The 72089-nt window shown below is 35.8% G+C and overlaps 5 protein-coding genes and 1 pseudogene across 5 annotated transcripts in view; all 6 read right to left on the bottom strand.

Moving 5' to 3' along the window:
* LOC101823878 (prolactin-like) overlaps positions 1–762 on the bottom strand; it is an 11870-nt gene extending 11108 nt beyond the window's left edge. The window contains exon 1 of the mRNA XM_005066278.2: positions 589–762. Coding sequence (XP_005066335.1) covers positions 589–762 — 174 coding nt within the window. The remainder of the gene's footprint in view (positions 1–588) is intronic.
* Positions 763–15654: 14892 nt separating this feature from the next.
* On the bottom strand, positions 15655–20964 carry LOC101824135 (prolactin-3B1-like). Its single transcript, XM_040756202.1, has 5 exons — positions 20864–20964; positions 19679–19835; positions 19178–19276; positions 17195–17374; positions 15655–15843 (listed from the first exon to the last, which is right to left on the bottom strand). The coding sequence occupies exons 1-5, from the start codon at positions 20962–20964 to the stop codon at positions 15655–15657; spliced, it is 726 nt and encodes a 241-aa protein (XP_040612136.1).
* A 7820-nt stretch (positions 20965–28784) lies between these two features.
* Positions 28785–34115, bottom strand: LOC101842847 (prolactin-3B1-like). The gene is made up of 5 exons (XM_005066436.1): positions 34037–34115; positions 32333–32490; positions 31664–31771; positions 30319–30498; positions 28785–29116 (listed from the first exon to the last, which is right to left on the bottom strand). Exons 1-5 carry the CDS (start codon positions 34065–34067, stop codon positions 28928–28930), a joined length of 666 nt encoding a protein of 221 aa, XP_005066493.1. The 5' UTR covers positions 34068–34115; the 3' UTR covers positions 28785–28927.
* On the bottom strand, positions 32093–32223 carry LOC121143816 (annotated as a pseudogene).
* A 10463-nt stretch (positions 34116–44578) lies between the features above and the next one.
* On the bottom strand, positions 44579–49099 carry LOC101824398 (prolactin-3C1-like). Its single transcript, XM_013110564.1, has 4 exons — positions 48947–49099; positions 47459–47542; positions 45900–46079; positions 44579–44779 (listed from the first exon to the last, which is right to left on the bottom strand). The coding sequence occupies exons 1-4, from the start codon at positions 49097–49099 to the stop codon at positions 44579–44581; spliced, it is 618 nt and encodes a 205-aa protein (XP_012966018.1).
* A 19616-nt stretch (positions 49100–68715) lies between these two features.
* LOC121143735 (prolactin-3D4-like) overlaps positions 68716–72089 on the bottom strand; it is a 5815-nt gene continuing 2441 nt past the window's right edge. Inside the window, exons 3-5 of the mRNA XM_040756201.1 lie at positions 71932–72039; positions 69956–70135; positions 68716–68916 (exon numbers count right to left, since the gene is read on the bottom strand). Of these exons, the coding sequence (XP_040612135.1) occupies positions 68716–68916; positions 69956–70135; positions 71932–72039 (489 nt within the window). The remainder of the gene's footprint in view (positions 68917–69955; positions 70136–71931; positions 72040–72089) is intronic.

The raw sequence follows: 72089 nt of genomic DNA, 5'->3' as shown, positions 1-72089 counted from the left end.
ATTAATTAATAATAGAAAAATATTTCTTTACACAATTATTTAAAGTTATTTTAATATTTAAAAGTCTTAGCTGGGAAACCAGCATAGGACTGACTGGGTGTCAGTTAGGAGGCCTCGGCAATCTATGGGACCTCTGGTAGTAGATCAGTATTTATCCCTAGCAAAAGAATGGACTTTGGGAGCACATTCCACATAGAGGGATACTCTCAGCCTAGACACACGGGAGAGGGCCTAGGCCCTGACCCAAAAGATATGACAGTCTTAGAAGATCCCTAATGGAAAACCTCACCATCCCTGGGGAGCAGACAGGGGACGAAAAAGGGAGTTAGTGGGGGGCAGGAGAGGAGAGGAGGAAGAGGGAACTGGGATTGACATATAAAACAAGTGTTTCTATTTTAAATAAAAAATTCTTTGAGATCTCATCAAATTTCTCATTCTTCCTGTACCATTTCTCAATATCTGATACTTCATTTTCAGTCCCATGAAGGCATATTATCTGAAATTTTGTTCATGATGTTTTCTGGTTTAATCTATAGAATGTTTGAAGAGCCCTTTAGAGAAGAAATCTGAAAGAAATTAAGTACTCACAAACTCCTCAGACATTTGTCTAGTGAGGTTAGAGGTGTATTGAGCCTTGATAATTGCACGATCAAAGAGTTCTTCAATTGTCAATTTGTTGTATTCTTCTATGTCAAGGCATACGGGTACAGAGACCACATACTCCCATAGGAGAAGGTTTGACACTAACAGAAGCTGAAGCATCCCTGCCATAAAGAAAAAATCACATCCAGATGATTCTTTCAAATCAGTTACATGAATTAAACTCTCTAGTGAACTCTATCTGTTCTGGGAATCCTGGCCTTCATGATTTCCTTCTGTATAACTACAGTGGGACAAAAGATTTGTTCACTGTGAAAATGTAATTAATATTTCCCAAATACATAGTTGGAGAGTTGGGTGACTTCTCACATCGTTGACTTGCTCTTGAAGTACTTTGCAAACATTTGGCGCATATATTGATACTGATCCACAATATTTAGTCCTCTTCACATTTTTATAACTTGTGATTTTATGCTTCTCTTAATTTATAACATCATCCAGTTTGTAATTTTACAAACTCAATGTCTAATGTCAGCATTTTGGACACTTATGTCACAAGGAGCACAGTTCTGTTTGCTTTATCTTCATGTCTGATGAGAACAGACGCATGCCTGTAGGATTACTAACAATAAGAATGAAGAGTGTTCTGTCATAAAGATTATGTCATAGTCTGGAATTGCAAGGTCACAATGATTATCTTTCTTATTTGCTATTTTAACAAGCCATTTGCTGTTTTTTTCTTTGAAACTGATCTGTGCATAATCACTGTTTGTAATTTTCATCAAACTGTATTAACTGTATAAGGCTGGCATGCACAAGAGATTTCCCCACAGTTCTATCACAGATGCTGAGAGAGTCAGTCAGTACACCAATACCACAGACTTACCAATTCACCTTTTCACATGGTGGACACCTGTGGTTTTTCACCACGTATGTGTGTGGCAGAGACTTTTGTGAACCCATCTCCATGTCACCCAAGATCACTCTCATTATTTAGAAGGATCAACATTTTGCACTTGTATTTGATTACAGACAAACTAGACAACATTACATCCTAGACATCACTACAACAGACAGCCTAGAAGAATTAACTTTATCTATTTTCCTGTTCTACAAAACACTTACTTTAAAATATTTGAAAATGATCAGTGATTCTTTCACTAATTCATTGATTCATTTGTGATCAGAGAGAGAACTCTAACATATCAATAGTTACAGTCTCAAGAGGATTGAAACATGTAAGTGCCATGTTAAAATCTCCCCTCTTTTTAACTATATACAATGTTATAATTAGAATATAGTCATTCAAATATTTACTAAACTGAAAAAGTTATAATCGCTGTAATGCAGCCCATATTAAAATAACATTTCTCTAACACATCAAGTGATGTTTAGACAGTTATACCATAATACTTGTAAAATTTCAGCCACATTCCTCTACATCTGAGGCCTAATACAGGAGAAAAAAATCAGAAGCACAAACTTCCAAACTTGGAATTTATTTAAGTATGGCTACAAAAGTTAATGGTCCTAATAAGCAAAATACAGATCATATATAGCTCCTTCATCAAGGCTGAATTAAAAATAGTTTTAAAATTTTGAAATGATAATATAATTATATTTTACATTTTCTGTTACTTGCTGACACCCTCTCATATTCCCCTCATTGGTCTCTCAAGTTCATGGCATCATTTCTCATTAATTGTAATCATATGCATTTGTGTATATATGTACATATATTCCTAAATATATCCTGTTCAGTCTGTATAATATTACTTGTGTATGTGTTTTCAGGGTATACCATTTGGTATTGGATAACCAATTGGTATGATATTCCTTGTCGAATACTACTTCTCGTACTCCTTTGAACATTTGTGACCCTTATAAACAATTTATAAAATACAAAGTATATTTTTTAGGAACTTACATTTCATTTAACCTTTCACAAAAGTAGCAAAAATATATCTAGCATATAACTAGGTCAATGCTAATGATTTGTGATTGGAAAAGTAGCTGAACACCAATAGTATACATCCTGAAATGTTCAAAAATTTGTATAATATATAATATAAGTAAACAATATTTTAGAAGCAGAATGAAAAAATGGTTAGTTTCTTTACATAAATTAATTTTCCTAAAGCATGATACAAATAATAATTTATATACACACAAAGAGTTATAACCAACTAAGAATCTGAGAGTATGAGTAATAGACTTCCCAGGTGAGAGCACATCAGTTGTTTATGTAATACCAAATGGTCAACTTTAAAAACTTACATTCAATTAACAATATACAGACTGAATAGGTTATATTTAGGAATATGTATGTATGTACATACACACATTACACATAATAACAAATAATGAAAAAAAGAGACCATAAATTTCAAAGAGAGCAAGAGGAATACAGTGGAGGGGTTGGAAGGACGAATAGGAACGGAGGAATGATTTAAATATAATCTCAAAGTTAAAAAAGAGTTTACTTCATGTAACATGCTTGTTATAGGTGTTTACAGTATAAGATAATATAAAATGTCAAATAATTCTGTTGTGTATTTCATAAAATAAATTTTGGCTGTCATCAATTCATTTTGCATGAAAATGCAATCTATAAGAAATGGAAATTTGTTAACAAAAGCTTGATTCTCTTGTTACTATAAGACTTAGCTTGTACTTAATGGGTTGAAGACACAAATCTTCTGTCATTACCTGCATTAGGCTTTATAGCTGAAAATTTATTCAGGCTCATTCAAGTGACCAAACAGATGTATGTGACCCAGAAAACAAAAGATCATAGGTTCTACCTTCTGCAGTTGAGACAGTTGCATCATTGAATCTTGTGTTCTCAGTAAAGTCTGATTTCTCAATTAAGCAATCTAGTCATTTCTAGTTGAGTAATATCTTGTTTGGGAAGGTGTTCAACAGTATTTCTCATTAGATATTTGTAAAAATCCCCCCTTTTAGCCTCATGTTAATTAAGACCTTATAAAATGTCTTGGGACATTGTTATGTTTCTTGATCACAGGGAGAGTTCTTAAAAGACCACTGTCCTCAAAGATTATTGTGAAATTACATGCGAGAAAGTTACTTCTCCATTCTCTTGTGTTTTTGTTCTACATGTGAGACATGAATAAATTTCAAATTATAACAGATATGGCACCAAGGATACCAAAGATTGTGAGTTCTGTTCAAAACCATCTTGATGAAATAAAGCATCTATAAAGTTTACTAAGAAAAACATGATTAAAGGGCTACTTACAGGGGTGTGGTTGACTCAAATATGACTGCATCTCTAAGAAGTTTCTCCTCAGTGTTCTCAGCAACTCCCAAAAGCTACTTCACCAGAGTTCTGCCTTGACTGAACTCCTACTTCCTATATATATATATATACACACACACACACACAAACAGCAGCCCCATGGACAAACAGAATTGAGAGGCAAAGGGAATCAATGTTTACATGAGGGTGTCATTTTCTACTCTTCAAGGAACATCTGCATCTGCTTTAAAATTACCACAACCCATCTCTCCAAACATTGTTTTGTTTTTGCCCATACTATGTCTATCTTTCAAATAATCTTACAAGCCATCAAAGTTATCTGTGTCCTGAAATGACTCATATTCATGTCTGGCAGAAAAAGCATATTTGTTCCTTGATACATTTCCCTTAGTTCTTATGTTCTTTCTGTCACGTCTTCTACAACATTCCCTATGTTTTCAGAAGGTCGTAAGTGTATGTGATTGTTTTCCAGTATTGAGCTACCATGTAACAGTCATAGTCAATCAATTGTTTTTGGTATTTTAACCATGAACTGTGTCCAGAAATCAGTAGACATTATAATGTATTTCTAATTCAATGGCAGTTTTAGTAATCTACAGGATGAAAACTAAAGTTTGGAAGGCACATTGACATACATGTCATGACCATTGTTTATTATTCCACTGTTTACCAACTTGACACAGTTTCCAGGCTTGATGACAACATTAACATTTGCATCACTAGTAACTATACTGACAGTCCTACTGAAACAAATTTAATGGTGCATTTTGAAAATATGGAAGTAAATCAGTATCACTAGATCACTCTAAGACTACTTATTTTTACGTTATGAAATCAGATTGAGATTTGTATCTACAATATGATTGTTTTTAATTTAAATAAAAATGAAAAAAAAGAAATCAGACCATGTATTTCTTAAGCAGTGTGGTCTAAGCATTTAGTTATGGTGTACAGTCAGCAAAAGTGCCAACAGAATGAGTGGATTATGGTCTTCATGTGCCTTTCCTTCCAGTTAATCTTAGGGGAGAAACTGACCCCAGATACTGAAGTTTTACACCATAAACTTATGACTTCAAGCATAGCTTTTCCCATGCACTCTGGGTATCTAACAAATTCTTTAACTCCCAATTTCATAGTTCTTCACATGCATTTCCAAAACAGGAAGCAATACAGAACTTTGAACTGCATAGTAAGGATTTACAAATGGTGGCTAGATGCTAGATACAAGAAAGTGCAAATTGTTATGGGTATTCAGCATCTGAGGGGATAATAAAAATTCACAAGTTCTAATACAGTACAAAATACGACTCAAACATGAATCAACTGTTTCCTCCAGAGAGCAAGTTGAAGAGTTTAGCTTGGATAGGAGACATTGATTGATTTAGTTGTCTAATCTCTATCATCATTTTGCCTGAGCCTCTGTTTCCTTATCCTTGTATGTCGTATCTGACTATGTGGAAACAGTGGAGTTGGAACTGTTTCCAGAAAGGACACAAGAAGGATCAGATTCCACTAAAAGCAGTGTTCCTCCAGCTTCCTTTTGACTTATAACATGCTCTGTCTGTGGACTATTTACCAAGGCTGTGTGTGGGAAGGACTCAAAGAAAGAACAAGAAATTTTAACCTCATCAAATTCCCATTTCTCACATTATGTGAATTGTCTTAGACTATACCCACTTTACAAATGTTGTACAAAGCTTGTATTCAATGGTTCATTCATTTTTCAGTTTAATTATTTAAAGGAAGAAAATTTCTCAGAACAGTATGATGCAGAGATAAGTGTCCACCCTAGGACTAGCTAGACTGCAAAGGAACTCCTGCACCATTTATCTACTATGGATCCCCATTTGGCAGTCTTTTTCTTTTCTCAACTCATCTTTACCATTTTAGTTCTCAGATATGCCAGTGCCTTCCCTATTGTAGCATCCTTCCCTTTGTTGACTTTTTATTTTCAACTTACACAAGGTATATAGCAGTTAAATCTGAGTTCCGGAAAGATAAGAAGCTCCCATTATCTACCTCTAAGTGGAAGAACTCTGGCACATTAAAGATGTAGGAGGATTCAACATCCAATGCAAAGTATGTCTGCTGTAGACAAGGACAATCAGAGCACATGTCCCCTAACACTCAGGAAGAGACCAATTAGTCTGACTCACAGTCACATGTGAGCACTTAGTGTTATGAAATTTCCTCTTAGTACTGCTTTCAAAGTTTCCTGTAATTTGGGGTATGTTGTGTTTTCATTTTCATTGAATTATAGGAAGTCTTTAATTTAATTTTTCCTTTACCCAGGAATGATGTAATTGAGCATTGTTCGATTTCCATATGTTTGTAGAGTTTCTGCAATTTGTGTTCTTGTTGAATTGTAACTTTAAAGCATGGTGGTCTGATAAGATACAGGGGGTTATTCCAATTTTCTTTGTATCTGTTGAGGTTTGCTATGTTGCCAAGTATGTGGTCAGTTTTAGAGAAGGTTTCATGTGGTGCTAAGAAGAAGGTATATTCTTTTGTGTTTGGATGGAATGTTCGATAGATGTCTGTTAAAACCAATTGGTCATAACTTCTGTTAATTCTTTTGTTTCTTTATTAAGTTTCTGTATGATAGTTCTATGTAGTGGTAAGAGAGGGGTGTTAAAGTCTCCCATTATTACTGTGGAAGGTTTTGTGTGTGATTTGAGTTTAGTAATGTTTCTTTTTTATGAATGTGGGTGCCTTTGTATTTGGGACATAGAATTAATATTTCATCATGATGGATTTTTCCTGTGATGAATATAAAATAACCTTCTTCATAACTTTTGATTGATTTTACTTTTAAAGTCTAATTTGTTAGCTACTAGGATAACTAACCTATGTCATATAATAGGCAAGTTTAGACCATTGATATTAAGGGAAATTCAGAACCATTGAGTGTTAATTCTTGTTTGTTTTGAATTGGTTGTTGTTGGTGGTATGTGTGGATTTACCCTTCTTTTTCTTTTGGCTTTTGATAAAGCAGTATTTTCTATTGCCTGTTTTTGTAGTTAACATCCTTAGGTTGGAGTTTTCCTTCCAATACTCTCTGTAGAGCTGGATTAGTATATATATATAGTTTAAATCTGTTTTTGTCATGGAATATCTTGTTTACTCCATCTAGTGATTGAAAGCTTTGCTGGATATCATAGTCTGGGCTGGCATCCATGTTCTCTTAGTGTTGATAGAATATCCATCCAGGACCTTCTGGCTTTCAGAGTTTCCATGGAGAAGTCAGGTGTAATTCTGATAGGTTTGCCCTTATATATTACTTGACCTTTTTTTCTTTTTTTCCATAGTCAAAATATTAGTTTTTATTTTCTTGGCAATATCACATAGCTGCTTCTTAACTATACTTACTATACATTCTCATAAAACATAGAAACATGCAGCTTAAAATTCAGTTCAGAATTCTAAGTTTTGTGTCTATGAATTGCTCTATATTGATTAAAAAGCTGTGTGCCACTGTAAAAATGTCCTCAATATAAATCTTCATGAAATATAAGTAAACATCACATCATGAGCACCAGTTTACTTTATTTATTCCTCACCCATGTGTTGCAAGTAGTATAAGGAAGATGTAGTGGGAAAAGACAAGGGAGAGATGAACTCGATATGGTCATTGTGACATCTATAAATTTGGAGAAATTTCTTAACTGCTACAAACTTCCATTTGAGTGATAACTAAACAGTATTCACATTAACTGTCAGTAAGATACAAATCTGTCTAAATTCTTGGCTACTCAGGAGGCTGAGGCACAAAGTCACAATTTCATGACCACCCTAGGTATTTAGTGAAACCTTTTCTCACAATTAGGAATAAAAGACTTTGGGTTCAGTCCTCTTTTTCTTTTTTGCTCTTAATATTGTTTCTTTATTCTGTGTGTTTGGTATTTTGATTATTATGTGGTAAGGGAACTTTTTTGTGGTCCACTCTATTTGGCATTCTGTATGTTTTCTGATTTCATTGATATGTCTTTCTTTAGGTTGGGAAATTTTTCTTCTATGATTTTGTTGAGCAGGTTTTCTGCACCTTTGAATAAGGTTCTTAACCTTCTTCTATCCCTATTATTCTTAGGATTGGCCTTTTCATGGTGTCCCCTATTTCATGGATATTTTGTATTAGGGATTTGTTGAACTTAAGATGTTCTTTGGTCGATGAATCTATTTCTCCTAGTGTATCTTCAAAACTTGAGATTCTCTCTTCCATCTCTTGTATTTTGTGGTTAAGCTTTCATCTGTAGTTAGTGATCATTTACTCAGCTTTTCTAATTCCAGCATATCCTCAGACTTTTTTTTAATGTCTCTATTTCAATGTTAATGGATGGATGCTCTCACAGCCTGGACACATGGGGAAGGGGCTAGGTCCTTCCCTGGATGAAATGACAGACTCTGGAGTTCCCCCCAAAGAGGGCCTCGCCCTTCCTGGGGAATGATGTGGGCATTGGTTGGGGGGGCTGGGGTGGCTGGTGGAGGGACAAGGGAGGAGGGGTGGGAGAGGGAGCTGGGATTGACATATGAAGCATGCACGTTTCTAATTAACATAAAAACATATATTGAGGGAAAAAACCTTTCACCATTTGTTTGTTGCAACTTTTTGTTTGTTTTTCCTCTATTTCTTCTAGTTTTTGTTTGTTTTCCTTAAAGAATTTTCCCATTTCCTCTTTAGGGTCTCTATCATCTTCATGAAGTTATTTTTAAAGTCATTCTGTTCTGCTTTATTTGTGTTTGGATGTTTAGATCTTGCTAGTGTAGAGTCCCTAGACTCTGGTGGCATCATCTTGGGTTTTCTGCTATTGAACGTGTTCTTATATTGTTGTCTTCCCATTCCTTCTTCCAGTAAGTGCAGGTGGGGTCTCTTCCTCTCCTGGTGGGTAAGGGTTCAAGGTTCTCTTACAGTGGGTACAAGTAGTTCCAATATTCTAATGGGTCTCATGGTGGGTGCCTATGGGTCTGAAATACTCCCTCTACTGGTGGGTGGGGGTAGGACCAGCACAGTGATGTCAGCAGACTCTTGGTGACTTGGTCAGCCTGGGCCAGTTGACCTGCCTGCTGTCCCCAGACCAGGAGACACTCAAGTGGGCAAGCAGAAGTCCAGGGCAGGGATTATTTACATTATCAGTATTATTTGGTCCTCATTCCCTTCTTGGGTATATGTATGTATAAGCACAATTTTCTCATGAATAGAAAGGCATGTTCTTTCATTCAAAATCAGAGTTCTATATTGTTTAATGCTCAACAGGTTATTTCTAATTTTATCTATTTTATTCTGGGACATCTTATCTTATTTTACTCAAGATTCACTGGAGATCTTCATGTTCCTATTGTCTTATTTTTTTCATACTCAGGTCAGTCATCACATTTTTGTTTTTATGTGGGTTCTGGCATCAAATTGAGATCCTCCTGTTGGCAAATAAGGCGTTTTTGTATTGAGCTGTTTCATTAGGCCTATTCTGTAAAATTTATAATTGTTAGAAAGAAAATTTATGAGTGTATAATTTGACTGAATATTGTAGGTTTATCATGCATGTGGTCCAAGGTATCATGAAGACATTAGTACTCTAAAGCAAAACATGAAAAGGATAATATATACTTTTTATTATCCCTTGAGCCCAGGAAGTTATATTCATAAGGATATGACTGAATAATCAAGAATGTGGAAGACATACTGAACTGTAATCTTGGGTTTGACTAAAGGATTACAAAGGGACTAGAATGAGTATTTCCTAAATTGTGTTAAAGTTTAGGGGTTTGGGGCAAGGTTGAGTTAGGTATGAATATACATTCTATCTGAAAAAGTCTACCCTCTGAGTTACTATGAGGAACAGCTACCTTCTATTACTGGTATGAGGCATTCTCTTCATCCTTGAAGAAGGCAGGATTTACAAGCAGCAGTCCTTAATATCAAGTCTGTGAATAAATTGGCTATTTAAACAGCACTCTTGAAAACGTCTAAGAAAATTTGTTTTATGTAATAGAAATTATCTTTAGGAAAGAGATAAGCAAAGGAATGTGAAGAATGAATGAGCTTATCCTGCTGACCATGGTCTTCAGTCCCTCCAAAATTCCTAGAATTTTTTCCTCCAACTCCTCTGATCGTGACAGTATAGTATCTGATGCTTCTGAAGAGCAGACAACATGGGCATCATCTACTTCAGAGGCTCTTTCCAGGTTTGTAAAACACTGATTGTCACCTTTAGGTATTCTGACTAGACAATCATTAATGAAAATCTTATTATATTGTGTAAAACACAGGAGGATAGATACATGTGGTAGGTGCATGAAGGTGGTAAGCTCCAGTATTAATAAGCATATAGAAAATCTGTTTGATACATGGTGTGTAGAAATGTCAATTTTCTCTTAAAGAATTTCAATTTTCTCTAAGAAAACTAAATAGATCTTAACAACTATTTTCTGAAGAATGTCAAACTGATCTTATTTTGCTTTCAATGTATCTGCCAAATCAACTCTAGGTGAGATTGTTCTATCTGATTGCTTCTATTTTTTGTAAGGAACTAATATTGCTTAGAAACAGTAAGTTTCTACAGGACTCTATTTAGATAAAATAGATGCCACAAATTCAGTGGCCAGTGGCCCAAATCATTTTTACACTAATGACACAACTGCTCACTAATATGCACTTGTATTTTATATACAACAATTGAATATTTAAAGAGGTACAATGAAGAAAATGATACATTCTTAATCATAGTGTTCTTTGTATAGATAACTTCTTCTTACCCTAAGCAACCAACTTTTGATAGGCACTGGAGAAGGACAATGACTCAGTGTTGTGTTTAATGCCAGTATTAGTGGTACAAAAATGGAATTTTGATGTTATTAGTCCGTGACCAGTGTCAGAAAAATAATTGAATATCATCTCTGATTTATGTTGCTTACTACCATGTACCTTAGCTACCATCTTTGTAATGAAATGGAATTACTGAGGGAACTTCATGGACACTTTATAGGAAACTTGTAAAGCCTGTGGGGGAAAAATGCAGGCCAGGTGATGATAGCAAAATTTATTACCTGAATCTATTCTGCTAAGAGACTAAATTTCAGATTCATATTCCACTTAAAATTCATGTGATACAATCTCTATATGACCTCTCTAAAGAACAAGAGCCTCACTTCTTTATGGTCTTATTAATGCCATTTATTAGGGAACTCTTAGGAAGATTAGATGAATTGCTGCCAATGGACTGCTTTTGAGGATTCTAGATACGTATATATGAGCAAATGCTGGTCTCTTCCTCTACCTCTTCTTCCTCCTTTGGACGTTTTATATACACACACTTTAATCATGAGCATAGCTTGTGTGTATGTTTCTAGTTCTAGTAATAAACTTGAGGAGGAAAAATCAATTATATGTGTAAGGTGTACACATAAGAAGTACGGAGTAAATCATATTTAGTTTACAATAGAGACAGGGAGATCATGAGAATTTTGCATTATAGATGCTTAGGTATGCAATCCTCATCATAGCATAAGGTATCAGGAACAAGACAGATTGAGAGAGGAGTCCTTCTTTTACCTATTTTTGCACTTGAGACATAAGACAAAGGCAGAGCAGCCAAGGAGGGCTGCACAAATAATGACAGAAAAACAAATTAGAGAATGAATACTACAGTCAGATGAGTAACATTTAGTATTATTACATAAACACTATTGTAGCTTCAATTCTCCACATATGTATTAACATGTATTCAATCAGGAATGTTTACTTCAGATTAAACCATTCCAGGCAATATTAACAATGATGCCCAGGAAAGCATCCTGATAAACATGGTACTCTGTAGCTCTGCATTGACAATTTATGAACCCGGTATCATGTGATCAAGCATTTGTCTATTTTTAATTTGCTTTGCTTTTCTTTGATATTAATTTTTAATTTATTTCACAAAACAACCACAGTTTTACATCCCCCCTCTCTTCCCATTGCAACCTCCCATCTATCCCCCTCCCCCACCATCAGCTCCTCCTTCATGAACCGGCAGGCCTCCCATGGGAGTCAACAAAGCACTTGTCTTAGAGTGTATATTATCATCTGTACGAAGTAATTATCTCTCTTGCTTCTTCACTTATCTTGTACCTGAGATTACTATGTGTGCTATGGTCCCAGAACAAACAGCTTATTTATTACTTCAGTTGCTTTTGTGAGAATGAGGAAGAAAATCGACTTTTGTCTGATGGACTTGTCTCTTGTTGTCTGGAGTAGTGATGGAGTCAGGTTTTGTATCAAAGTTCTTCTACCATACTTTGAGACATAGAAGGATTGGAAAGATTTAATTTCTTAGAGTGAAATATTGAATAGATAGATATGTTAGCAGTATATTTAGTAGATGTAATTTTTAAGCAAAGGGTAACTATACAGAAATTTTAAAAAAAGAGAAATGAAGCAAACACTGCCTTCCTAATTTTCTTCCCATTGGAGAAGCAATCTAAGTTTCTGTCCTCCAATATACCTCCCTTCTTTTCTATTCTCTTGGTTTTTTTCCTTCATTAATAGTATTGTTTTGGAATAAAGCACTAAAAAAATCATGTTCTAAAAATAGTGAGAGTACTTTTTTAAAAAATCATCACTTTTATTCTATATTTAAGGTTACCGCTATACAACAATTCATGCATTTTCATAGTTATAAATTTCTGGTCTCACTGACACACAATATTTTCATTGATTAAACTATCTACTCTTTAGTACAGTGTTTCTCAACCATCTTCATTCTATGACCCTTCAATACAGTTCCCCATATCATAAAATTATTTTGTTGCTACTTCATATAAGTAAATTTAGTACTGTTATGAATTATAGTGTAAATATCTGATATGAAACCCCTGGGAAAAAGTCTTTCAACCCACATTAGGGTCATGACCCTTGGATTGAGAATCACTGCCCTAGAAGCTTCTAAAATGATAAAGACTATTATTACTATTGCTACTGGTTGTCTCCCAGAGAAAGATGGTAAGACTCTATTGCTTAAGATGTTCCATATATTGGTTGCAGTATTTGGAGAAACAAGTCTAAGACTCAGATGGAAGTGTTCGGTCTCTTGTGTCTAGCTCTTGTGTCACTAGAAGGTGCTTCTAAGATTGCTAGAAAGAGCTATCACTGAGCATACTGCTTGATTGTGCTTGAAGGTGCTTCTAAGATTGCTGGAAAGAGCTGTCACTGAGTATACTGCTTGATTGTGCATTGTGCATGCTTCATGATGGAAATGGTAAACAACAATGTGGTACAAGCTTTGAAGAAAAAAATCAGATTAAAAATAATTATACTTCTATTGACAATAGATTATTCATATTAGGAATTCTGATTATTGTTTCTGCTCCTCCAACTCTTGCAGTTCCTCCTCATCTCCCGCTCACACAAATCCACAGCACCTCTTTCTTTCTAACATTAGAAAATAAACAAGAAATTAAAAATAAAGACTCAAACAAAGACAAAGAGTTATGAGATTAAAACCCCTCAAAAATATCATTGAGTTCAATTTGTGTTGTCTTTTTATGACTTGGGTATGAGATCCACCTTAAATGAGGTTTGTAAACCCAATGAAACTTCATAGGCAAAAACTAATTTTCCTTTGCAAACAGTTATTAATTGAAAATAGTTTTTGGTAGGAATGGGGGCCTTGTGTCCATTTCCCCTTTTAATCCTGAGAGGCCATATGGTTTAGAAAAGTGCCCTCTGCTACACTGTCTGTCAGTTACTATGTGCATCTGCCCTGTTGGTTCTTGAAGGCCTTTTCTTAGCGTTTTAATGTCACTGGCTCTTTATAGGCTTTCTACTTCATCTTTTTCAAATTATCCAAAGCCCAGCAATGAGGGCTTAGATGAGAAATGTCTCAGTAGGAAGGTGTACTTGTTCTTGAAGAGGGTCCAGCTTCTTTTCCCAGGAACCAAATGGACCACTCATAATTTAGAGCCACTCATAACTACAGTTCCAGAGCATCCAATACCATCTTCTGACCTCCTCGTGTATTATCCACACATATGTCTCACAGATGTACCTGTGATGCATGCAAGCAAAATCTCATACCTTAAAATAAAATAAATATAACTTAAAAATTAAATCTCTTAATAGACTTAATTCCAGCTCTACAAGTAGAAATTACTGCTGTTATTGGGAGCTTGGACAAAACCTGTGTACAGGACATACACAGCCCTCAGCAAAAAACCAGTTTCTATTGCCTTAGTAAACGAGTATGATGTGGAAGCTAAGGTGCTTATCAAAAATCTGTATTTATGAAAATAGATTATTACTGCGGTCAAGCAAATAACTCAAAGTTGTAGCCACTATGTATTTGAATGATTTATGCTAGTATTATTCGTGGTGCTTTAGATTTCGATTAGTGTGGTGGGCAGTGATCCAATACTTCTGACACTCCACTGCTGTAGAGCTATTGTTCACGAAATTCCTCCATCTTTTAGAGGAAAGCATGCTGTGAAGTAATGTTTTCTGCAGTAGTGGGATTTCAGGGTTATGGGACCAGAGCAGAGGCTGAGACATCATCAGTTGGGGAAATGGGAAGAATAGCCAGGGCATATCTCAGGATAAAGAATTGCTTCTTTATGTATGAATACTGGGTATGTTGGAACAACATTAGTGTGCCCACAACAGAACCCCTTGATTCTCAGAGGAATTTAAATTGAGCTTTAGTCACTTTATTTATAACTCATATAGTAACACCATTAGTCATTTATCCTTAATTGCTGAGTCCTGAGAAGGCTACAAGCATTGACATGTAGAAGAGATAAAAGACAGAAACATCAGAAAACCAAATAGAATTTAACTTCCCTGATTTGTGACATTAATAATTTGAGCATGAGTATAGGATACTAAATGTGTTGACTATGAGATGAGGTGTTGTTAAAAGCATAATAATATAGAACCATAAAATATACAGAATCTGTCTAAGATGGCATTATAGAGAATTAAGATTAAAAAGTTATTAGGGAAGTTCATAGATTTTTTCATGCAACTATCCTATTAGCCTATAGGATATTTAAAAAGTTATCGACTCTAAAAAACAACTACAGGCAACTGAGGAATGATGAAGGTCAGATAAACATTCTTCCCTTAGGAAGGCTGTCTAATACCAAATTCTCACTGTTTAAATGTATGTGTCAGCAAAGAGTGATATTGTATATATATATATATATATATATATATATGTGTATATGTATGTGTATGTATATGTACATGTGATAAAATTTAAGGAAAAAAGGTGGCCATGAAAAGAATATGACAATGCATCAATGCTTGGAAGAAGAAAAAATGGAGAAAATTTGTAATTACAAGTGCGCGCGCGTGTGTGTGTGTGTGTGTGTGATGTGCTTAACAATGGTTCAATAGTATAACAATTATATTGTCTGTGATGAGACTTACAGAAATTGGGCATTGCTCCAGGTTTGTATTCATAAATTTCCATCTTCTTGGCAAAAAGGGTCTACTAAATACTTTATGCTAAGCCATCTTCACTTATTCTGACCAATACAAGTACTCTTTCAACTTTCGTAAACTAAACTTGATCATGGAGACAATTAGCTATAAATATCCCAATATAATTTCTAAATTATGCATTAAATACCCATGAAACATTGACAAATCCTCATTTTTTCAACTTTTTCAAAGAATCAATGTTTCTTTTTGAATTGGACACTCATTAAACCTAAGAATGCACAAAAGAGGTAGAGATTGAATAGAGCTTTGAAGGTTTGGATTATGAAGAACCTTCTCAGTGACAGAAAACATGAATGTGAGTTCAGCAGTTATTGTCATGGACATCTCGGCACTTCAAGACCTTGAGATAATTATCAACCTTGTGTGTATCCCTGTGCACACAACGGTGCAAGTTACTAAGAGCAAAATAGCGAGTGGCTTCATCAGATGACTGCAAATCTGACCATCCATTCCAGAAAGTATAGTCATTTTCAACCACTCCAGGATGAAACTAAATACAGAAAAGAAGGGGAAAGGGATTATTATATTATTAACATTGCTTTTTCACATTAATTTCTTGCATATGTGCAGGAATGCATGCATATTACTAGGAGATTAGAAATCAACATTGTTTAAACACTCACTACTGACTTCTATCTTTCTCTGTTTTTGTTCTCTTGAGACAGCTTCTCTTATTTTGAAAGAATCATGAGTGATCTCCATCATTCTGCCTTTGTAATGTTTGGATAAAAGAAGTAGTCACTACATTTTAAAATTTTTATGTGGATTCTGGAATTAAATACATTGCTGGCAATGAAGTCATTCATAACTAAGCCATTTAACTAGGCTCATTCTGTAAAACTAATAAAGATTATATTATACTGCATAGAAAATTTATTAGTATAGGGAGGGTTTGTCAAGTATATGGGCTAAGGCATAATGACGACATTAGGACTCTAAAAGGAAACATCATATGGGAATACATATGATATATTCTTATATGTCATTGGTCTCAGAAAAGATATATCCATCCAAGCATAGACTGAGTAAAAAAAATCTGGAAAATATTTGAATGGTATGCATGCATATGACAAAAGGTTGATTAAAGGCTGACACTTTCTCTGCAGATTCCGCAGGCATCATTCATTCATAAGGATTTAGACACAGTGGTTTTATTCTCCTTTCTTTAAACTCAACCTGTTCCTCATATAGTTTAATCTTCCAAATCCCATGGAACTATCAAAAATTTCCATAGGTGTGTTATAGTTTCTTAGTTCCAGGCAGTACCATTGTATGATTTTCTGAGTTAGTTAGAAATATCGATCCCTTCTATGAAAGCTAATCTCTGTGTTAATATGAGGACCAGCTACTTTCTATTGAGAGTACTGGTGTGTGTGTGGTTCTCACAATGTGAGGTGCACTCTCACCCTGAACTCTTGGGGAAGGGTCTAGGCCCTGCCCTATATGAAATGACAGACTATGGACACCCCCAGGGAGGGCCTCACCCTCCCTGGGGAAATGAGGGGATAATGGGGGGGGTTGAGGGGAGGGCACAGGAGGAGGGGAGGGAAAGGGAGAGGGACCTGGAACTGACTTGTGAAGTAACCTTGTTTCTTATCTAAATTTAAACTGAAAAAAAAAGAACCTGAAGAAGATAGAATTTACAAATGGCCTCTCCTTACAGGCAAGCGTACAATGAATTAGGTGTATATTGTGCTTTGTGTGTGTGTGTGTATCTGTGTGTGTGTGTGTATACATAATATATCTCAGAAATGAAGTATTGAAAATTTACATCTCATCAAACAAATCACCTCTTCCACATAGGAGATAAGGAAAGAAATGTGAGGAGTGAATGGGCTTACCCTATTGAATATGGTCTTCAGTCCCTCCAGAAGGCCTAAAACTCTTTCCTCCAACTCTTTTGCTCTTGACAGCATGACATCAGATGCATCTGGAAGAGCAGCCACTGCAGCTACCATGTGCTTCAGAGGCTCCTCCCAGGCTTGTAAAACACTGATGGTCATTTTCAGGAGATCTTCCAACTAAACAATCATGAAGAATATCTCATTAAAATAAGTGAAACACATCACTTAATACATGTGGTGGCTGAAAGAAGATCATGAGTTCCAGCATTGATTCATTTTTAATAAGAATGTTAAAAACCTTCATTTCAATATAGGAATAACAATATTCTGTCACAGAATTATATTTTTTTCCCAAATGGAATCGTTGTTTTCCTTAACGATGTTTTCTGGTGAATGTCAAACTGATCATGTTTTCACTGAACATTCTACTGTCTGTAGTAAAGATGAAATTAGTTTACTTGATTGCTTCTGTTGTCCATGGAAAACCAAAGTTTGTTTGAACACTATAGGTGTCTATAGGACTTTACTAACATAAAAAGATGTCTAAAATCAGTGGTCAGATTTTCACAATCATGAGACAATTGCTCATTAATATATGTACATGTGCTCTATCATTGTAGAATATTAAAATAGAAATATAAGGAAAGAAAGAAGACATTCAGAATTATAATGGGCTCAGTATATATTACTTCTCTTTGCTTCTAGCAGAGCATCCCATTTTTTCTCAGGTACTGGAGAAGAAAAATAGCTCAGTGTTGTTTTAATTCCAGCAAAGAATGTTGACTTTTTAAATGTGTGCTCATTTTCAGAAAATATATGAATATCATGGCACCATTTCTGTTTGCTACTGTCCTAGTAATGAAATAAAAATGAAGTGTAAGAGAAAGTCATGGTCATCTTATAGGAGATATGTAAAGCATGTGAAGGAAAAACTTGGGCCAAAATTGATAACAAAATCCATTGCCTGAATCTTTGCCACCTAAGGATTAGGATTGAATGTTTTAAGTCAGTAAATCTTGGATTAATGTTCTACTTAGGATTCATGTGATGTAACATCTATATAAGCTCTTGGAACCTCAGTTTTTATGGTGCTAATAATACCGTGTATTAGCGAACTTTTGCTGGGAATTAGATTAATCAATGTCAATGGACAGCTTTTTGAGTATTTTAGACAAGTAGATCTGAAAAAATGGTCACATTTTCCTATATCTCCTCTTCCTTCATTTACTATTGTCATACTCACACTTATTCCTGAATTTGTGTTGAGGTTTCTGGTACTAGTAATGGATATGAAGCAGAAAGAGATTTTATGTGTGATATATGCCCACATTCAAAGTTTAGTGTAAAATTGTTTTCAGATTATCACACAGACTAGGAGAAAATATTTTATAATAGTTATATGTTATAGGTACTAATATACTCAATTCTCATCATATCAAATGTTATCAAGGGTAATATAATTTAGGCAGAGAAGCCCACTTTTAAGTTTGTATTCACTTGAGATACAAGAAGAAACTGAGTAGTTGTGGAGATCTTCAAAAACAATGATGAAACAGAAGTACAGCTAAGAGAGTTTTTCAAAGGAAAAAGAAATGAATCATTAATATGCTTCCAGAGAAGAGCTGATGATGATGATAATGATGATGATTTCATAAACACTACTGGATCTTCAACTTTTCTACACATATATAAATGTATGATCAACCTGGAAAGTTATATTAAATCTTACAGGATATATTAAGAATAACCCCACAGGAAATATGCTGTAAAAACATGGTGCTCTGAATGACCAATTTATTAGCCTATCATATGAAAAAGCATTTTTCTTACCCTGAAACCATCATATACTATTATTTTTGATTGTTCTTCCCTTCTCTTGTCTCTCATTATCACACCTGCCAAGGCCGCAGTAACCACACACAGCACAAATACACCATACATTACTTCAGTTGTTTTTGTGACAACCAGGAGGAAACCTACTTTTGTCTGGTGGACTTGTTCACTGCTTTCTGGAGTAAAGATGGAGGCAGTGTGGCAGGTGCTTAACATCAGGTTCTGTCTCCTAACAAACTTCGTATTCTAGAAGAAAGGAAAAGTTTTCTTTCTATGGGATACATATTGAATGAATACAGTTATAACCACATCAGTAATGAATTTTGTAGATGTAAATTATTATAACAAATGATAACTAAATATAAGTGAAAACGAATGAATGAAGCAAACACTGTCTGTCTAACTTTCTGCACACTAGATAAGCAATAGAATTGCCTATCTTCTAATATTCTTCCCTTCTCTTGTATTCTCTTGTTATTTCCCCTGTTGTTTGGAAATAAAGCACTAACAAAATGCTCTGTAAACTTTGAGTTTAAATATCACTTTTTTGGTGCATTTAAATTTTGACTCATGATTGGTTCTGTTTTAGAAGTTTGATTTTCTGATTTCCCCATCATAATAGAAACCTGAAGGAAATATACTACTTACAAATTCGATAAAAACTTTTGAAGCAAGATCATGGGTGTAGTGTGACAGTTCAACTACACGTTGGTATAGGCTTCCAGTGATCATTTGGGAGTTTGGTGATGAGGTCACACGTTCCCAAAGGAATAGATTTGACACTGCCAGCAAAATAGTCTTCCAGCTATAAAGAGAAGTAATACTGAGATGACCTATTCTTAAGAAGTAACATTAGTGATGTTTCGTAGGATACACTGTTCAGAGTTTTCTGTGCTACAACACTTGGTTCTGTACAGATTGAGTCTGGAATAATTTAGGCTAATGAGAAGACACAGGTGGCAAGTGATGTTTCTCCCATCTAGATTGAGAAGTAGAAGAATTCTTTCAGCCCTGGCTTTCCTTAGCAGAGTGTCTCAACTTTGTAAACATTTTAACTGAGATTAATCCTGAGTCAAATAATTCAAACCATTCTCTAAATATTTTGAAAGACTGGGCATTTATGTTTTTTTTTACTTCATTAAATCAATTTTAATTAATCCATTAATTACTTTTTCTTACAAATACTACTTGAAACTTAGGATGACTTGTTAAAACATGCCTACATTTCCATTTGCATATACCAAATTGGTAAAGTTACAAATCGAATGTCATTGTCTAAGGTTCCAGAGCCTAAGTCCTCCTGAGGTGAATTTATGAAAGCAGAGAAATATATAAGTTCTCGCATTCCATAATGTTATTTTCTCCTTCTGTGACTGACACAATTAGAATATTGAATCCTATGTTTTTAATACATTTCAGTTTCTCAATTTCAGCAACAAGACCATTTTTTATTGTTCTGTTTCTTGTTCTTTGAGAAGTCTTGAGGCTGGAAGTTGGCTATTAGCACATGTTCATTAGAAACCCATAATAGTGCACATTTTTGTCCTCTTTTCAAAACATTAAAATAATAAACAACTTCAAAATGTCTATGGACATTGTATTTGTATGCTTCCAGGGCAAAGAGGGATTCCTCTAGAGAATCATTGATCTCAAGATTGATTCAGCAACTGTCACAATATTAATACTCAGATCAATATTGTCTTGCATTCTGGTGAGTCATGAAAATCAACAGTTCTCCAAATACGAATAAGAAGAAAGACTCAATTCTATCCAAACCATTATTGTGAAATGACACTCTAATGAAACTTAGAGTATGAATGAAGTGCTACTTACAGAAACATGGTAGAATCAAAGACAGCTGCATTTATGAGAAGTTCTTCTGCAGTGTGGACTACAATACAAGAATGTTGCTCTATCTGAGAGCTGTCTTCCATCAACTTAATGCCTTCCATATATACTAACAGAGTCTTCCAAAGGTAATGCAGGTCAGCAGGCAGAAAGAAGTAATGTTTTTGTTCAGGGAAACGTTTCATGACTATTTCTCCTAAGGAAATAGAAAATATACCTTACTTTTGACACAGTTTATCCCTACATGCATTGCTTTGCATTTTGCAAAAATGTTCAGGGTTCAAATTATTTTGGAAATCACAAAAGTCATCTGAGTTCAATAATGACTAAGAGTCAGATCAAACAGGAAAATACATTTATTTCCTTATACCTTTACTCTAGGTCAGAGGCCTATATTCTTTCTGTCATGTCATACATTAAGTTTCCTTAGTGTTTCAGATGGTGACAAAAGCCCTCCACCAACTCGTATTTTTGCTTTGGGCTGGCATATTCTAGCAACAGTCAATTAGTAACATTTTATCAAAACATGGATTTCTGTCTGTTACCAGCAAACTACAAAAAGTTATTTTTCAAAAAGTAGATACTGTTCTGGTATTAAGTAAGCAGAAGAACAATTTTTGGAAAGGAATTTTTATAGCCATATAATATGCACTTACAAAAGGCTATGGTACTTACATAGATGATGCTCATGACTTTCTCACTGACAGGCTTTTGCAATGTTTTACACTGTATCACATGGATTGCCTCCTATATTGTTAGCTTTAAATCACTTTAGTATATTATTTCTTGTAACCATAACTCATTGACACTATAATAACTGTGTAGGTACATTACCTGGTTTCTGATAAATTTACCATATAGCTGAATTAAAACACTTGGTGATGACAAACTTCTACAGATTGTAAAGCTCTTATTGACACTAAGTAAACCATTCCTTGCTTTGGATATTTGAGGTTTTTAGAAGCCTTGATTTTTCAGTCATTGAATCAAGGAATACAGTGTCATAAATAACAGTGTTTACTCATTTAAGTCATTTGTGCTACTGAAACTTTGTTTAAGTAGGATTCTTCTTTGAGCAGTTTTTCAAATGCTAGTAGGAAAAAATTTAACCTCTACACTAGGCCACTATTCAGTTAACTTCTAAGAGTCAGAAACTGTAAAGTTCAGTGGTGGGTACATGCTGATCAATTAACTTTTTGATACATTTTCCTGAATCTTTTCCAACTGAATTTAGCCATGTACAAGAAGCATTATATCATGGAACATTTGTGGACTAGACTTCTTCAAAGCTTAGGAATGCCAAGGATGAGATTCTGTAGGAGAAATAACCAAAATGATTTAAAGATGTGGTAGAATTAAGAAGAGGTCTCAAGACTTAAAAAGGATTGGATGCTCACTACAATATTTACACCTGGGTAATAGATTGGGTTCTATTTAGTTGTCTGTGTACTGCCTTCATTCGATCACTACAATATTTACACCTGGGTAATAGATTGGGTTCTATTTAGTTGTCTGTGTACTGCCTTCATTCGACCTGAGATGGTTTCCTTATGCTGGCATCTTCCATGATGCTGACTGGATGTACTCAATTGTGTTGCCCAGAACATTAAGGGAGCAAGTAAAACAACAGTCCAGCTTCTCTCATTGCGTTTCTAGATAGCTTAGGTGTTCTAGATGTTTATGGGTTCGATATTAGGGTACCAGATGGTTTGGTAAATACAGGGTCTTAATTGTCTCAATGCTTATCTCAAAGGGCTCATGGAGTCAACAATTTCAATTCTGACATATTCATAGTAATTCAAGCGCCATTTCTAGTTTACGCTCAAGCAATAGCACCAAATGTGGCATGAGTCATAGGTTTACACATCCCGTTCACCTTCAGTGTACTTATTTCAAAGGGGAGAAATACACCGGGCATGGTAATGTAGAGATAATTTTGAATCCTTATGATCTGCCAAATTTCAACACAAATATTTTATCCTTTGCTTCCTGTGATTTCCTTGATCAACCTTTCACCTCTCTTCCTGTCCGTCTTAACTGTTTGCATATTCAGAGAAGCCAAACTTCTGCTTTAGACATTATTCTGTAATTTAGTTCTGGTTGGAGGCATTAAGCTATAAACACAAATAGTAATCTCCACTTTTTGCCCACCAGATTGTTACCTTTCCATTGAAAAGTTTTTCATGTTTCTCAGCTATGTAACATTTGCTATCCACAACTGACCTACAAAATAAGAAAAGAAATTTCTGTTCCCATTCTTATGTAAGAAAAGAACTCTGCAAACACAAGAGTATTAATTTCCTACAAACAATCACATGTTTCTATAGTAACAAATAGAACATTCTGGGCCACACATGTCTTTTTTATTTTCTTTTTTTTTTTGTTTGTTTTTTTAAATTTAATTTAAATTGGAAACAAGTTGGCTTCACATGTCAAACCCAGCTCCCTCTCCCTCCCCTTCTCTCCCGCCCCCCTTCAGCTCTCCCCCAACCCCTCCTCTAATCCCCACTCCACTCTCCAAGGAAGATAAAGCCCTTCATAGGGAGTTTCGAAAGTCTGTCAAATGATCTGGGCCGGGCCCAGGCCTTCCCAGATGTGTCCAGGCAGAGATAGCATCCCTCCACATGTAACGGGCTCCCAAAGTCCATCTGGATGATGGGGCTAAATGCTGATATATTACCTGAGACCCCCAAAGGATACTGAGGCCTCCTCAGTGACACCCATGTTCAGGGGGTCTGGATCAGTTCCATGCTGACCTCTCAGCTCTCAGTCTGGGGTCTATGAGCTCCCCCTTGTTCAAGTCAGCTGTTTCTCTTAATTCACAGGAAAGGACATGTTAAGCCAATTCATAGTCCTGCATGGATATGATGAATTCCTTGCAATAAGACATTTGTAAACGTAGGATGCCTGGAGAAATTGTACTTCTCTCTCCATTCTTTAAAGAATTAGGTTAAGAAAACAATGAAATTCATGTTTCTTCTACCTCTAAATATTTTGCATGATTTTATGAAAATCATAAAAACTCACACTATGGGTATATGGGTCCATCTGTCTGCTCATAGACATTTTTCTTTAAAACCTTCCATCAAGACTCTCATGGTGAACTGGCCCCTGTGATTGGAATACAGGAAGTTGCAGCTGTTGGTGAGGCTTTCACATTTATATAATGTAAATTGGATAGGCAGGTAAGAAGGATTTGAGGAATCTTTCAATTTTGTTATTATCCTAGTGTTTCTAGGTCTTTTGTGTGTGTGCTTTAATAGTGTATACATAAAGACAGAGTATAGGGTCAAACCTTGTCATTTTTAAGAATTATTTTAATTTCACTTTTAAAAAGTTGTTTTAGTGGTCTGAATCTCATAAATTGGGTAAACTAGCTGGAGTGTGACCCAGGATCTTCCTGTGACTATTGCACCAGGGCTAGAATTCAGATATATGACAGCATTGCAGGCATCTATCTGTACTTCAGTTTTAGATATCAAAATTATGTCATCATGATGACAGGAAAGCAGTTTAACCAAAGATTTATCATCTTGGCCAGCTGGTGGTCATATGAAGAATGCTCTGATTGTTGAATTTCATGATTTTCATAGTTACAGGAAGTGCTACAGGGTTGTTCTTTATTTTGTTCTCTTTGTGACAATTTGTAGTATATGTACATTCCACAGTCAACTGGGCCATTGCTTATGCAGAAGTTTGCCATGAGACAGGAAATCTCAGCACTTTCCCTTTGGATTTTAAATATCCTCTCTGACCTTACTCTGACTCTGCTTGGTTTTAGCTTGTCTCCTTATTTGTGTGTCAAAACCTTGTGGCCTCATCTGAGATAAGTTTACTGTTGTAGAGGTTAGGAATCTTACCCTTTGTTGCAACAGTTTCCTCTGGGATTAAACCTTCCATCTTGGAGGGAAGCTTCTCATGATTGTCAGTTGTTAAAAGGGGAGATGGTGAAGTACATGGATTCTAAGGGAAAGAAGCATTCCATCATGCAGGAAGGTTCTTTATGTTCCTGGGGAGGAAAATACCTGAATATATTCAGAGTACCTGCACTTGACTAAGTTAATTAGGTCTATTTAATCCCACGCATGTGTGAACTGTAAGAGTGTTGAGAGACACTCTCCAACTTGCAGTACTGTGTGGAAGAAACAGAGACCATCTGTTATCTGGAAGAGGCTGACCTGATCTTATCTGCTTGAATAAAAAGAAAAGAGAGAGACCTTTGGAGCTGCACTGAAGCCTCAGAGGTCAGTTGCTGCCTGAACAGGCTGAGACCAATAAGGATTCTAACTTGTTGAGTTATGTCCAAGTTTTATAGTGTGCTCTAGGTTTCCAGGTTCTGCAAACAGTTATCCAAACTATGATGTGCTATTGGTTATGTAGCTATTTTTAAGATATGTTTGGCATGTAAATATGTCTTTGCTCTTATTCCTGTAAGTGACCCTAACAAATTAAATGCTTCACCAATTTGAATTTCTTGGTGTGATTTCTTTGGTCCGTCACAGAATCTGAGTCTGGGGTGAATGGTGCATTTGTTGTTTTTCTTTTTTTCTTGTTTTTTATTGATTTTGCATTTCTGATGTATGTATATGTTTGTACTCATGTATGCTGTGTGTGTGTTTCCACTAGATGTAACACACACACACACTCACACTCACACACACACATACACACACACACACACACACAAACTTCCCATGTAAGTTCTGCCTGTGCAGCCTGAATAGTGTATTTGTACATCACCCACCATGGGATTTACCAAGGTCTCCCTCACGCCACATACCGTAACAAGAAATGCTTTCATATTTTTAATCCACAATATAAATTTACTTGAGTCTTAGTTCTCCTGATAATAAAGGAGGATACAATGAGTTTATCTTTCATTCGCATGTGGATAGATGATTCTCTCACCTCTTGGGAAAGAATGTTTGGATGCAATGAAGATGATTCATTGGACTCAAGTGTGGAAACACACACACACACACACACACACACACACACACACACACACACATAGATATAGTATATAATCATTTCCCCGAATGTTTCATAAGACAGGGCCTCTCATCCGGACTTGAACTTGAGGTTATAAAAGGGCTAGTTAGCACCATATTGTTGATACATAGAATATGGAGAAATAAATTCTGTATTAGCATAAAATGATCATTTTTCCTGGATATCTTTCATGTTGCTGGAAACTTTGATTCATACTACTAGAGATAAAATACATCAAAAACCTGAAAATATGAATCATATCCATCATTGCAATAGTGGTAGGAGTGTTAAGTAGTAACATTGTGGTTAGACATTTTGCCTCTCCATAATATGGAACTCATGCCAGGTTCCATTAGCCAGACTGAAAACCTGATGCTGGTAATGTTGTAGATTTCAGAGGAGAATGTAATATTAATATATTGCTAACTTGAAATACTAAGGCAGTGTCAGTTATTACAGTTATTGTGACGAATTAGAGCATGTCTCACCCCTTATCGGAGAACTTCTTTTTCCAGCATATGATGATTCAGACAAAAGCAACAGCTGATTAATGTGCAGAATATAAGAGACTGAGTGTTATCTAATTTAAATGGATCACCTGTATCAAATAATCTACACACAAAGCTCAGGAATCATCAGGAAAAAAGGCTCAAATGATTGGCTGGCAGAGGCAATGGACAACTGCATAGAGTCATTATATCCAGGACTTGATAGGGATATAGCATTTAAGAATTCACAGCTGTTTAAGAATTCATAGCCTGCATGAATAAGACCTACACAAATGCAAGCAATGCAAAATCTAGGTGGATAGAGCCATGAAACCCACATTGAATTTAGACAGCATTAGCTATTAGTTTGAGTGAGAGGCAATGAATTATCTTCAATGATGGTGACCCTAAGATGCTAACCATACTCTTGCCACACAAACAGCACTCACTGAACTCACATGAACATAGAGGAAAGTGGTAGCTGGGTAGAAAAGCCAATGGCAGAGAGGGATGGGCCATGTTTGGTGGAAAGATATTAAAGTTATTCCTGATGTTCTCCATTGTAAAAGCTTTGCCTATTGGTTCCTATTTGCTATGAAGCTGTAAAACTTCTTCAGGGAATATGACTAAGAATCTGACCACCTGGATTTGACCAGACTCAGAAAAAAATGTTTTTATCTATGAACAAAAGGAAGGCTAGGAAATGCTTATATATTCTTTCTGAATGTAGACAATATTGTCACTTTGAATTAAAATTTTACCCAAATTTATATAACAGGACCAACTAACTTCCTTTTCTTATCTGAAATTGGATACATTTTGATAGTGGATTAAGTGGTAAAATGATTTTAATCTAAATATTTTACTGCATTTACTTGTATTTACAAGTATGTGTATTTGTTGAATTTGTTAAAGCCTTCCATCTTAGAGGAAAAATTCTTAAGTAGGAAGTAAAAGTAAGTATGTATAGAACATATACAGACAAGTAAAACAAGGGGATGCTCTATGGGGAGAAGAAACACTGCATTATACAAGAAAGTTCTCTTAGCTCTGGAAGCAAACTCCTCAAAATAGCTTCACAAGTGCCTGAAGTTGAAGAGATTCATTAAGCCTCTCCATTCTCAAAAGTATATATGGAATAATGCTTGCTAAGAATTATTCTAAGGTGAGTCAAGCAGTACAAATGATAGAGACCTTGGGAGCAACCCGGAAGAAACAAGAAAGAGGCAAAGAGCCTACAATTAGCATAGATAATCTAAACAGCACAGAAAAAGTGAAGACCAATTGAGTTTTCAGAAAAGGATCAGACTGATTGAACCTCCCAGAAAAGTCAGGCTATTGCCTGTTGAGTTGTGTGCTGACTGTGTAGTGTACTCCTGGTTTTCAGCTTTCATTTGGTATCACATATGTCAGGGTACAACTGGGTGATGTATCTGTCTTTGGGCCATTTCTACTCTAGTACCTCTCTCTCACCCATATTCTTGTAAAATCACAATAAAATTCATTGGTTTACCAAGATGAAATCAGTCAATATCTATTATTTGATCTGTCCAGGATCCTCTGTCTGGAAAGAATGGGAAGAGTGGATATGTATGTGTGTATTATTTCCCAAGGACTCCCTAATCTTACAACATATTGCAACCTAAATGGGATCCTCTAACCAAAAATGAGTTGGGCAACAGTGAATGTGTGGTTCTAACTAGGGTTAACCATGTATGCAACTGAGTGAGCACCGCAATGAAGAGCACTGTGTCATGCAGCTATCTTTCATGCATGGTCTGTGTTTTTTTGTGAATTTTTTTGATGAGACAGAAGTTTCATGGTAGTGAGCCATGTAACATTCATGTTCCCTAACAGGATGCAGAGTGTTTAAAAAAAGTCTCAACCTTATACTAAGAACAACATGGAAATAAGGAATACTAATGGTTAGAAATTGTTCAATACTGGAAACATGAACTAAAGTAAAACTATACAGAATGAATATATATATATATATATAAAACAATTAATGAAGGAAAGAGGCCACAAATTTGAAAGAATGCAACAAGAGAATACACAGGACACAGGGCTTGTAGGGAGGAAAAGGACAGGAGAAATGTAATATAATCTCAATATGTTTGTGCATATTATATATAGGTGTGCATGTGTGATGTGTTTAATGTTAATATAACAATTGTATTGTGTGATGAGACTTTGAGAAAGTACTCATTGCCCATGGTTTGTTTTCATAAACTTCCATCTTCATGGTAGAATAGATCTACTGCTTACTGGGAAATTCTTGCTCTGGTTCTAATACGTCAAGTCATCCATTCATTTTGACTAATAGAACTACTCTATTGACATGTATAAACTAAAATTATTTTTGAAAAATATTTAATATCATTACTAAATTCTGCATTAAATGCCCATGGAACATTGACAAATCCTCATTTTGAATTAAGCATTTCAAAGAATCAATGTTTATTTTTGAATAACATGCCCATTAAACCAAGGAATGAACCAAAAGGTAAAGACTCAATGGAACTTTGAGGTCTGGACCTTCTCCATGACAGTGGTTAAGGATTTGAGCTCAGCAGTTGTTATTATGGATATCTCGGCATTTCAAAACCTTGAGATAATTATCAACTTTGTGTGTATCCCTGCGCAGGCAACGGCCCATAGTATAAAAAGCAATGTTACGAGTAGCTTCATCAGATGACTGCAAATCTGACCATCCAGACCAGAAAGTATAGTCATTTTCAACAGCTCCAGGATGAATCTAAACATTAAAATGAGAGGGATTATTTACAGTTAATATTACTTGATAGTAATACCTTCTTGTACATGAGTGTGTGTGTGTGTGTGTGTTTGTGTGTGTGTGTGTGTGTGTGTGTATGGATGGGGTATACATTTGCTGAATCCATGCACCAACATTTGTAGATCAGAATGAATGTTGTTCAAACTTCCACAGTTGACTACCATATTTCTCTATTATTTTTGAGGTATCTTCTGTTGTTTTAGCAAACACCAGTCATCTCCATCTTTCTGTCTGCCTAATGTTTGAATACTACAGAGTAATCACTACATCTCTTTAGTTTTATGTGGATTCTGGGATCAAATTCCTCATGCTCAAGAAGGCATTTTTCCCCTGAGTCTTTAGCCTAATCCTCATCCTGTAAAAGTGACAAAGGTAGAAATTTTATTAATATAGAGTGGGTTTGTCATATATTATCTTGAATGCCTCTTAACATAAGCATATTTTCTGTTGTATCATTGGCCTTAGAAGAGGTATAGCAGTGGAGAATTAGACTGAGTGCTTGAGAAACTATAAGATATTTTTCATGGTATATATGCATTTGACCAAAGGATAAATAAGGGCTGATGTTTTCTCAGGTTATTCTCTCAATAATCATTCATATTTATGGGTTTGAGGAGAATATCCTTTTAATTTTCTATCTTTAAACTCAACCTATTCTTGATATATTATATTCTTCCAAATTCATGAGCATATCAAATATTTTCAAAATTGGAGTAAGGTTTTGGAGTTCCAAGACTGTTATCAGATTTTATGAATTAGTCAAAAGTATCCATATACCAATGAAAGTTACCCTCTGTGTTATGGTGTGGACCAGATACTTTCTATTGAGAGTACGTGTAAGTGTAGTTCTCAGTAAGGGGCATGACAAAGATAGGATTTCCAAATGGCCTCTCCTTATTGGCAAGGCTGTAAATGAATTGGATATGAATTTTTATATGTATATACATATAATTTGTACATACATATGTGCACATATATAACATATATTTACATAAAAACACACAAATACATACATGTATAATTTCATATATATATATGTGTGTGTGTGTTTGTGTATGTATCAGTCCCAGAAATCAAGTGTTGAAATATTTATTTCTCATGAAACAAATCACCTCTTCCACACAGGAGATAAGGAAAGGAATGTGAAGAGGGAGTGAACTTACCCTGTTGAGTATGATCTTCAGTCCCTCCAGAAGGCCTAAAACTCTTTCCTCCAACTCTTTTGCTCTTGACAGCATGGCATCAGATGTACCTGGAAGAGCAGCTACTGCAGCCACCATGTGCTTCACAGGCTCCTCCCAGGCTTGTAAAACACTGATCGTCACTTTCAGGAGATCTTCCGACTAAACAAGAATATTTCATTAAAATAATTGAAACACATCTGTGTTAGTATGCGTGGTGGCCGAAAGAAGTCCATGAGCTCCAGTATTGATTTATTATTAACAGGAATATAGAACATCTTCTAGCATATGATATGCGATACGGAAATAAAAATATTCTGTGACAGATTTATAATTTTCTCAAATAGAATTGATTTTTTAACAATGATTTCTGGTTAATGTCAAACTGATCATGTTTTGCTTTCACTGTATTTCCTATCATCTGTAGTCCAGGAGAACCTCAGTACTTTATGGTCCTAATAATACCACATATTAGAGAATTTTTGTAAGGATTAAATGAATCAGTAACAATGAATTGCTTTTTAGGGCTTGACTCTAAGAAGATCTGAGTAATGTTGACCACTTTGTATACCTATTGATCTTTTAATTGCCATTATTATTCTAACACTTTATTTACGAAAAGAGTTTGTGTATATGTTACTGGTTAGGGTAATAGCCAGTAGAAATAGATTATATGTGTGTGATGTGTACACATGACATTTTGCCTAAATAATATTCAGAAATTTTATGACAAAGACTTAGACAGAAGATGTTAACACAGTTTTACATCATTGGTACTGAGATATTCTGTCTTCATTATAGTATAGGTTATCATCAAGAATGTTTACATGAAATACATGAGAAGACTGAGTAGTTGTGGAAGAAGTCTTCATAAATTATAAAAAATAAAGTAAGACCAACAGAATCTTCACAAATCAAAAATAAATGAATCATTGGTCCTTAAATAACATTCCTGCAGAGGAGAGTTTAGCATTTTATCATAAACACTGCTAGATCTGTAACTCTTGCACACACATGTCAATGTATAGCTAACTAGGAATGTCCAAATCATATTAAAGCTTCCTAGATAATATTAAGGATAACCCTACTGATAATGTATTGTTAAAACATGGTGCTCTGAATTATCAATTTACTAACCTGCTATCAAGTGAAGGAGCTTTTATCTTAGAGAGAATTTTTCAACTATATGATGTCATTGTCTCTCACTTCTTCCCTTTTCTTGGCTCTAAGATTACCACAGGTGCTATTGCCCTCGTAACTACACACAGCAGAGCTACCCTGTGTATTACATCAATTTGTTTTTGTCAAAATCAGGAAAGAAACCTACGTTTGTTTGGTGGACTTGCTCTCTGTTTTCTGGAGTAGGAATAGAGGAGGTGTGGCAGGTGTATAACATCAGTTTCTGTCTGCAAATACTCTTACCAAACTTCATATTCTGGAAGACATTGAAAGGTCTCATTTTTTAATGTTAAACATTGAATAAATATATTTACAATCACACTAATAACAGATTTCCTAAATTATTTTTTCACAAAAGATAAACATATAGAAATCGAAGCAGAGAGTGAAGACTGCCTACCTACATTTTCTGTCCATGGAAGAAACAATCTAATTTTAACCCACCAATATACTCCCCCTCTTTACTATTAATTTTTGGTTTTGTCCTTCCTAAATAGCATTGTTTAGAAACAAAGCACTGAGTAACACAATTTTGTAAAAACACTGAGGGTTTAAGCATTTTTTCTATTTATGGATGTTAGGGTCATACATATGTGTGTTCATAGCTATGGTCCCATTGACACTCAGTAGTCTATTTCCTTTAAGATGATATTATACTGATAAGAACAGATACTACACTTGATCTTAGCCAAAAGGCCATGATTCAATGTCTGTATTTCACCATTAAATATATTGTTTTTGAAATTTGTTTCACAGTATGTTATTGTTAATTAGTTGACTTTTCTGATTATCCCTTTAGAAAAGGTCCAGTACTTACAAAGTCAGTGAAAACTTTTGAGGCAAGATCATGGGTGCAGTGTGACAATTCAACCACACGCTGGTACAAGTTTCTAGTGGATAAACGAGGACTTGCTGAGGAGGTCACATGTTCCCAAAGGAGAAAATTTGACATTGCCATCAAAAGGAGTGTCCCAGCTATAAATAGAAATAAAATCAAGATGATCCATTCAAATGAGGACACATTAGGGACACTAAAGGATGCACTGAGATCCTTGTGCTACAATACTTGGTTCTGTATACTTGAAACCTGGACTAAATTGTCCAATTTGAAAATGTAGGTGAATAGTAATTCTTCCCCAAATCATAGTTTATGAGGTAGGAGAATTACCTGGATTTTACTTGCCCCTATATAATTTCTAAAACAGTTTGAGATGAAATTAGTCCTGAGACAGTGTAGCACAAAAATAAAAGCCACAGAGTCTGATATCAAGGTTCAAACTTCAAGCTGAAGGTCAGAAAATCAAAGAAACTGGTCACAAGCTCTTACTATATCTCATACTGAAAGGCGATCCTGGCTCCAACAAATGCTAAATTGCCTCCTCTCCTCAGCATGGCTGGAGAATCCTGTGGCATCAATGTCTTCCTATCCTCAATGTGGCTGGTGGATGAATGCCAACACTGAGCCCTTGCTCCTGCCTTCTACACCTCTCACGAGTCCTGGGAATAATGTGTGGGATTCAAAGTACTGAGATCATCTTTGTGTGAGCTGTTTTTTCTTTAGGACTTATCGATTTTGTGTAGCTCAGTATGGCCTTGAACTAACAGAGATCCATTTACCTCTTAATCCTGAGTACTGGGATTAAAGGTATGTGCCTGGCTTATATGACATGCGACTGACTTTGCTTTGTGAATCTTCAGGCAAGGTTTAATAAATCATAAATAATATATAGTACTTAAGCCATTTCTTCTAATATTTTAGGTTTTGATAATTTGTGTTTATTTCCCATATCATTAAAGTTAAATAGTTTGCTAATACATTTCATGCAAATATCACTTGAATATTAAGATGACTTTTACAAACAAACATGCTTTTCCATTTACCATTTCTTTTTGCATGTGACAAATCAGTAAACTCACAAACCTACTCTTCTTGTTTAAGTAAGGTTCCAAAATCCAACTCTTCCTCAAGTAGATTTATTTAAGAAGAAAAGTGTTCAAACCTTGACAACCCATAATTTACTTCCTCCTTCTGTGACTGAAACAATCATGCCATTGAATCCTTTGTTCTCAAAATAGTTCACCCCCTCAATTTCAGATATTTGGCCATTTTTATTGTACTTTTTTTGTAGTTTTAAAAAGTGTCCTGTACAGCAGAAGGTGGCTAGAAGCAGGCACCCATTAGAGGCTTGTAACTCTTGTTCACTGTTATCCTTATGTCAAAAATGAAAAGAAAAATAAACAGTTAAAATAATATATAATGTTTGTGGATATTGCTTGTCATGTGTCTTCATAGAAGAAGGATTCCACTAGAGAACCTCTGACTTCCAGGTTAATTCAGCAACTAGTTTCAGAAAAATAATTAACAGCACACTTTTGAGTTGACTTCAGGTGAGTCAGAAAAATGCATCAGTTCCCCAAATGTTATAGCAATGATAACTTCAAAGAATGTATTCCACCCAAACCAATCTTCATGAACTAATACACTAATAAAGTATAGGAGCACGGATGAATTGCTACTTACAGAAGGACAGTGGAGTCAAAGGCAGCTGCATCTCTGAGAAGATGTGTTGCACTGTGGACTACAACAGAGGAAAGCCGCTGTAGCTGAGTGCTGTCTTCTTGCAACTCATCACCTCTTATATATTCTAACAGAATCTACCTATGGCCTTTTAAGTACTGGGACAGACGGGAGCTGTGTCTTTTGTCTAGGTAAAAGTTTCAAGATACTATCCACTCAGGAAGTTTTGAAATAATCCTTACTCTTGCCACTGTTCTGTCTCTATATGTATTATTTTACTTTCTGGAACCTTGTCCAGGGTTCAAATTATTTTGGAAATCACAAAAGTCTTCTCAGTACCTCAATGACTCAGAATCATATCATGGATTAAACATTTATTTCCTTGTACTTTTTCCTCTAGATCAGAGTTCTATATTCTTTCTGTCATTTCATGGGTCTTTAGGAGGTAACATATGCCTTTCATCAGTTATCGTTTGAGTTTGAGGCCAGCATGTCCTACAAACAGTCAGTTATTCTTAGCATTTTATCAAAATATGAATTTATTAATAGCCTCTAAATGCAAAAAACAATTCTCACAGAGTAGCTACTTTTTCAGTATTAAGTGTGCAGAAACATAAATGTTTAAAAGGCTCTTTTAATGCATCCATGGACTTGAAAGTATCTAGAGTGATGTTTTTCAAATGTGATAGTCACCTTGTACTCATCCTTTAATTTCGATTTGGCTTCCTTTTCTTAATGGTTTTGCAAGTAGTAAGCCACGAAGAGAATAGCATTATATTATGAAAAGTTTGCATAATGCTCTTGATATTGAGAACTTCTATGAATACTAAGAATAGTTGTATCAGGATACAATAAAGTAAAAAGAGATCTCATTTTTAACAAGGATGGAAATCTAAAGAATATTAATTTAACCTGACTGAGAGACTATTCTCGATTTAGTAGCCTATACTTTTTACTCAGTCTGCCTGAGACCTCTACCTTATGCTGTCATCTGGTGTGGCACTGAGTAAATAGGGTCAGTTGAAGTGTCACACATAGATCATTAAGTTAGCTAGTAAACCATGGCCTGTTCTGTTCTGCTATAACTACTGCCCCACTACCTTATGGGTTGGGAGAAGTAGTAGATGGTTTAGTAGGAACAGGCTGTTTAATGTTAAAATTTTCATCTCAAAGTGCCCAAGGATGAATCAGCAATTTCAACTGTACCATTTTCCATTTCTCCCAGTAATACAAGCTTCCTAACTTCCCAATTATGTAAGCTCAGCCTCAAGGATATTTCTCAATACGTGATGTGAGCCATATGTCTATGTATGTCATTCACCTTTAGTGCTCTTACATCAAATGGTAAAGTGCACAGAGATGCAGATATGCAGAGCTAAACTTATATCCTTATAGCCTGCTTAGTCTCAACACAAATTTTTTACTATTTGACTTCCAATGATGTCCTTCATGAACCTTTTCCTTTTTTCCTGACATCTTCTTTGCTTTTATATACAATAATCCAAAAACCTCTGCTACAGTATTCATAGTCCTGTATGTGTTCTACTGTAGGCAAATATATTCAGAGCATAGAGAGTATGCCCCCACTCCTTTGCCTGACTGCCAGGTTTTTCACTAACACATTTTTGTGTATCTATCAGCTATGCAGCAGGTAAGCTGTATAACTGATATCCAAAAGCCTGATAAGAAATTTCTATTATATTTCTATTAAGGGATGAACTATATAAATCCATGATGGGTCTATTTTCAGCACCCCACAAATTTTGTCTACAGTAGGAAACAGAAACAATATTTGCCCCCAGAAAATTCCAGTTAATCTCATTAATAATTCCACTTTGGTATGACCTATAATGTGCACTGTAAATTTTATAACTTGTTGGATGTCCATAGATAAGGGTGGAAGTAGAAAATTACATAATTCTCTATAAATCAAGTCAAGTGGCCTCTGTCGCTGGAATATAGGGCATTCCAGGTGTTGGTAGCCTTTCCCAGGTGCTATGACATAATGTGGAGACTGTCTGAAGAGGTCAAAAGAAGTGGGTACCTGCTTTAGTTTACAAAGTCTCTGTTATCTTTCATGTCTTCTGATATGTATGTGTTTTATTATTGTCTTCTCATGTATGATATGAAAACTATGTTGGGTCTTCTGAGATTAGATTTTTGTTATGGAAGTTAGGAAGCAAACCCTTTGTTGTAACAGTTTCCTGTGAGGTGAGGTTAACTTCCAGTCGTGGAAGGAAGCTTCTTAAGATGTCAGATGGTAAAATGTGAGGAGGTGAAACAACTTGGATTCTAAGGGGAGGGATACATTTCATCCTGCAGGGAAACCCATTATGCTCAGGAAATAACATTTCAGGTGCTTCAGTACATGAACCCAGGCAAATTAATTGGGAACCTCTTTCCAAACATTTGGCCACTGTAAGAAATGCTTAGAAACACTCTGACAGAATGAGCTGCCTAAATGACTGTCAGAACAGCTGCACATACTCTCAATGGTTTAACTGGAAGAAGCATACATGATCTGAACTGCTTTGAAAAAAAAGAAAAACAGAGGTTAGGTGAGGTCCCTAGAAAAAGCAAAATCCAAAGAGGCAGCCTGGAAAGGTGACTCTCTAAGCAGCTCAGCTTCCTGCAAGTTGTAGAGTAGGCTCCAGTAAGTTACCAGGTTTCTTGATCTGTGAGCCATGGTTGGGTGGAATTTGAATGATGTTTAAGTGAGAATAGCTCATAGTTTGTGTTCAAGATATAAACTAGAGTATATCACAAAATAATCTAGATAAATTGTTATGTGTATTGCCTTCCAATTTTGTCTATGGACTTTCTATCCAGTCTCAAGAACTCTATCTCAAGTGAATCATATTCTTGAGCCTCTACTAAAGTTTATAGGCCTGTCACAGCATTGCTTCATTTTTTGTAAAATAGCCAAAGACATTTTGACAAATTATCATTTTGAATTTGACATTTATAAAGAATCATTTTTATAAGAAGACACATGATAGCCAAGCATAGACGCAAAAGGTAAAAATTAGAAGAAGCCTTAAAAGTCTGATTCATCTAGGATTATCTCTGTATCAAGTTAAATGGATATGTGATTAGCAGTTGTTGTCATGGACAATTTGTCACTTCAGTACATCCAGATAACTGTTAACCTTATGAGTACACCTGAGCAAACCCGGGAATAGGTTACAAAGGGCAATAGGGTGAATGTCTTCATTGGATGTTTGCAAATGGTCCAGTCCTAACCAAACACAGCAATAATTTTCTTCAGTTTCATGATGATCCTAAACATCAAAAATACAAGTATTATTTACATTATTAATATGCATTAGTCATTATTTTCTTGTGTGTGTGTGTGTGTGTTTGTTTGTGTGCATTTGTGCATACATGAGTGAATGTGAATGTGTATAGGTTTGCATGTCCAAGCACTTGGAGAAAAAAGGTCAACCTTAGGAAAGTTCTTCTAGTGACTACTTTCTGTATTTTTAAGTTAAAAATACTACATATAACATGTTTTAATTGTTTGTTATGTTTGCGATTATAATTATTTCATTTTGACTTTCCTATTCTTCCCCTCAAAACCCTACTGCATACCCTTCCTTGCTCTCTTTGAAATACATTCTCTCTTCTCATAAATTGTTGTTATGAACATATATATGACATAATATATATTTTGCATGATTATATTCTTTCTTCCAACTTCACCCAGATCCTCCCACGTTCCTGTTCATCCAATTGAATGTGAATATTCTCTTTCTCAAAAAAATCACTAAGCAAAACAAAACCATTCAAACATGGAAACAAACAAAGATAAATACAATGAAACAAAAATGCAAAAGAAAACAACAATAACAGATACACAAACACACAAACATACAGAGCATGGAGTCATGGAGTCTGTTTTGTATTGGTTTACTAATTGTGAGCAGAGGGACTTCCCTGGATTGTGGTTGAGACTTTTTTAAAATAATCACCACAGATCTTCTTTTCTGTACCTCCCTAGTTTTGGAATTGAAAGGAGAAATAGGTACTTACAGACTGAACTTTCCCTCTAGCATCAGAGAATTTTCCTTCTAATTTTTAAATGAAGTTTAAAAGAAATTGAGAATATAAATAAAGGACTTTCATGCATCAAAACCAAAGAATTATGAATACAATCGCCAAGGAAGAGATGTCTCCATAGTTTCTTATGTACCAATTATCTAAGATGAGGTATATTCATGCAGGAATAGACATATTGAAAGTCTGAAAATAGCTATTTGATTATTGATATAGATTTAATCAAAAGTTGATGTGAAGGCTAGTCTCATTTCTTTCAATTTAGGGAATTTATTTCCTTGATGTGTCTGCTATACTTTGGGGATCTAATAGAGTTTCCTGATCTTTTCTGTCTTTCAAGCAAATCTGTTTTACATATTATATACATTTCCCAAATCATTAGACATGAAAAATTTCATTTAATGTGTTAAGATGCATAGGGTCCAAGCATGACTGTCATAAGGAATGTCTGCCCCACCTTGAAAGGTATTATCTAAAATTGCCATAAGATAAAATTACTTTCCATTGAGATCACTGGTATTAGGTTTCTCACTAAAGAACCTTAGAGGAGTTTGGATTTGCAAGGAGACTCTTAATAACACAACTATCAACAAATTGGATACCTAAATTTTATTCTTTCAAATGGAATATTCTAAAATTCTTTTCTCATTATAAAACTCACCTTTCAGGCAGGAGATAAGCAAATAAATGTGAAGAGCCAGCTTATCTTGCTAAGTAAGGTCTTTAATCCTTCTAGCATTTCTTGATTTTTATCCTATACATCTTTGGCTTTTGACAGTGTATTATCAGAATCTCCTGGAAGAGCAGTCACTGACGATACCAGGGGCTTCAGCAGGTATCCCAGGCATGTAAAATATTGATAACTGCTATCAGAAGATATTCTGCTTAAGCAATCATGATAGAAGATTGCTTTAAAATAAGTAACTTGCAGCATGGTAGATACATGTGGTGTTTGCACCAAATGGTATCCAATATCTACTTGTTATTAATAAATGTACAGTTTTCTAAATATCATGCACATTTTAGTAATGAGAAATTGATGCCATAGAAGGAAAGTGTGCTAAAAAAGTAATAAGTATTAACTATTTATTCTAACACGAAGCCAAACTGATTTTGTATTGTTTTCCATCTGTTTTACCATCTTTCTCCTGATACCTGTTGTTCGATTGTTTCCATTGCCTTTGATGGTACTACATAGAAGTGCACAGGACCCAACACAGGTGAAAGAGATGTTAATACCGCCAGTGTTGAGTGGCCCAAATGATTTTCACACTGATGAATCATATTGAACCCTTATATATTTACTCGTAATTGGTACAGTATTACAGAATATTAAAAAATACATTGAAAAACATAGCATTCAAGGTTGTATGTTTCTGTGTCTAGATAACTTCCTTTCCCTTGACTCTATGAGAGTAGCCCACTTTGGTCTGTACAGGTAAAAAGCAATGATTAGTGTTGTCTTTATTATCAGCATCAGTAGGAATCACAATAGGTACCCATGATAGGCATTCACTACCAGACAAATACATGAAAACAGTCTCTGAAATGAAGCAAGGAGAGAGATGCCATGGGAATTGTGAGGGAAATGCATAATGCCTATGAAGGAACAAATGGGGTAGACAAATGGGGTTGGCAGAATTGGTTGCTTTATCTTTGTGTCATAATGGTTAAGAGTGGGGGCTTGAGGTGAGTGAAATTTAGATTCACACACTTACTTGACATGCATATAGTACATTTTCAGTTTAACCCATTGAAGCCTTGCTTCATTTTCAGCCTAAAAATACCTTGTTAGAGAATGTTTTGAGAGTTAAATGTGTCAGTGTCAATAGAGTACTTTTTGAGGATTCTAGAAAACATGTGAACAAATGTTCTCGTTTTTATTATCACATTTTGCGGGGTTTTCAAGACAGAATTTCTCTGTTGTTTTGGAATCTATCCTAGAACTCACTCTGCACACCAGACTGTCCTTAATCTCATAGAGATCTGCCTGACTCTGCCTCCCAAATGCTGGGATTAATGGCTCATGCCACCACCTCTGGAGTCAAAGACACAGTTTTAGTATTTGAATAAGGGACTTGTAGAGGTCAGGGAGCAGAAACAATAGCAGCCTGGCTATTGCTGGCTGAAGTACCTTTCTGGTAGGATGGGTTGGTGACCAAGAGTGATGATTAATTCCTTGAACTTTCAGCTTCCTATTACAAAACAAACAAGCAAACAAAATGGTTGATGAGTGGGTATACGTTCTGAGGATTTCAAGAACTGATAATTGTTTTACCATTGGGCTGAGTACTAACAACCATGGATACTTCCCCTTAAAGAACCTGCCATCTTTCAACGGCCTAAAAGCTTTTCCCTATGTGGGAACCTCAGGGTCACAACATAGCCATGTTTTCTTTTTTAATGTTGTTGAACCACAGTATAACATTTCTTAAGTCAGATTTAACTATTTGGTTCTGGTTTGAAACTAACAGTGTGTACAGATTACAAATGTCACATGCACCATTTTTCCAACACCAGGGGAATTCTGACCCTAAACAGAGATTTTACTGAAGAAATCTAAATCTGTCACACATGTACTTTCTTGTGTATGCTGCACACCTTTGTATAAATCCTTCAACTACTTAGCGATATTAAAAATTATCTCTTGTTCTTCAAGACTATTTATTAAATAAAAAAGATGTAAAAGATGGTATTATATCATGGAAAGCTTACATACAGATGCTGACCATCTTGCTTAGATAGAAAATTATCATTGAGATTGAGAGACTATGAGAGAACAAATAAAATTTAAACGTAATATAATACAGTAATAAAGTCTCTGAAGACTTATCTAACATTCACATAACAAACATTCATATATTGCAAATTATCTACTGTCACACTTATCTGATCCTCAGTTTCCTTATATTTGCATGTTTCGTGGTGCTACCATTCTGAGTAGATTGAATCAATTGCGCTTATATATTTACCATTAAGCAGCCAAGTTGAGCCAAAGCTCTGTCCTTCTAGACTGATTGTTTCCCCATGTTCCTTATGAGTTTTGAGATGTACTATAGAACTACAGACTGTTTAAAGACCAAAACTATTTGCTCAAAACCCTATCATACTCCCATTTCCCAAAATAACACAAGATTGCCTTACATTCTACCCCAAACAAATTTCAGAAAATATGGTATAAACAATGTCTATGTAACTCATTCACCTTCCTAAACTCTTGCAAGAATAATTGTCTACTATTAGGAACTGCTTGATCTGAAAACAAATATTGTACTATTTGACTTCCAACAGCTTGATAGGTCAATCAGTGTTGTCCCCTTTTCATACCATCTTGAGTGATTTAACACTCAGATCAACAAAAGCCTCTCTGACTGTAACCACAACCTATGGTTGAGTTCTAGTGAGGAAATTATATTATGAATAAAGACAGTGTGCTTACCCTATAGCAATCAGACTGTCATTTTTTGTGACAAATTTTATTGTGTTCAAGAAGCAGTTGGGCAAACTTCTAAAAGAGACAAGATGATTCCATTTTCTACATATTAAATGAAAGAACTCTGCAAATCCACAGTGTGTGAGTTTGTTAAATTCTATGAAGTGTATCCACAATAGAAAACAGACAACCTTAAGCCCACAGTCTCAAAGACTGGGGAAAGGACTGATTAATCTGACTCACTCTCAGACATAGACATGGTCTACACTGTGTCCTACAGATGTTTCTAAATTACAAGATGGTCCTCGGCATGGATGGAAGGAGAAAACTATACTTTTCTCTCTGTGATAGTTCAGTCAGAAGGTAAAGAATCAAGCCCATTTCTTTTTATCAACTTCTATTCTTTCTGTATACTACAGAGAAATTCATACTATGGGTTGCAATTTTCATGTATATGGATCCCCGTCATTTTCAGTAAAAACACATACAAGATGGATTTTTCCTATAGTATTTAGGATGAAATTCACTAACCTATAACAATCAATCTTTAGTATTGGCTTGTTTTTGTTTGGACATTACTGTTGTTATTTGTTATGGTAAAACCATTGCTTCAAATATAATCTTTCAAGGAGGAATATCACAGACACTGCAGAATATTGATGGACTCCTAATTGGTAAATAAGTAATTGTTAGATTCTCTATCTTTTCTTCCTTAACCTTAAATACACTATATAACACTTATGTTTCTTCTCAACATTTATCTTGATTGAATAATTCAGAGCTGAGTTTCAATGTCACTATCAAGCAAAGCATATTATCACCTACTCCTCTGTGGCTTAGACATCTTAAATTAACTCTTAAAATACATACTCTGTAACTTATACACCATAGATTTTTACTCTCATTTATTGTCATTTTCACTCCTCATACAGATCAAATCTCTTTCAGGACTATCTATGAAGTTATATTAATACATGTTGTTGGATATTATCTATATTTAAATGCACTAATATAGTATATGAGTTTCTAAAATACAAAAATCAAAAGAAGCTGACATACATGCATAAGGAATAAATATGTCGAAAATTTGTCTGGCAAAAATCTGAACAGTTTGGTAGTCACAGTGGCAATAAGAGATTCAGCAAAAACTGTTGTGCCTGCAAGGGATGAAGCTGGTACACTAGTCTCCTACAATGTGTTTCTATAAATGGTTGAGAATTTGTGTTTATTTATTTTGGTTTTGCATTTAAATCGGAAACAAAAACCAAATAATCTCCAAAAGAAAAACCAAATAATCTCCTAATGCCATAAAATATGACTTACAGAAACCTGAAGTTCTCCTTATGTATATTGCTACTGAATAGAGAAGATAAAAGAAAACATGTAACATGGAATACTACTCAGCAGAAAAAAAATGGAATCTTGAAATTCGGAGGAAAATGGATGGAACTAGATAAAACCATCCTGAGTGAGGCAATCAAGTCACAAAAAGCTAAACATGGTATGTACTCACTCACATACAGATTTTAGACATAGAACAAAGGATTACCAGCCTACATGCTACATTGCCAGAGAAGCTAGGAAACAAATAGAACCCTAAGAGAGACATACATAGTCCCCTGGAGAAGGGAAAGGGACAAGATCTCATGAGCTAATTGAGAGTATGAGAGGAGGGGAAAGGGAGTTAGGAGAAAGAGAAGGGCATAAGAGAAGGGGAGAGGAGGGATTGAGGGAGGAGGAAGATTAAATCAAAGGAAGAATAGAGGTGAGCAAGAAGAGAGATAAATCTGGCACTAGTAAAATATCCAGAGATCTAAAAGGATGATAACAACTAACAATCTAAGCAATAGTGGAGAGGCTACCTTAAATGCCCTTCCCCGATAATGAGATTGATGACTACCTTATATGCCATCCTAGAGCCTTCATCCAGTAGCAGATAGCTAAACACTGAGGTGAACTCTGGAATCCAGTTGCAGAGAGAGAAGAGTGATGAGCAAAGTGGTAAAGACCAGGCTGGAGAAACCCACAGAAACAGCTGACCTGAACAAGTGGGAGCTCATGGATCCCAGACTGATAGGACTGATCCAAACCTCATGAATGTGAATGTCAGTTAGGAGGCCTGGGCAATCTATGCGGCCTCTGGTAGTGGATTAGTATTTATTCCTAATGTATCAATGGACTTTGGGAGCCCATTCCACATAGAGGGATACTCTATCAGCCTAGACACCCAGGGCAGGACTTAGAACCTGCTTCCCAGAAGGAGCACCTGATTCTCAGAAGATCTCTACTTCTCAGTGTTGTCACTATTTTTCATTTGTCTTTATCCACTGAATTCAGAGAAAGTAACAGAAATTGATATGCAGAAAAAGGAAATGGCAGAAACATTGTGAGAATGGATGAAATCTTGCTTCCCTGTTATCTGTAATTAATAACTAGAGAATGTGGATAGAGTATTGACTAACATGAAAATGGGATGAAGTGCTGTCAGATTAGTTGTTCTGAAGACCACACTGCATATGCAATCTTTCTAAAATGGTATTATGGAAGACCATAGTTGAAGATTTTCACTGGAGAAATCTAGATACATTTTATATTTGCATCTGAACATGTTTTTGGAAAGTTTAAAACATTATGGTATCTGGGGATAGTGTAAAACTACAGCACTTACTTACACCATGTGCCCTTGGATCATGAAACTTTTCTCATGAAGAATTGTTTAATTTCAAAACATATGTACACATTTCCATCTTATTTCTACTGATAAACAGTGATATCTTGACATTTCTGAAATAACTTGCTCACCTTTACTTTCTGTAATTCTAGAGTAATTTTTCAGTCATATTGCTTTCTTTCAAAAACCTGATCATTTGTGAAAATTGTAAAGAATCATTGCACTACTATACTTCTAATTTATATTATATGGAAACAAGAATGCTTTCCTCCAAATTGGTATTTCTAATGAATCATATTTTATTTTATAAAAGAAATCACAGTAGTTTAGAATGTTCAAACCACTGAAGGTCTGGATTCATCAAGGGCCATCACAGCAGCAAATATTATATATCAATGCTAGCACATAACTTTTTGATAATTTGGCAGCCCAGGGTCTTGAGATAGTGCTCAATCTTTTGTGAATCATTTCGTAGGCAATAGAAGAGTTTATAAAATGCAAATAGGTGAGTTTCTTCATTGGAAGATCTTAGTTGTCTTAGTTCTGGCCATTCAGGATAGACATTTTCTTCAAATCCAGGCTGAATCTAAACATCAAAAGGAAAGGTATTATGTACTTATTGGTATATAGTTGGTCCTTATTCCTTTTGTAAGCATGCATGTGCAGATGTGTGCATGCATGTGAACATGTGTGTGTGTGTGTGTGAGAGAGAGAGAGAGAGACAGAGAGAGAGAACATATGTACATGTATGTGGATTTGCAAGTATGTGGGTGTACATGGACATAGAAATCAAAGGTCAACCTTGGGTAAAGTTCTTTGGATGAATTCTACTACTATTTGTTCTTTGTCTAGAACACACCAGGGATCTGCTTGTCTTTGTCTCCCCAGTGGTAGGATTAAAAGGAAAATTCACACATCATCTTTCATTGATAAGAATTTTAGAATCAAACTCAAGTCCTCATACAAGCAAAGAAATCATTCACACACGTGAACAATCTCCATAGTCCTGATGCATACTCTTTTTACATTTTGAATGAAGATTGCAGGAAAAGGTGAGAGTAGAAAATTAGTCAAAATTATGGCTTGTCGGGTTTCTAAGCCAAGGTATCATGAAGTCATTAGTACTATAAGTGAAATAGGTATTCACTATTTTGGATGTGTCACTGATCCCAAATGGGGAATATGAAAGCATATTAGACAAACGGAGAATCAGAAAATTGCTATGTAGATATGGATTTAACCAAAGGACATTTTAGTGAATGGTGCCAGTTCTTTCACTTTGGAGAGTTTTACATGTCTTCAGTGCTTTCCATGGTCTGCCCGTTATTTTATGGGTTCTGGTAGAATATCCTTATCTCTTTGCCTTTCAACTAAATCTATTCTTCATATTATATACATTTCCTAACCCATAGACATGATGAGCATTCCCTTTATGAGTTAAGGTGCAGAAGACACAGCATGACTATATTAAACTCTTCTGGGTTATGTAGGTGTACCCTTCCCATTCAGGAAAGCTTCTGCCCAAATTACTACCAAGAGTAGGTATCACTTATGTGTTGCATTCTCAGGAAAGAACTTTATGAATGGTTGTTTTGTATGTGATTCCCTTCCTGGAAAGGTTGTGAACATATTGCAGATGAAGTTTTTTAAAATTAATTTCTCTTTCACACATGACATGAACAAAGAAATGTGAAGAGATGACTCACCCTGCTGAGTAAAATTCTGGCTTCTGCCAGAACTTCCTCATTTCCAAATTTAACCTCTACAGCTCTTGCCAGCATACCATCATAGGACCCTAAGTGAGTCAATGTTGCAGGTGTTAGCAGCTTCAGTGGGTACTTCCAGGCATTTGAAATATTGATGATCACTTTCAGAAGGTCTTCAGTCTAAACAATCAGATTGAACATTGCATCAAGTAAGAAAAAGAGCATGTTAGATACATTGTGTATTTACATGAAGACAAAAATTGTAATACTGGTTTATAAGCAATAAGTACTTAAAATGTTTCTTGGATCATGCTACACATTGTAGAAACGTAAAATTTAAGCCATTGAAATATATTTGCTAACATAAAACTAATTAGGTCTTAAATGATTTGTTGTTGCTATAGTTGTTCTTTTTTTGGGGTGGGGTGGGGTGAGACATGGTTTCTCTATGTAGTTTCAGAGCCTTTCCCAGAACCCCCTTTGTAGATCAGGCTGGCCTTGAATTCACACAGATCCACCTGACTCTACATCCATAGTCCTGGGATTAAAGGCATGCCCCACCACTACCTCGTTTATTCTGTTTTCTAATGAAATGTAAGAGGTACAAATTAAATTGTGAATTTTCTGGACCTCAGTTCATTATTATTCTAAAAATATCTCATGTTAGATAAATATTTGTATCTAACACAAGTATCAGTGTCCACATATTGCTTTTAGAAGTGTATAGAAAAGTAGATTTGTGCAAAAATTCTTTTCCCCACCTTTTTTCTTTAATTTCTATCATTATAGTTACACTTTAATAAGTACAGTAATAAGTACAACTTTGTATAGGTGATTTGTGTTAATGATAATATTATATAGAACACATAATATATATGAGAGGTATACACAAAAGAACTTTAGTTTAAATCAGAAAGGATTGACTATGACTGAGAGTCTGAAGGGAGAGATAAAACAATCACATATTAGAACTACTAAGAAATAAAAACCCCAGCAAAATAAAGGTTATCCTGAGATATATAATACACTATGGAGAGAATCCTCTTCTTCAGCTGATTTTCAATTAAGATATAGGAAAATGTAGATCACTCAGCGAGTACTGCACAAAATAATGAAAGAGAAATAAGACCAAGGGAGTTTCAAAACTCAAAAATAAACTGCACACTGTGATTTAAGTAGCCTGCTGACAGAGGAGGGGCTTTTAGAATTACATAATGAACACTAGTGTATTTTATTTCTTCCACGTGTATATGGATATATACTTAACCATTAATATCCAACTCAGATAAAATTTTAATCTCACTAGCAAGGTACTGGCAAAATGATCTTCTACATGGGCAACTTAAACATCAGGCATCTGCTACAATATAAGCTGGTGTTTGACTTAGTATGTATGTTACCTAATGTGTGGTGTAATGTATTTTCTGTCTGATCTTTCTTTCTTCATTTTATTGGATCTGAGATTATTGTAACTGATTTTGTCCCACTAATCTCACATAGCACAGATAGCCAGACTACTGCTAGAGTTGTCTTTTTACATAACATGGAGGAAAACCTACATTGTTTGGAGTAGGGATAGAAGCAGTGTGGCAAGTGTTATTTCCACTGTTCATAAGCAATCTTCCCTTGGCAAACCTTGCATCCTGGAAGAAAGGAAACAATTTAAGACTTTGTTGTTTCAGAATAAGATAAACACATCCATGAACAGATTATTAATGTATTTGATGGATGTTCAATTTTATCACAAAAGGACTCCATAAAGAGGACTTAAGCAAATATGGCATACCTCCTTTTTCTTTCTATTAGATATAAAATTATATGTCTTGGTCTCAAACTCTGCTCTTATTTACTATGCTCTAACTGTTTTGCCATTCTTAAAACTTTTTTGGAAAAAAGTAATAAAAAATACTCTAACCAAACACATCTAGTATTTTGAGTATCAGAACTCTATAGTATTTGAGTTGGATACCATCAAACAGTGCCTTTGTAGTGACATTTATGTATAACTTGCTTCCTATTGACTAAAGCTGATATGCTACTGTTAAGTAGATAACAGCAAATTTATACCATTTTCTCAAGTAAAATGAAGTTATAGTTGGTTCATAACAACTTCATGGTAAATTTATAAGTAAGTTGTATTGATGGTAACAAATTCCAACATAAAAATCTCTGGATATATTTTAAGAAGTATTTAAGCAATGAATGAGAGTATAAATCACAAAACAGCATTTCATATCACTGTATCAATCAAGTGAAGATTATGTTTACTTGAGGTATTTATTAATTCAAATATTCAAAAATTCAATAATCAAATTTATAAGTTTAGTGGAGTCTTAGGAACATTGTATTTGAAAGATTGTGAGTGAAGAAGGAATGAAAGAAACACTAATGAGTGAAAAAGACAATGAGAAGGTATATTCACTACAACACTACAGACACATGCTTCATATTCCTAATTCTGTATTGTCTTCATTGTTTTCACTGTAGTTACTCACCTAAACAAACCAAAAATATGTATGACCACCAAGAAGAAAGGAAATATTCACTTCTTCACCATTATTCCTATATTAATCAGTTACTCCCCAATAGAAAGCTTAAAGAATGAACACTTACTTTTGTGTTTTATACATTACAAGGTTACAGATTACATTAGTTTTATTTTTTCCAAATAATTCAATGTATTGCAGTGCCCTACATTGGATATCTATAGAACCCTTTGTGAAAAATGCCCACAGAGGTATTCCTCAAAAACGACCAGGAAACCACAGCTCCTACCTGATGAATTTTTCTGGACTTACTATTCAAAGTGGAAATTCAATAAAAATGCTTATATTTAAGGTTTCTTAGAGGAAAATTTGGAAAAAAATCATTGCCTTCTTTACAAATCTTTGCAGTCTCATTAAACCTCCTGTATTCCCTCATCTACACTTTAATAATAAGTTCTTTCTATTACATATAAATATATTAGTTGAAACTTGATTCATGATTCTTCATTTATTTCTCACATTTACTTCAGAGAAGAAGTCTGAGTTAAGTGAGGTACTTACTAAAATTCTGTACATTCTTCGGGCAACTACATGGGTGCGATGAGAAACGGAAAGCATTTTGGAATACAGTTCTTCATTGGACCTCTGGTCATCAGTCATGGAGGTCGCATGTTCCCAAAGGAGGAGACTTGACACTAGCAGCAACAGACCCATCCCTACTTCACAGAGAAAGATTCTGAGATGATCTTTACAAATGAGGCTCCAAGAGCTCTCCTGTGTGATAAGCAGTATCCTATCACTTCTAAGGATCTTGTGCAAACCCAATTCTGTACAACTGAAGTTAGGCATATGTTGTTCTCACTGCGAGAATCCAGGGAGATACCTTTTCACAGTTCACACCTTGGGAAGTAGGTGATTCTTCAGCTTGGACTGCTCTGGAATGCCTTCCCAAACTTGGAAACATTGGGAACAGTGATGATTCCAAAACTAGACTCCTTAAGTCATGTTTTAATATCTTGGGAATGTAAGCTCATTTTTCAATTCATTTAAGAAATTTCTGTGACTAATTGATTTTTCTTTTAAATATCAGTCAGATTTAAGATTATCAGCATGAACATGCTTTTTATTTTCTTTTGCCATTTTATTTGGCATATACAAAATGGTAAAGAATCAAACCTGCCATCATGGTTTTGTAACTGAGTAAAAGCAGATTGAGTAAAGTGAGCGGACACAGGTCCAAACCCTGACAACCCAAATAATTGTAGCTTCCTCTCTTTCTTCCTTTTTTCCTATGTAGGAGGGAAAATGTTTTCAGATAAGATAAAGACTTCTTCTCCCAGAAGAGTAATCCTTCAGTGCTTTGCATGTCAGAAAGCAGCCTTAAGTCATAGGCAGGTTGTGACCTACGAAGACTGAACCCTATGCAAGCATCAGTAGCTTCCTTATCCTGGATTGGAGGCAATAAAACCATTTAATCTTATGTTTTCAATAACATCCAATTCCTAAATTTCAGCAACTTGTTCATTTTTTATAAGACTATTTTTCTGGAAGATGACCTGTGCATTAGAAGATGGTTCAGTGTGGGGCACCAGTTAGATACCTGCAATATTGTCTCCATTTATTTTATAGTAAAAACAAAAGACAATTCAAAACAACCTTGGACATTGCCATGTATTAACAGAGATGGAGGATTCCCTTAGAGAACCACTTATTTAAAGGTCTACTGATCAGTGATGTTCTATAAAATTCTCAGCTCCCTTTCCTTGAATCAGGTGAGACACAGACAAACATCTATTCCCTGAAGATTACAGGAATGATAAGCACATTAAAAAGATAATATACAAACCCACCTTAACCACATAATGCATTAATAAAACTCACTTAAAGGAACAAAGATGAATGTCACTTACGGGAGCATGGTTGAGTCAATGGCAACTGCATTGTTCCACCACAATGGTGTGACCTCTAGCTCAGGAAAGTTGCCTCACCTGAGTGCTGTCTTCAGTCAGTTTTCCACCTCCTATATATACTAACAGACTGTCCCAAAGCCAAGGAAATCTTGGTGGGGGGTTGTAGCGGAACACAAGAACCAATGTCTATAGCACAATGAATCTCTTCCTTCAGGGAGTATTAACTCTATTTGTACCACAGTTTTACTTCAGTGTGGCTTCTTTTGTTTTTTGTCATGCTATCTCTAGAGTTCAAGCAATTTTGCAAATCAAAGACTTCTCCATAATGATTCATAGTCATTTCTGTCAGGAGTAATGTGCTTATTCCCTAACAATGTTTTCCTAGTTCAGGGCCTTTGTTCTTTCTGTCACCTTTCAGGTGGTAAATGCATTCTGTTCTTTCTCAACTTTAAGCTATAGTACCAAGGCAGGAGTAAATTATTTTCATGAATATAACAAAACATGAATCCATGGTGGCAACTACCAAATGTTTTAAAAGGTTCCTTTCTACAATGTTGGTCACAGTTCCAGTAACCTACACACAGACATTTAGAAGGTTTTTTTTTTTCAGATACATCACACCATTTAATAAAAGAAACAATCATACCTTCCTTGGTAGAACCTAGTTCTATAATATGTGGATTTGGTACTTCACAGTTGCCCTTTATTCAAGCAAGAGAGCTAGATTTACTACTGGGAATACATTGACAGATTCCTTCATGACTTTCCTATGTGGCTGAACAATACAGTTGTTGACAATTACTAGGACAAGGCCATCATTTCAACTCTAACTGTAATGTTAGATTTCTAGATTTACTATTATTTACACCTTAATAAATTCCCTTAGGGCTTTCCCAGGTAGCTGAATAATACAGTTGTTGACAATTTCTGGGACAGAGACAGCATAGTGTGTTTTGGTACCATATTGCCACATGTTGGGAGCTTCTATATCATTAGTACAAACCTGGATTTTTCATATTATTGAACCACAATATGCATCTTTTTCAGTATTAAGGCTTAAACTACATGCTTCTGATCTGCAACCCAACAGCATGTACAGTTAATTGTATCATGTGCTTCCCTTTCCCTAAACTCATAGGGTAAAACAACTGACCCAAGGCACTATCATCTGATTTTATAAACTTCTAATACCTAGAATAGCTTTTAACATGTATGATGACTACCTTCACATAAATTATTTAACTACTGTCTTAATTGTTTTTCCAGATTATTTTTCAAATCAAAAAATCATGGAGAGCCTAGCCTTAAACAATGTAATGTTTTCTTGAAGACAGCTTCAAGAGAAGGCAAATGTAATTTAAATGGAGAATATAGAGACTACAAAGACTTTAACATGACTAGAACAAAAATGAAAAGGCTCAAACCTTATCAAGTACCCAGATAAGCAGTCAATCATCTAAGCATAGATGGAAGATGCTACTTTATTCAATTTTCTACATTCTACCAACATTTGACTATTATTTCATGCTAGCATCTTGTATGGTAATATCCCTCTAACCAGATGGAATCATTTGAGGTAACTTTTGGACCATTAATGGGTAGAGTAGGACTACACCCAATTCTGCTATGTTATATATACTACCCATCACCCATATAACTGCTTTATGGGTTCTGACACATATGTGCTTGATGGTCTGGTTATTACAGGTTATTTATTTACTAGATATGTTTATTCACAGGGCCCAGAGATGAGTGAGTAATTTCTGTCGCATCATCTTTCTTTATATATAACATGAAATTGCTTCACTATCCACACTGAAACAAATACCTTCAAATGTCCTGAAAACATACTTCTACATGATTCATCAATTTTATAATTCTTACATCAAGAGAGAAATTTTCATAGTATACCAATACTGGTATACCCTTAGTACCCTCTTAGCTCCAAAATCAAGTACCACTGAACATCCAATGACCTCAGTGTCTGACTTTCCTTTGCTCATCCAATATTAATTGCTTTACTGTAACCATCATCCCATGGATGAGTTCTGATGGGAGAGGGTACATTCTAAACACTCAGTGTGCCCCACTATTTGGCAAAAGACTGCCCACCTTTTAAAAGAGACTATAGTATATCTATAAATTCTGCAGTGCTGGATATTCTAAAGCTCAACCCAAAAGTGATAAGAAATTTCAATTTTTCTCTATAAGAGACAAAAAAACTCTACCAATCCACTATGTGTAATTTAAATATATATACCACAAAAATGCATCTAGATTACAGAACAGAGGAAGCCTGGGGCCCATATTATCTAACTGCCCGGATGTTCTGACTCAGAGTCAGACTTAGATATGATCATGACTGTGACTTACAAACTTTTATGAATGTAAGATGACCTGAGGCATGGACACAAGAAGGTAATGATACTTTTGTCTCTCCCCCAGTTAAATCAGAAGGCAGAAAATCAAGTACATTTTCTTTTACAATGATTTTACTCCAGCTGGTTTTTGTGTAAATCACAGAAGTTCATATGCTTCCTTTAAGGATCCACATTTCCATGTATAATTGCTTCTAAATCAGCAATGAGAAAAATTCATAGACAATTTTCTGAATGGTAAGATACACAGAATTCTTAGATGCTAATAGATTTTCCCTGGTGTTCTGATGTAAGGCTGAGGGTCTTAAATATATGTAAATATCTATTAGGTAACTAGGGAAAAAGAAGGCAGGGTCATTTGACTTTGACATGGTCAGTTCTTTCTAAGTCTTTGTGGGTATGTGTGTGTGTGTGTGTGTGTGTTCTCCCATGCATGAGTCTTTGTTCATGTGCCTGTGTGTGTGTGTGTGTGTGTGTGTGTGTGTGTGTGTGTGTGTGGCCTTGGTTTCATTTTCTGAAGTGCTATAGACCTTATTTAATGTTATCTTACTGGCATGAATCTCATCATTTAGGCAAAACTCACTGGTCAGTGACCCAAGGATTCCTGTATCACCTTTCTCAGTGATAGGATTCAAGTACATGATACCTTTCTGGGCATCTCTACTTTAGTTCTGACGGTGAAACTATGGTTCGATTGGTCATAAGACAAACACTTTATCAGCAGAGCCTTCTGATCTCATTTGTAAAGAATGCGGTGATTGTTAAATATCATGATTTGAAGAGTTATAGGACACTAGCTTGGTCTGAACCTGGATTTGTTTTGTGTACTTTGTGACATTTTAAAAGAATTTACATTTAATAATGGGATGCCATTTGCTCAATAGGTGTTTTGTTTAGGTTTGTGTAACACAGCACAGGCTTGTTTGGATTTTCATGAGCCTCTTGTGGCACTACTATGTTTAGTTAGACTAGTCTAATCTTTGAAATCCTCATTTATGTGGTTAAAGCCCTATGGATTCAACTGAGGTGAATCTTCTGAATAGAGTATTATGAATTGAAATATCTGTTGTTCAGCAGTTTCATCTGTGATTAAAGCTTCCAACTTACAGAGAACCTCATGAAGATGAAGGATGTAAAAAGAGATGAAACAGCAGGGTACTCTAGGATAAGGTGAAATATTCAATCATTCTGTGTGCGTGTGCGTGTGTGTGTACATATATGTAAAATCCAATCATAATAAAGCATATATAAGCTATATGACTGATGAGCCATACTCTCAGACAGAGAGATGAGTACACTTTTAGGCAGATAAGGGTCCTAAAACACCACAAAACCAGCTATGCTAGCTTGAAGAGGAAGAGACCTAACTTAGAAGCTTAGAAGATACTCAAAAATTTTTAGGGTTACTGAAAAGTAAAATATTTGAATTTTGAGATGCTGGAAACTTGTACACTTTGTTCCATGTTTCCTGAGCATTCACCCATACTCAGCTGACCTTTTGGTGAGTCATCTGTCATTCAGCAACTTTTTCCCTACATGTAATCCTTCTCTCATACTCCTGAAGCAGAATGATGAAAATCACTGGTTCACCTTGATGGAATTTGGGTATTTTTCCTTTAACCTTTCATCATTTCCCTATTTTGTGTGAATAAACATGCATTCATTTCTCCCAAGCATTAACATCATACAGCAATGTCTCAAATACCTTACATAAAAGTTTTGGTACTAACTATTGAAGTAGGGGATAAAGATCCACAAGAATAATATTCTTATATGTATGTATATGTTTCTGGTACATAATTTGTATGTGGAGACATTGTGAACACAAAGTGTCTTCCACTATTGTTCCACACCTTGTTTTTTATGATACAAGGTCTTAAATCTATCTTAGATTTTGATGATTCCATCAGGTTGCTTGTCAGTACCAAAGTAGAATTTTTATCCCTAATTACTAGCTTTCAAACTGTTTAAAGGTTCATTTCATGTAGCAAAAGGTCAACTACGTACTTACCTAACTATTAATTCCATCAGTTTTTATATTGACTAGTGGACATGATATGCAAACTGTTATAATAGTGTCATAGATTTTGGTGAATTAGTGTTATGATAGCATTTAAAGTCCATTCTACAATACTTAACAACTCATTCCTGGTTCCATTAACTTTGTCAAAGTTCTATTTATAGATACGTCATAGGTCTTAAGGAAAAATATAATATTCTTTTTCTGCACAAATGTATATAGTAGCAAATTTCCCTCTCAATACTTTTCTTCATATACACAAAGTGGTTCATCTCTGAACCATCATTCTTATTAAAGAAGCAACTGTATACAATATATGGTAATTCACACAGATTCTAACAACAGGTAAACATGCAGAGTATAAAATAGTATAAAATATTGTAGAATGCTTAGACTTCAATGGGGGCATCAAAACATTTCCTACAAGATGGTAGTGATGCATGCCTTTAATCCCAGCACTCAGAAGGCAGAGGCAGGGAGATCTCTGTGAGTTCAAGGCCAGCTTTTCTACAGAGTGAGTTCCAGGATAGCCAAGGATATTTACACAGAGAAACCCTGTCTCAAAGAAAATCCAAACAAGGCTCAGGGGCTATCCTATACAAGGAGACTAAATCATTGTCAGAGCTCGAGGTAGTGGGCATCTATCATGAGACACTATTTGCCAGACATGACCGGGCAACTGGACACATTAATTCAAAGCAGCTATGACTGTATGCACAAGATCTGCATGAGATCAAGCTTGTCATTATATAATCATTGATGAGTGAGATATTCATTACGTAATACCCATATATGAGTAGTTATTAGGATGCCTTCTGGAGTAAGGAGAGTGAATTTTCTACAAGTATGAAGCCTCTGAGAGGAGACCCATGCTCAAGTAAATGATGCTATCCCATATTACATACAGGATTCAGTTAGTAGACTAACTGCAATTAAAAGCAGGACACAGGAAATTAGGAAGAAAACACCACTGTGCATTTTGTTTTCCTATCAGTTTTGGCAGTTAGGATGGATTTTTATAATAAAGGACATATCTCTATGATACTGGGCATTTTGGAAAGCTTTTGAAAAATGAATCAGCTCTCTAGAGATATTTTGTGTTGTCAACTTGAAACGCTCTCAAGTTTAAGCAGTGACTAAACTAGAATATTATTTTAGAAGCAGACATGTAAAATTATTTATTTTAAAAATTATTTCACAAGACCCCAACCCCAGCTAGTCCAGCTTCAGGTGAGATTGGGTCTCCGGCAGGAACCGCCCGCCCATCACCCATCCCCCTCGATCTTCCAGGCTGCTCCTGGCATCCAGAAGACCCGCCCACACAGGAAAGACATCAGCCCCTCCAAGACCCCAACCCCAGCGAGTCCAGCTTCAGGAAAGACATCAGCCCCTCCAAGACCCCAACCCCAGCGAGTCCAGCTTCAGGAAAGACATCAGCCCCTCCAAGACCCCAACCCCAGTGAGTCCAGCTTCAGCATCCCCAGCTTCAGCTGCAGGAAGGAAGGAGACCAGTGGAGACGGAAAGACCCCACCAGCACCCACTGGAAGAAGAGATGGGAAGAAGACAGAATAAGAGATCACTCAGCAATAGAAACACCAACATGACCCCACCAGAATCCAGGGATCCAACACCAGCAAGACCCGAAAAGCACTACATAGACAAAGAAGAGGAGACAGACCTTAAAAATTATTTCATGAAGTTGATGGACACCCTCAAAGAAGAAACGAGGAAATCCCTTAAAGAAATGGAAGAAAAAACAAACAAAAAAATCCATGAAATGGGGGAAAAATTCAAGAAATAAACAAATCTCTCAAAGAATCTAAAGAGCACCAAGAAAAAACAACCAAAAAAATTAAGGAAACAGCTCAAACAGTTGAAGGATTGAAAGCTGAAATAGAGACGATAAAGAAAACACAGAATGAAGGGATGCTGGCAATAGAAAAGCTCGGTAAACGATCTGGAACTACAGATGCAAGTATCACCAATAGAATACAAGAGATAGAAGAGAGAATCTCAGGTGTTGAAGACACATGAGAGGATATAGAGTCTTCAACAAAAGAAAATCTCAAAACCAACAAATCCTTAACACAAAATATCCAGGAAATATGGGACACCGTGAATAAGCCAAACATGAGAATAATAGGTATAGAAGAAGGTGAAGAAATTCAACTTAAAGGTACAGAAAACATATTCAACAAAATCATAGAAGGAAACTTCCCTAACCTAAAGAAAGATATGTCTATGAAAGTACAAGAATCTTATAGAACACCAAATAGGCTTGACCAGAAAAAGAAGTCACCTCGCCATATAATAATCAAAACATCAAGCCTACAGAGTAAAGAGAAAATATTAAGAGCAGCTAAAGAAAAAGGCCAAGTAACATACAACGGCAGACCTATCCAAATTACACCTGACTTCACAATGGAAACGATGAAAGCCAGAAGATCCTGGTCAGATGTCCTACAAACGCTAAGGGAACAAGGATGCCAGCCCAGACTACTATATCCAGCAAAGCTCTCAATTACCATAGATGGAGAAAACAAAATATTCCATGACAAAGCCAGATTTAAACAATACATATCCATGAATCCAGCTCTACAGAAAATGCTAGAAGGAAAACTTAGAGCCAAGGAAGATAACTACATTCACAACGACACAGGCAATATATAATCACACTTTACAAAACACCAAAAGAAAAAGGGAGGAGAAACTACACAAAATAACTTCACTAACAATAAATCAAGCACAAACAAGGATCACCAATCAATAGTCATTAATATCCCTCAATGTCAACGGCCTCAACTTGCCTATAAAAAGACACAGACTAGCAGAATGGATGAGAAGACAGAACCCTTCCTTCTGCTGCATGCAAGAAACACATCTCAACATCAAAGACAGACGTTATCTCAGAGTAAATGGTTGGGAAAAGATCTTCCAATCAAACGGTCCCAAGAAACAAGCGGGTGTAGCAATCCTAATATCTTACAAATTAGACTTCAAATTAAAATCAATCAAAAGAGATGAAGAAGGGCACTTCATATTCATCAAAGGAAAAATACATCAAGACGAATTCTCAATTTTAAACATCTATGCCCCAAATACAAAGGCAACTACATTCGTGAAAGAAACATTACTAAAGCTCAAAATGCACATAAAATCTCACACACTAATAGTAGGAGACTTCAACACTCCGCTCTCACCGCTAGATAGGACCTCCAGACAGAAACTTAACAAAGAAACAAAAGAACTAATAGAAGTTATGACCCAACTGGGTTTAACAGACATCTATAGAACATTCCACCCAAATACAAAGGGATATACCTTCTTCTCGGCACCACATGGAACCTTCTCTAAAATTGACCACATAATAGGAAACATAGCAAATCTCCACAGATACAAAAAAATTGGAATAACCCCCTGCATCTTATCAGACCACCATGCATTAACATTAGAATTCAACAATAACACAAATCGCAGAAACCCTACAAACTCATGGAGATTGAACAATGCACAATTGCACCATCCCTGGGTAAAGGAACAAATAAAAACGAAATTAAAGTCTTCCGCGATTTCAATGAGAATGAAGACACAACATACACAAACTTATGGGACACTTTGAAAGCAGTGCTGAGAGGAAAGTTTATAGCACTAAGTGCCCACATGAAAAAACTGGAGAACAGTCATACTAGAGAATTAATAGCACAGCTGAATGTTCTAGAACAAAAAGAAGCAAACTCCCCTAGGAGGAGCAGACGCCAGGAAATAATCAAATTGAGGGCTGAAATCAATCAAGTAGAAACCAGGAAAACACTGAGAAGAATCAATGAAACAAAGAGTTGGTTCTTTGAGAAAATCAACAAAATAGACAAACCTCTGTCCAAACTAACCAAAAGACAGAGAGAGAACATGCTAATTAACAAAATCAGGGATGAAAAAGGGGACATAACAACGGACTCTGAGGAAATCCAGAGAATCATCAGGGCATACTTTGAAAATCTGTACTCCACAAAATTTGAAAATTTAAAGGAAATGGACATTTTCCTGGATAGTTATCACTTGCCAAAACTAAATCAAGAACAGATAAACAATCTAAACAGACCTATAACCCCTAATGAAATAGAAGCAGTCATCAAAAGTCTCCCAAACAAAAAAAGCCCAGGCCCAGATGGCTTCAGTGCAGAATTCTACCAGAAATTCAAAGAAGAGCTAATTCCAATACTCCTCAAAGTATTCCACACAATAGAAGCAGGAGGCTTACTGCCAAACTCTTTCTACGAGGCTACAATTACTTTGATACCCAAGCCACACAAAGACACAACTAAGAAAGACAACTATAGACCAATTTCCCTCATGAACATTGATGCAAAAATACTCAATAAAATACTCGCAAACCGGATTCAAGAACACATCAGAAAAATCATCCACCATGATCAAGTAGGCTTCATTCCAGGAATGCAGAGATGGTTCAACATTAGAAAATCTATCAATGTAATCCACCATATTAACAATCTGCAAAAGAAAAACCACATGATCATCTCACTAGATGCTGAAAAAGCCTTTGACAAAATCCAGCACTCCTTCATGATAAAGGTCCTAGAGAGATCAGGGATAACAGGAACGTACCTGAATGTAATAAAAGCACTATACAGTAAACCAACAGCTAACATCAAACTAAATGGAGAGAAACTCAAAGCAATTCCTCTAAAATCAGGAACAAGACAAGGCTGTCCACTCTCTCCATATCTCTTCAATATTGTACTTGAAGTTCTAGCTACAGCAATAAGACAACAAAAGGAGATAAAGGGGATACAAATAGGAAAAGAAGAAGTCAAACTTTCACTATTTGCAGATGATATGATAGTTTACATAAGTGACCCAAAAAACTCCGCAAGGTTACTCCTAGAACTGATAAACACCTTCAGCAATGTGGCAGGATACAAGGTAAACTCAAAAAAATCATTGGCCCTATTATATACAGATGATGAAGTGACTGAGAAAGAAATCAGAGAAACTTCACCTTTTACAATAGCCAAAAACAGCATCAAATATCTGGGGATAATGTTAACCAAGGAAGTGAAAGACCTATATATCAAAAACTTTGTGTCTTTAAAGAAACAAATCAAAGAAGATACCAGAAAATGGAAAGATCTCCCATGCTCTTGGATTGGTAGGATCAACATAATAAAAATGGCAATCTTGCCGAAAGCAGTCTATAGATTCAATGCAATCCCTATCAAAATTCCATCACAATTCTTCAATGACCTGGAAAGAACATTAATCAACTTTATATGGAAAAACAAAACATCCCTATACAATAAAGGAACTTCAGGAGGCATCACCATACCTGACTTCAAGCTCTATTATAGAGCTATAGTCCTGAAAACAGCTTGGTATTGGCACAAAAATAGGCAGGTAGACCAATGGAACCCGAATCGAAAGCCCTACTTTTAACCCACACACCTATGAACACTTGATTTTTGACAAAGAAGCTAAAACTGTACAATGGAAAAAAGAAAGCATCTTCAACAAATGGTGCTGGCATAACTGGGTACTGGTATGCAGAAGACTGCAGATAGATCCAGGTTTATCACCTTGTACAAAACTTAAGTCCAAATGGATCAAAGATCTCAACATAAATCCAGCCACACTGAAACTTTTAGAAGAGAAAGTGGGAGATACTCTTCAAGGAGTTGGTACAGGAGACCACTTCCTAAACATAACACCAGTGGCACAGGCACTGAGATCGACAATTAACAAATGGGACCTTCTGAAACTAAATAGCTTCTGTACGGCAAAGGACACAGTCAAAAAGACAAAAAGGCAGGCCACAGAATGGGAAAAGATATTACCAACCCTACATCTGACAGAGGGATAATCTCCAAAATTTACAAAGAACTCAAGAAACAAGTATCCAAAACACCAAAGGATCCACTTAAAAGGTAGGGTACAGAGCTAAATAGACAATTCTCAGTAGAGGAGGCTAAAATGGCCAAGAGACACTTAAGAAAGTGCTCAACATCCTTAGCCATCAGGGAAATGCAAATCAAACCAACTCTGAGATACCATCTTACTCCTGTCAGAATGGCTAGAACCAAAAACACCGAAGACAATTTATGCTGGAGAGGATGTGGAGAGAGAGGAACACTCCTCCACTGCTGGCGGGAGTGCCGACTCATACAGCCTCTTTGGAAATTAGTATGGAGATTCCTCAGGAAAATGGGAATTAATCTACCACTAGACCCAGCAATTCCACTCTTAGGCATTTATCCAAATGAGGCAGGTTCATACAACAAGGGCATCTGCTCCACTATGTTCATAGCAGCATTGTTTGTAATAGCCAGAACCTGGAAGCAACCTAGATGCCCCTCAACTGAAGAGTAGATAGAGAAAATGTGGTACATTTACACAATGGAGTATTACTCAGCAGAAAAAAACAATGGAATCTTGAAATTCGCAGGGAAATGGATAGCCCTGGAAGAAACCATCCTGAGTGAGGTAACCCAGTCACAAAAAGACAAACACGGTATGTACTCACTCATATATGGATTTTAGACATGGATCAGGATAGTGCCAGTCTGTACTTCCACAGATAGAGAGTCTGGGAAACAGGAAAGAACCTAAAAGATATGCATATATGCATAGTACCCAAGAGAAGAGGATGGAGACAAGATCCTCTGAATGGATGGGGAACACGGCGAGGGGTGGGGGTGAGTGAGACCTGGGAAAAAGAGAGGGGGTGAAGAGGAAGAGAGTTGGTCATGGGGGAACAGGAAGTTGAGGGGGTGGGGGTAGAATAGGGGGAAGAGGGAAACATAGGATCAAAGACAGATCAGGCACCAGAGCGACCTCGAGTGATCTAAAGGGATAACACCAATTGGCAAGCTAAGCAATAGTGGAGAGACCACCTCGAATGCCCATTCCTGATAATGAACTTGATGTCTATAACCATCCGGGAGCCTTCATCCTGTAACTGATGGAAGCAGAGGCAAACACACAATTAATCACTGAACTGAACCCAAGGAACCCAGTGACAGAGAGAGAGGAGTGATGAGCAAATTGGCAAATAATGGGCTGGCAAAACCAGCAGAGACAGCTGATCTGAACAGGGGAGAGCTCTTGGACCTCAGACCGACAGTGGGGGGTCCAGCAGGGGACTGATCTGGACCCCCCAAATGTGAGTGTCAGTGAGAAGGCCTGGGCAACCTATGGGGCCCTGAGCTGTGTATCAGTGTCTATCCCTGGTATACAAACTGTCTTCGTGTGCCTATAGCACAAAGAGAGATGCTCTCTCAGTCTGGACTCTTAGGGGAGTGCCTGGACCCTACCAAGAGTAAAATGACAGACTCTAGTTATCCCCTATGTGGAAGGATTTGGCAATAGGGTGGGAGGGAGGGGGGGAAGGGGAGTGCTGGAGGAGGGGAGGGAGAAGGAACTGGGATTGACATGTAAAACAAGCTATTTAAAATTAAAATAAAAAATGATAAAAAATTATTTCAGGAGCTTAGGGAACTCTGTGAAAGAGGGGAAGGAAAAATTGTAGGAGCCAGAGGGATCCAGAACATTAGGAGAAAACAGCCCAAAGAATCAACTAAGCAGGGCTTACAGAGGCTCACAGACTGAAGCAACAATCACACAGTCTGAATAGCTCTGCCCTAGAGCATCTGCATGCTCTATGGTTGTTAGCTTAGTGTTTTTGTGGAACTCCTAACAGTGGGAGTTGGGGTATCCCTGACTATTTTTCCTTCTCCTGGGAATCTTTTCGTCCTATTAGGTTGCCTAGCCCAGCCTTAATATAAGTGTTTGTGCCTAGTTTTGTTATATCTTGTTGTTGGTGTTCAGTTGATATTCCTGGAAGGCCTTCTCTTTTCTGAAGGGAAACTGAGGAGGAGTGAATATAGGGGTGTTGGGGGGACTGGAATGAGTGGAGTAAGGGGAAATTACAGCCAGGATGTATTAAAAGCAAACAAAAAGTAATAAAATAAAACTAAATTTTATTTATTATTTGATAGTTATAAACAGATTATTTAGCTCACATTCTTTCCTTTTCTCCATGTGCCCTGAAACTCTCTCCCCATTCAACTTCATGTTCTATCTCCTCTCCATATTATGTTCATGGTCTGTGCTGCTGCTATGCTCCATGTTGGTGTCCATGGTCCATGTTTCCCTCAAAGGTCATGTGGGTGGCCATGGTCCATGCTGATTCCAGGGATTCAGATTGAAATCTATGTTCTGTGCTGCCATCTGAGGCACTATGGATGTCTATGGTCCATACTGCCACAGGAAACCAAATGCAATTCATGATTTGTGCTGCTGGGAAGAGGGAGGAAACTTCTTTTGCAGTGATATAGAAGATTGCACATTCATGACTGAGAACGAGAGACAGTAACACCCTCCCTCAAGAAAAATGGAAACAGTCCACACAGGAGGCTATTGAAAAGAATCCTTGAAGATTGTGACAAAGATGCTGAAGCGTTGCTCTTCATAGTTGATGTCTTTTGGCAGGAGTGTGAGGAAGGGCTGAGTTTTCTTAAAGAGAATGGCCACTTTGAGTTTGACTATGCACCAGTGCATATATGATTAATACTACTGGACCTTGGTATGCTTCTTTTTATGCTTTTTTGGTGTGTGTGTGTGTGTGTTTGTGTGTGTGTGTGTGTGTGTGTGTGTATATATGTAATGGTAAGAGGGTAGACCTTGGGGGAAGGAGAATTGAGTATGATCAGGGTGCATTGCATGAAATTCTCAAATAATCAAATGGAATACTATGCTGGAGGAAATAATAAAGTAAAGGAAAAAAAATTACAAAAACATGTCATCTGGTTTGTTTTGGTCTACTCCTCATAAGTATGGAGACAGTTCTGAAGAATGGTTGATATATTGTGTGTCACTCTATAGAAGAAAATTGATTTCCCTTTCTCAGCAGCTATCAATTTTGATTATCAAATTTGTTCATACCTGAGTAGGGCACATTGATCCTCTCCTCTGTCCTGAGACTATTTTCTGCTTTTCTATAGGTATTGTTCATAGAGAGTCTCTGTAATTTCAGGGGTCTATTTTCCCTGTTGTGGTTGGAATAATTTGATTCCCCTGAGCCAACTACAGTCTCTGGCTATTACATTATTCCTGTTCCTTCTTCTGGATAAATCTTAAATCCTGATGGAAGTAGCATGACATAGGTATCCCACTTAGAGCTGATAATTCCAAATTCTGTCACACTATGCTCAATACCCAGCTGTGGTTTTTCATGCTAATTACCATCTACTTCAGCAAGTTTCTATAAAGATTCTCAGTGACATAGAGATCTATGTGTATAACAATTTATCATTAGGATCCATTGTATTGTTATGTTCTCTTAGCAAAATAATTGTATTATGTTTTCCCCTTGGATTCATGGTAGATCTAATGTCAGGTTCCTGGACTCATTAACAGTTATGGGCTTTACCTCATGGAGTAGGCCTTAAGTCGAAGCAACATGTAATTGTTTGCTTACAGCAATTTTTTTCATTATTGCACAAGAAGAAATGTCTTAGAAACAGTTTATTATTTCAATTCACAGGATTCAAGGCTGCATGAGACTGATGATTATTTTCCTCTTCTGGTGGCATGTATAATATATGCAAGCATTATAAATATAACATGTAGGGGTGAAGACTCCACTTGTATACCAAGTATAGTTATACATGAAAATATATGGTGTTTTTTGAACTTGGTTCTAACCATCAGATTGTGTTGGAATTCGACATAATTGACAATTTTCCTGTAATATTTGGATGCTCTATGGAAACACTTTGACTGGTGACTCACAAATATATAAGATATTACTGATAATGACATTTTTATATGGTAATGTATGATATCTCATTTTTATATGGTAATGTATGATATCTAGATGGGGTATATTCCCTTCATTTCAGCTCCATATATATATATATATATATATATATATATATATAAGTTTAAATTTGAGGAAGCATATACAGTAGTAAGTTTACATAAGCCGTTAAAAAAGCTTTTGCAACTAATTATCTCTGCCCTTATTTCCTTCTCTATTCCATTGTCCTTACATGCCTCATTCTTTTTATCCTTTTTCTAATCTCCTCCATATCCTTTTATTGTACAGTATCCATTCATGATAAAACATCATCAAGATGAGGACACACAAAGCATATTTGAAAGAAGCAAAATTACAGCAAGCCTACCACCAACATAATGATAGACTTAGAGCAACTCAATGCTCTTCCATTATAATTGGGAACCAAATAAACTTGCCCATATCTGTTCAGCACTGTTTATAAAGTCTTAGCTGGGACAATAAAACAACGGAAGAAGATAAGCGTGAATCTGATAAAAAGGGGAGACATAAAGGAATCTTTATTTGTGGATGGTATAACTTTATATATAAGAAATATGAGGACTCCACTAGAAACTTTTATAAGTGATATATATATTCAGCGAAACAAAAGATAGAAAGTTAGAATAGAAAAATCAGTAGCCTTCCTATATTCAAAAGGCAAAGTGACCAAAGCATAAATCAGGGAAGCAATATCTCTCACAAAAGCACCAAAACAAGCTAATTAAGCAATTGAAAGACTTTTATAATAATAACTTTAGGATACTGAAGGAGGAAACTGGAAAAAATGAAAAGCTCCTCGTGTTCATTGATTAGTAGAATTAATAGTATGAAAAGGAATAGAGGGTCCGTGGGGGGCAGGGGAGGAGGGAAGGGAGAGGGAATTGGGATTGCCTTGTAAAACAAGCTTGTTCATGATTTAAATAAAAAATTAGCCGTCATACCAAAAAAGATTTTTTAGTTTTAACACAATATTCATCAAAATCCCAATAAAATTCTTCACAGAAATTTAAAAATAGATCTCAAGCTTCATATAAACCAACAAACTGCCATAGCTGAAACAATCCTGAACAATAAAAGAATTATTGCAGGTATCACTATTCTTTATTTCTAGCTGTACTACAGAGACATATTGGCATAAAAACAGACATGTTGATCAATGGATGAGAACTGAAATCATGGACATAATTCTACACATATACAGAAACATGATTTTTCAAAAAAAAAAAACAAAAACAAAAAGATGCACTAGAAAAAAATCACCTTCAAAAACTTGCTGCTCAATCTGGATAGCTTCATTAGAAGAACAAAAAAGGAATTATATTTCTCACCCTACAAAACTCAACTCCAAATAGGTCAAGTACTTCAACAGCATACTTGGTTCTATACCAATAATGTCTCTACATCTTAATGCGCAGATACTGATGCATTTATTTTAACTGATGTTCTATAGAAACTGGAAGGCACTAGAAGTCTATCAAATGTAAACGAAGGTCAAAATTGTTACATTTGCATTGTAGGAAGAGATCTACATACTTGTAGCGCTAACCACACCTGTTTGGTTGTGTTATAGGTATGTAGAATATATGGGGGATAAAAGAGCTAGGGGGAGGAGACGCTTTCTCTTTGGGTTCCAGTTGCAACCAGGAGAGCAACATGTGGACCTATGGTACCTTTCTCGTTTTCTCATGTAAGTGATTTCTCCCTCAAGCTTAATGAGTTGCAATATATCTTTTTCAGATGTCTGTTTGTTTGAACTCTTCTGAAAGTTCAGCTGGTCTGTGACAGTTATCTTGGCTGCTCTTTGCTTACTTCAGGTAGTTTGTCTTATCTGTGTTTCTTAGAGAGTTTGACTTTACAGCATATATACTCTTGTGAGTGGAGATACTTTGTGAATCTGATGAGTTTCCTGGAAATTCTGAATGTAAATGAGTTGTTTACTTCCTATCATATTGAGCTTCCCTGTAAGATGGAAAATGCACTTTACTTTGAACATCTCTTTGTTTTACTGCTCTGTAAATATCATGTGTTTCAGTGAGCTTCCTTGCAAAATATAAAGTTTAACCTTGAAAGAAAATGCTACAAGACAATTTCAAACACCTACAGAGGTCCAGAAATTAGTTAAAGTCAATGGAAAACTGGGAGTAGATCCTTTCAAAGTAGAGAAGTTAGAATGCAGATATACAATTATATAATAGGGTTAAGGAAATAGTGGAACAAGAAATGTTCAATGAGGTGAGGAAGTATAGGGAAGAATAGAAGAGGAAATATAGGGAGAGATACCTAACAGTAAAGGCCTTCAGAAAAAGTCTTATGAAAACTCTTGCCATAAAAGCTTCCTGAAATATAAGCATATCCAAACATGTTGAAAAGTTTAATGGAATTGTCCTCCACTGGGACAATAATATCCCTTTAAGACACCAGAAGCTAACAAGTGAAAGGCTCAGTGTTAGGAATAGGTGAGATTTGCTGGCCAGTGGGAGGTCTCATAGACTGTCAAATAATACAAGTTATTGGCATTGCTATTTTTTAGCCTCCAGAACATGATGATCAAACCCTAACAATTTCACACTATCACACACTTCCAAACTAGTTTACTAGTTTTCTTTTATTTTCTACATCTAAAATATTTTCTTATATCACTAAATAGCCTTCTGTACCTACACTGGCATCTATTGTCCTTTACCACATGAACAGGAATATTCCAAGCTGAAGTTATGCATCTTCTATAAAAAACCAGGCTTCACCTTGTTGTTCTTACAACTATCTTGGTTAATGTGCATACTACATAGGAGATACCTAGTAACCATTTTGAAGACACACTATTCATAATTATTTACTACTTTATGTGCTGGATATGTGAATACCAAAGAATTTTGTTCAAAATCAGAATAGAGTTATATCATGCAATACTCAAGAAGAATTGTTAGATTGTGATATCTTACTATCTGTCAGGGTTCCTTCATGTTTTCGGTTATCCAGACCTTGGTCATTTGTATCATGAAACTCTTCTTTAATATCTTTATCTCCATTAATGTCTGAATTTCTTTTGATTCAGTCTGAAATGAATGCACCAACTATTATAGTGATCTTAATATAACATTAGTTTGTTTGTGTAAGCAACACAATTTCTGGAAAAATATCCTCATGAAAAATAAATTTTTTCTTCTCAAATTGTACCTTTAGTGTTCATGATGTGATTTATTAATCTATGTTACCAAATTTCTCTACTATTTTGTATGTTTTAATATAATTGCTGCTATTCTTCTTACGCTGGGACAAGGCCTTCATATGTAATCTTAAAAGTAAATATCTCAGAGGCAGTAGAAAGCAAAACTACGCTGGTGTGACAGTGAGTAACTGCTCATTCTTCTCAAATATCTTTTCTGCTTTTCCTTTGGTAGCTGTGTAAATCACATCCATTTCCTTTCAATCTTGCCTGAAAACTTCAGTCTTCAAATAGACTATAACCACTAGGAGACATCTTCCCAGGTCCTGTGACCTGCTATATTTTCTATAAATGTGAGATACGCTTCTTTGTTTTATACTTCTATTTTAATGTATTAAAATGCTCTGAATTCTGAACTACAGAAGAGGGAAACCTGCTTCTTTCCTAAGATGGCCCTAAGGATGATCAAGTTGGCAGATGGGCACCACTGGAGAAATATAGATCTGTTTGATACTTCTTTCCTACTACATTTTTGAAAGTTTAAATTAATGATATTTAAGATAGTCCAATATTATTGAACTCCTTAAGTTTGTTATTAGACTAAAATTTTGCTCACAGAATGGTTTCCTTTTATAAGATCTCTCAGATATCCAATCCCTTGATACAATTGATCTAATAAGTGGCACCAGTATTGTTCTTAAGTAAATTGTCTCCCTTCACTCACTGTGATCTAAAGTAAAGTTAATTGTGTCTTATGTGTTTGCCAAACTTGAGGTTCTTGAATGCACATTACAAAAGCCTAGACCCAAATTATATTAAATGGACACAAAAGACTTCCATAAATTTTCACATTGAGTCTGTTTTTCCTAAAGAATTAGATTTTATTTTATAGAAAGAATTCCATCATAACCATTCATACACTGAGAAGGGAAAGAAAGCATTAAAGTACTGGGTCAACATGAATGATGACAGGAGGATATTTCTGGGTTGTGCACTCAGCACTCACTGATAAAAAATACACTCATTATTATAGGCAACTCTGCACCTCAAGACCTTGAGAAAAGTGTCAACCTTATGTGTATCCCTTTTCAGGCAACGGCATAGGTTAAAAAAGGTAAAAAGGCGAGTCTCTTCATCAGATGACTGCAAATCTGACACTCCGGACCAATCAGGGTAGGCATCATCTTCATATTCAACCTGGGTCTAACATCAAATGAACAAGTCTTATTGATATTATCCTCTCTCTCTCTCTCTTTCTCTCTGTCTGTCTGTCTCTCTCTCTCTCTCTCTCTCTCTCTCTCTCTCTCTCTGTGTGTGTGTGTGTGTGTGTGTGTGTGTGTGTGTGTGTGTGTGTGTGTGTTATACATTATTTCAGTGTCAGTGGTCAATTTTGGTCATAGTTCCTCCAGTGACATCTAGCTTGATTTTTGAGAGAGTGTTCCATACTTTTACCTAAAACCTTTTCTGAGGGCTCAAAAAAAAGACACCACATTGACAATAGACACAAATTCTGGACCTGGACTCAGGTATTCAAGCAATCCAGGCACTAAAGGCAAGAGCCATTTCTCAGTTCATATTCCTTGTGTATTTTTAATGAACTGTGGTAGGATATAGAGGATTATTATTTGTATTGAGAAACCTTGGAAAATAGTGTAAAGGCATTAGACACCAACACATAAATTGAAGACAGGCATAATATGTATATTCTGCCCTGTAACTGATTTCAAATGAGATATATCCACACACAAGTAGATAGACAGTGAATCAGCAAGACTGTATTTGGCTGTATGAATGGAATTAACTAAAAATCAAGGAAAGGGCTAGTATCATCCTTTCACTTTGTGAATTTTTGCATGCTCTAAATACTTCGCTGGATGTGTCATTCCGACCACATTGCTTCTGGTGGAGTACCCTGATCCTTTCCTTCTTTTCAGATAAATCCATTGTGTACTTTATATGCTTTATGAATCCTTGCACATGAGCAGTATATTTCACTTAATGTATTATGGTACAAGTGATCCAGGCAGTAACTGCTCTAAGATCAACTGAGGTAGGTAGAGTGTCCACCCCATTACAAAAAGCTACTGTGCAATTAACTAGGAGTCGCAACTAATTTCTTCAAAGGTCAGTGTTCCATGGGCTTAAAAGTAGCCTTGTATTTGAGTGTCTCAAAATTGTTTTGAATTACATAATTTGCAAACTTTATGAATAGGTTAAACAAAGATGTGTCGAAAGAGCTTACCCTGTTTAGGATGGTCTCAAGCCCCTCCAGAAGTATATGATTTCTGTCCTTCACAGCAGTGGCTGTTTTCAGCATATTATCAGAAGCTCCTGGGAGAGTGGGCACTGCAGACACCAGGTATTTCAGTGGTTCTTCCCAGGCATGAGTAATGTTGACAATTGCTTTCAGAAGGTCTTCAGTCTAGGAAAAAATCAGTGGATATCATAGTATACTAGGTGCTACACAGCTATGTAGAGAAATACATGTATTTTTCCCACAAGGGTGGCACAATACAGTATATTTTTATTAGTAGTAATATGTTAAATATTATATAACATATAAATATTGCATGAATACATAATTCCACATACTGATTTCCACCATGTTAAATAAAACTAATGGGGTCTTACTAATTTTCACTATTCAAAATGATCATATTTTGTGTTCTTTCTACATTCTGTCATTTGTCCCTGTTGTCAGAATTATTCTCTTGGATTTCTTATTCTGTGGCTTAAAAACCTGGTGTACTTGCCTCAGTAGGTTTCCAAAGATAGGACTCAATAATATAGATGCCAACACTGCCAGGAGTTAATGGTTCAAATAATTTTTACCCTACTGAATCAAGCTGATTTCTCACATATTTACTTGAGACTTTTACAAAGAGTTGACTGGAGAAAAAGCATGGTTTTCATGTACCTGCATGATTCCCCCCACCCTTGGGTCTAGATGAGTTGACTACTTTTGACATATACAGAAGAAAATCATTACTAAGAATTACTTAATTCCAGGCATCTTTAGAAATCAGAATGTAAATTGAACCCTGTAAGTGTTATCTCCAGGCCAAAGTAAAGCAAATAGCTTCTACTGTTAGAAGTTTACTATGATGTTTGTGAGGAAATGCACAAGCTACAAAAATAAAGACTAGACATGTACTCACCTATAATTAAAAAATGTTTATGAATGAAATAGGCTGACCAATTGTATTATCAATCATATGGCTAGGAGAACTAGACAATAATGATTAAGAATGAATGCATAACATGAAAGAAGTTTAGTGTAAATTCATACTTGATATACAAGCGAAAAGACTTGTGCCAATTGTTTTGAGCCTCATTTCATTGTCTTCTTAAAAAATTTTTAATCATAGAATGTTTGTCAACATTAAATGTTTCAATCCAAAATGATTCTATTTATACTGTACAGAAAAGTATCGACAAAAATGGTTTCTTCTTTTCCTTCTTCTTTTTATAGCCATACATTGCTGATGAGAATTTCTTGCATCTGTTATACTTGTGTTAGCAATACAAGCACCATTGCATAGTAGTTTATGTGTGAGAGATGGATAAACAAGTAATTTTATATAAATAAACTGATGTTTATGACAGGTAGCCAGGAGCAAGATATCATAACATATATACATTAGATCTTCAGAGTTATGTAGAATTAATCAAAACATAAGTCATTCAGAGGAACATGATACAGTCTAGAGACAAGTATTTTCTACAAATGAATTTCAGGTAACATGCAGGAAAGGCAGATTAATTAGGAAGGACTGTAGAAATAATGATGGAATACAAATAGGTACAGAATAGTTTAGAAACTTAAGAAGAAAGAACTACGCAGTTAGGTAACTTGATGCCAGAGCAATATCCTTTAAGTATCACAAACACAAGGAGAGTTGAGTTTATTCTGTATGTGTAATAATATGTTAAAAATGAATATCGAGTTCAGATTAAAACTTTCCTCTGACAAGCAGAAATTGCTTGTAAAAGGAGTTTTCTATGTGTACAAGTTAAACTCTGGGACAATAAGTTGTCATGCATTTTACTTAGTGCTAAAATTATCAACTGTATGATATGATTGTTCTCTGACAGTTGCATATCTTTTATCTATTTGGTCTGAAATTAGAACATCTCTTATGTGTAAGTAATCACACACATCACAATTAGCCTGTGTGTAGCATTACTTGCTCAGTATAAAACAGGGATGAAACCTACTTTTGTTCCATGGACTTCTTCACGAGACTCTGGAGTAGAGATGGAAGCTGTGTGACACATGCTGAGTGGCCTGTCTGTAAACCAACTTCTCTTGAAAAAGTTTAAATTCTGGAAGAAATTAAATGATTTAATTTATTGATGATTCAGAATTGAATAGA

Source organism: Mesocricetus auratus, unplaced genomic scaffold, assembly GCF_017639785.1.
Source record: "Mesocricetus auratus isolate SY011 unplaced genomic scaffold, BCM_Maur_2.0 Super-Scaffold_100013, whole genome shotgun sequence".
Classification (NCBI taxonomy): domain Eukaryota; kingdom Metazoa; phylum Chordata; class Mammalia; order Rodentia; family Cricetidae; genus Mesocricetus; species Mesocricetus auratus.
This window is presented reverse-complemented; position numbering and strand designations above follow the sequence as displayed.

Excerpts from the sequence above, each read along its gene's own strand:
- LOC101842847 (XM_005066436.1), bottom strand. The coding sequence starts at position 34,067 with ATGCAGCTGCCTTTGACTCCACTGTCCTTCT. Across the intron at positions 32,491-34,036 it reads TTTGACTCCACTGTCCTTCT|CTGGGACACTCCTTTTGATG; the intron begins GTAAGTAGCAAT and ends TTCTATTTATAG. Across the intron at positions 30,499-31,663 it reads AGCAAGTCCACCAAACAAAC|TCGGAAGATCTCCTGAAAGT; the intron begins GTAGGTTTCTTT and ends ATTCTTGTTTAG.
- LOC101824398 (XM_013110564.1), bottom strand. The coding sequence starts at position 49,099 with ATGGGTCTGTTGCTGCTAGTGTCAAGTCTCCTCCTTTGGGAACATGCG. Across the intron at positions 47,543-48,946 it reads GAAGAATGTACAGAATTTTA|GATGCAAGGTTTGCCAAGGG; the intron begins GTAAGTACCTCA and ends CCTTTCTTCCAG. Across the intron at positions 46,080-47,458 it reads CTATCCCTACTCCAAACAAT|ACTGAAGACCTTCTGAAAGT; the intron begins GTAGGTTTTCCT and ends CTGATTGTTTAG.
- LOC101824135 (XM_040756202.1), bottom strand. The coding sequence starts at position 20,964 with ATGGAAGACAGCTCTCAGATAGAGCAACATTCTTGTATTGTAGTCCAC. Across the intron at positions 19,836-20,863 it reads TTTGATTCTACCATGTTTCT|CTGGAAGACTATTTTGCTGG; the intron begins GTAAGTAGCACT and ends TTCTCTTTATAG. Across the intron at positions 15,844-17,194 it reads TGAAGACCATATTCAATAGG|TTTCATCCTGGAGTGGTTGA; the intron begins GTAAGCCCATTC and ends TTCTGTATTTAG.